General features: G+C 40.6%; 1 protein-coding gene and 2 long non-coding RNA genes across 3 annotated transcripts in view; all 3 read left to right on the top strand.

Moving 5' to 3' along the window:
• The first annotated feature begins 12,593 nt into the window (after positions 1–12,593).
• Positions 12,594–34,495, top strand: LOC116151914 (ice-structuring glycoprotein). The gene is made up of 14 exons (XM_064483622.1): positions 12,594–13,008; positions 13,076–13,210; positions 13,343–13,982; positions 15,477–15,562; positions 15,848–15,960; positions 16,066–16,144; positions 17,445–17,510; positions 18,312–18,375; positions 19,730–19,797; positions 21,760–21,960; positions 23,267–23,374; positions 25,233–25,347; positions 25,732–25,794; positions 28,017–34,495. Exons 1-4 carry the CDS (start codon positions 12,594–12,596, stop codon positions 15,544–15,546), a joined length of 1,260 nt encoding a protein of 419 aa, XP_064339692.1. The 3' UTR covers positions 15,547–15,562; positions 15,848–15,960; positions 16,066–16,144; positions 17,445–17,510; positions 18,312–18,375; positions 19,730–19,797; positions 21,760–21,960; positions 23,267–23,374; positions 25,233–25,347; positions 25,732–25,794; positions 28,017–34,495.
• A 4,143-nt stretch (positions 34,496–38,638) lies between these two features.
• On the top strand, positions 38,639–47,483 carry LOC135320499 (uncharacterized). The gene is made up of 3 exons (XR_010379664.1): positions 38,639–39,072; positions 46,488–46,640; positions 47,390–47,483. It is a non-coding gene; the product is annotated as an uncharacterized LOC135320499 (long non-coding RNA).
• Positions 47,484–70,341: 22,858 nt separating this feature from the next.
• LOC135320489 (uncharacterized) overlaps positions 70,342–72,089 on the top strand; it is a 5,103-nt gene continuing 3,355 nt past the window's right edge. The window contains exon 1 of the long non-coding RNA XR_010379638.1: positions 70,342–70,542. This is a non-coding gene — a long non-coding RNA (uncharacterized LOC135320489). The remainder of the gene's footprint in view (positions 70,543–72,089) is intronic.

Below are 72,089 nucleotides of genomic sequence, written 5' to 3'. Positions count from 1 at the left end.
TTATGAGGTAATTAGTTAAATTAAGTCATTAGGGTAGGACCCTAATCCCACAGGACTTCTGTCTTTATCAAAAGAGGAAAAGATACAGGTTCTCTCTCCATGTACATACAAAAAAGGGGACATATGAAGACACAGAGAGCAGATCATCATCTACAAGGCAGAAAGAGAGGTCTCCCAGAGACCAACCTGTTGGCAACTATATATCAGACTGCCAGCCTTCAGAATGGTATGGAAATAAGTGTGCCTGTTGTTTAATCCACCCAGTCTGTGGTATCTTGTTATAGCATCCTGAGCAGTCTCAACCTAAGCAATCAATTTCTATCACCCTTTCAGATTTCTGTGTAAATATCACCTTTTCCAAAGCCCTTTCTATCACATCCATTTTCATCAACACCACATTACTAGGCTTGCTGCATTTTTATATGTTCTAGCTAATACTGTTTTGGATTTCTGTCACCTGTGACTGATTTAGAAGCTTCTTCAGTTTAGAGACTGTTTCCCACCAATTAAACATCCTTAAGACTTATCACAGTGAGTGGTGAATGTTAGGCTACAAGAAATATTTGTTGAAGTGCATTTTTGGAGACATATCAGTACCTGGAACGCTAGCTATCATAAAGTTGTCAAACAATTGCACATGTTCAATTTAACTTGAATTGAAATTCTAAAGACCTTTTTTATGTGATAAAATCATGGGGTTCTTCCCTCCAGTGAAGTAAAATAGCTACCAATGAGACTATTAATTATATTATGCTATATCAACTCAATATACATTTAAGTGGCCTCTAAAAATAATGATTATGAACTCTGTGTAGCATTGTGGAAACATTATAATAAAATGTATGTGAATTGCATGTAACATAATAGAAACATTATAATAAAATGGAAAAGACAGGAGGTGAAATTGCTCATGAACTATGATTCCAAGTGTTAACAGATTGAAACATGAGAATATTTAGAGAATAATAGTTATTACATGGTGTCAATATGAATATTTTCTCCATTTTCCAAATTTCTGTGTTGTTTTCTATTTTCACCATTAAAATATTAAATTTACTTAAAAACGCAAGGAAACATGTGAGTAGCATAGTTAATACGTATTAGAAGAATATGTGTTAAAAAGGTGAAATAGCATGGCAGCTGGACTCGTGGGCATGGGCAAACTGGATGGGGTTAAATCTCATATTTAATGCTTACTAGCTTGATGATCTTGAAGAAGTGATTTGCATGCTCTGAGACTTCATCTCCTTGTCCTTTGAATGAGAAATGATATTAACATAATGCCCACCAAAGAACTAAGACTGCTGGAGTATCAGGAGTGCTCTTAAACCCCAGCTAATAATTTCCAATACAGTGTAAACTCTGTGAGGCTAGGGACCTGTGAATTCACTACTATAGATTAGTGCCTGGCATTTGGTAATTTTATAATACAACTTTACTTATAGGTAAATGAATAAAAGGGTGAATGTAATGAAGCTAATAGAAAAGACTTCATAGAAAGTCTAGGAATTTTGAAGAAAAGAAGAGCAGGACTTTATATACATATACGTGCATATCTATCTATAATTTCATTATATGCCTGATGTCTAAGCAGATAACTAAATAAACAAACACTTTTTACTTCCTGAAGAGAATTAATCCAATTTTCCTTTAAGTTGTTTCCTGAGTAAGATAGTTTTTTTCATAAACTGCTTTAACCCATAGCTTGTGATAATTTACTGTGTCTCTGTTCAGAATGATTTCTTGTGATAGGTTAACTCAGGTTCTAGTAGAATCAGCCATGGTAAATATGTAAAATAAAATTACTGTAAGAAAGATGAATAACATTGGTAAGATCATTTAATATTTTTGGAAGAGAAAAAAAGCAGAAACTGCCTAAAACTTAGAATGCCCCTAGGAACAAGCTGCATTCCCTGCTTTCAAAATCCTTCTTGCTACTTCTGCTCAGTGATGGCACTGAAATTCACTGATGCCTCTGCACACAGTTTTCTTTTTTCAACTTCAGGTCATATCACATTTACAGTTTACTGTCTTAAAAACACATCTGGAATGATCCCAGTGTATTGATTATCTCTCATATTTAAATTGAAAAATATAATGGACTTGGAAGGGAATAAACCAAGTGGTGGCCAGCTTTCTCTATCACTTTTTCTGTGTGTAGCACAGCAGATATATCTAAACATTTTCAGGATAAAAGGAGATTCAAGTGAGCCACTCAGTGATGTCATAATAAACTTCCTCCCCACGCACACATAGGAGTGTAACACTGACTTACATGTGTTCCAGGAGATAAACCACTCACCCATTCTTTAGGAAATAATTATGAATGGAGTAAGTCAAAGTGTGTCTCCCTGTCCCCTCTCCAGCCCTTATTAATATATTCATACATCTATTGATTCAAAAGGTTAGTCATTCAAATATATATACTATGTATTCATCACACATTTTCTCTATACTAAAGGGCTGTGGAATTTTTGCATTCCAAGAACTTACATTCTAACTGGGAGAGAGACACTGTAAATGAAAAAAAATAAGTAAAGTAATTTCAGAATGCAAAAAATAAAAATGTAAAGAAGAAATAAGGGGGCAGAGGTATAGAGTGAGGATGTTTTCATGGCTATTTTAGAGCTAGTGTTCTGAATGTCTTCTCTTAGGGAGTTACATTTCAAGCTGGGGTGTGACAAGTGGACACTCAGCCACAACAGGATATTGGGAGAAGAGAATGTCAGGCTTAATTTCCAAGGAGGATAGTGGCTTGAGTTTTCCAAAGAATTGAAGAAGAAAGGGAAGGTAGGAAGAGGGAGAGAGAGAGAGAAAGAGAGAAAAAGATGAGAAAATGTTAGTGGGATTGAAGAAAACCATGACAAGTTTTATGGGGTGGATGTGAAGGAATAATATGGGCTCAATTTGGCCATGAAAAAGTCTTAGGTATTCTTCTAATTTCAATTGATCTTCAGTGGAGCATTTTCTCTAAGGCAGTGATATTATCTATTAGATAATTTATTAAAAAATTTACACACACACACACACACACACACAGTAGTCCAACATCTTTTGTCTTATGAAAAAGTTGTCTAGACACAGAGATAGGACACCATGTACTGAAAGATGTCCAAAGGAATCAATGTGAGAACTGAATTGTGAAAGCTTTGAGTTCCAGTCCAGATGAACAAGAGGAAAAAAGCACTTTTTAAGTATTTAAGTATTGGTGAATCAACTTTACACTAACATTTTTTAAACCCTTGTTTTTGTCAAAAAACATAAATATCAGCAAGATGCAACTGAAATTTTTTGACATTCCTAAAATTTTAAACAGTCTAGACGTGTTTGCTTAAAGGTTGAGCAAAGGTTGAGAGGTTGACTTCTCAAGTATCTGCATATATTTTATTTACTACAAATATAAAAATTTCTTGTATAACAGAAACAGAATAGAAAGTGGTTCCTCAAAAATATGTTGGTGTATATTTGTAAAATATCTACCATTTATTGGACTATTACACTGTTCTGCACATATTTTAATTTTTCAAGAATTCAGATTTGAGGTGGAAGTTAGAGTTCAGTGGTAGAGTGCATGCCTAGCATGCACGAGGTCCTACGTTCAATCCCGGACCTCCATTATACAAACAAACAAACAGACCAAATTACCTTTGCCCCCACTCAAATCAAAAAAAGATTGTGTTAAAAAAAATTCAAAATTTACATTGACACTAACAGGGAACTATTATCATGTTCAATTTCCTGTTGAAGAAAATGAGTTTCAGGGAGGCTTCCCCAGCTCATTTCAGATGGCAAATGTCAGGGTAGGACTAGATCTGAGCTCAGGTCCACCGAATTATTCTGCTGTCCCACACAGTTTAAACCATGGCTTCTTTCAAAGCATGCTTGAGTATTCAGCAGTAAAATGTGGGTTTCTTTTACTGTGTGGCTTACTCTGAAAACAGTAAAAGCACATAAAATTATGAAAAAGAGGAAAGAAAACATATACATTGCTTTTTTGTAATTTTTTTAAACTACTCTATATCATTGTCCTCCTCATCCTCTTTTCTATTGTCCTTTCTTACTTAATGGCTTCAAACTTTCTTATGTCCCTTCTTCATGTCCTTTTTTGTACTGTGCTTTCTTTGTGGCATAAGCCTTTATTCTTAGATCTACAGTCTTATAGTACATTTGTGAATATATCTTATCTTTTTAAGAGAAAAATATGTAATATATATATGATCATAGAATAGCAAACTTTATAGGACTCCTAAATCTATAATTTTATACAAATATTTTTGTCATTTTTAAGCTTATAAGCAAAATCTCCACGTGAATAGTATGTTTGCAAATACACAGACACCAAATATAAAATGATATAATTTGGAATTTTTATATATTAAAAGCTATGGAAATAAGCCAGAAGGAAAGTGCTTATAATTGTTGTCATGGCAGAGAGAAAGTTATGTAGTTTACATAGCCTCAGAGCATCTGTTATCTGAATATGAACCAAAAACACTCTTTAAAAGATCCTGGGCACATTAATGGAATCATGATTTCCCCTAAAAGTAAATAAACCTATAGATTAATATTACAGGAAACTGTGTAAGAGGATATAGTAAAATATTTATTCAATGTTATTTAAAAAAATACTACTTCTGTTCTACCACGTGAGGACATCCAAGTATCAAGAATTTGAGTGGAAAGAACAAAGTAAGAAAAAGAAATAAGTAGAAAAAAGGCTTGCAGTCAATTTTCCTAGAAGCAGTACCTTTTTCCTGGGCTTGGCACTTTATAAAATACAATTGTCTATGCCTGCTCTTCAAATAGAATCATTTATAAACATTGTGCAAATCTATATTATAAATTTCATAGCTCCTGCCAAAATTAAGGATATTTTCTTACTGTGAAAAACACCTCATTTAATTGTTTTAACTGCAAAATTAATGAAATTCAGAACATCTAAGAAAAATTACAAAACAAATGACTAACATATTTTATAGCACCTCCTATTCAAGAGATGGAATCTGCATCTCAGTTCTGTGAATCTGGGCTTGTCTATGACTTGCTTTGACCCAGAGAACCTGACAGAAGTAATGGTTATCTTTTTAAGTTGTTAAGTTTCCAGGTGTTTCTTTCATTCAACACAAAATAACTGATACAACACTGACCAACAGGAATTGGACAAAATTATTTCAATAAATTTTCCCTGACAAATTAAATACCAAGTGATATCTAGATATTAAGTTCACTATTCATGCCCCCTGCCAGAATGTGGCTTTCTTCACCTGTCTAGAAATTCTAGAGACACTGAGCTGTGTTTGCTTCTTTCTTAGAAAGGATGGATGAGAGTGGACTAGCCTGCTTATTGGCCTTGTCCTCTGTCAGCCACATCTGAAGGTAGCTGCTCATCTAAAGGTGGGATTCTGCACTGTTCCTATTTATCATTTTCTCCAGAGCAGAAACTGTGGACCTATGGTTACATGTGATCACAGTCCATGGAAGGACACATCACCATGGTCTTTTAAATAGATATAAAATGTCAACAGCCCTGGCTTATTAACACATACATGTCCTTAATAAAGGCTTAGGTAAAGATTGATCTTTGAGCTTCAAAAATGAAACAAAGAGCTATTGGAGGTCATCAAAGAGAGGATGTGACTTCAGCTGACTCATGAGCTGGACCCACCAATCAGAGGCTCCTCAACCCCTCCCCTGCCCTTGCCATGTACCTTCTGACCACCTTTCCCACAGCTGGAGCTGTTTTCAAGGACACAGCCTTGAGAGAGCAATGTTTGATGCAGACCATCTGGAAAGTACATGTGACTGAATCCAGTAAAGGCCTCCAAATAAACTTTTAAGATTCTGGTGGGCAGGTTCAGAATTCTATTTGTCTCACAGCCACCCAAGACAAACCTCATATGTAATTTCCCATGCTTATTAAACCTGCCACATACCAGTCTGGAGTGGTTTGCCTCTTTCTTCAGTCACTCTTTGCACTCTATGTATGGGGTCTGTTTTTGAACCAACAAGAGCAGCTTCATTTCTCTAATGTGGCTATTGGCAGAAACCATAGATTGAATAAAGCACATCTGGTTACTACCTCCATCTACCTTAGAGGGTGGAGGAAGAGGATAAAGGATAAAGGGCTCCTGACTTGAGTCCATGATGTTTGTAGAGAGGAGATTGTTCACTGCTTGGTAGTGAGTTCTTGAGTGCAGTATCTCAGCTTTACTACTTCAGACAAAGGCAGTGATTTTCGTAGGGAATGGGTGACAGCTGCGGCACTGATTCCACCAGGTATCCAAGGAAGAGAGGCTGAAGGATTATGCTTTTTAGTGGCCAGGTGAGTTGCTCAGAGTTTTTTATGTATTTATTTATTTTTTTAAGCAGTAGGTCTCCACGTGGAGTAATTCTTCCCTGGGACATTTGGTAAGATCTGGAAAGATTTTTGATTGTCATTCTAGGAGTGCATTGCTATTGCAATCTTGTCTAAGATGCTGCTAAATGTCATAAAATGTACAAGTCAGCATCCCTCCTCACTCCCCCGACCACAGACACACACACAAGCACAATCCCGTCCAAAATGGCAATAATGCCAAAGTCCAGAAACCCTGGTCTAGAGGAGCCAGGCCTTCCTTCCCAGATCAGGAGCACACAGGTAGTTTTTGCTCTCAGTCTTTCAAATTGTGTAATTAAATCCCAATGACACTTCTGTAATTGAAACAGAATGGTTGTGCTTAAATTTAAACTACTCTATTATAACGAAATAATGTTATCCTATTTAAAATTTACAGGGAACAGATTTCAAATGATTTAGGGAAGAATCTGTTATTCAAAGGGAAACAATAGGCCCAGGTCCCCAGTGTGGGATTCCATGAAACAATTTACATAATACATTTACCATTTACTAAATGGTATTATTTATTATTATTATACAATTTTAGTTTTATAAAGAAGCTTTCATGTACCTTGTTATTAACAATAGCCCCAAATCACTGCTTAAAAAACTCATCTGTTACCGAAGTTGTAAATGAATCATTTCCTTGTGATGTCAGGGATCTTGGGGCCCATAAAAGGAATTTTTTTAGTGTCTATCAGAGTACACTACAAAACAGATATCATTAAGCATATGAAAAGCAATATAATGCCCTTGCTTTTTGAGAAGACTTAGAAGAAAACACTTTTTTAATGAGATCCTCACACTGAACATTATACAAAGAAATGTGCAGCTTAATTAGGATTAAATTTAAGCCTTGTTTAAGTTGTAATTTAAATTATGCTTTAATGTTAACTTTTTTAAAAATCTATTTATGTGTATTTCTCAAATTTATTTGGATGGATATTTAGTTATATCATATTTACTCCTCTCATTCTTTCTAAAATAGAATCTAAAATAGATTGAGGGTTGTTTATCATCTGAAAGTTAACACTCAAACTATAGATGATTTTTAGCTCCTTACGCCGTTCATTTTTCCCTCCATTGTGAACTGGCCAAATGCTGTAGTTATTTAGAAGTCTTTTCCATTGTCTCCTGGAGAGAGTGAAAAGAAACAGAAATGGGATAGGAGAAATTAGCCTAATGCATTGACTTTAGAAGAAATAAATGTGAAAGCTGTTATTGTACAGTTTTGCAGTTGGATAACTATTGTATAAAGTGACAGAAAACCAATTTTTATACAAGTTTTATACCATTAAATGTATACTTAATTTTTTTTGAAATTCTTGTTTTTCCCTTTGTTACTTACAGATCAAAATTTATAATGAGTGCTTTTTGTTATTTTTTCTTCTCCATGAAAGTCATTTTGATAATTAGTCAGTTTATTACTGTGTTCCTTGATTTTAAGTTATTTCTGCTTCTTCATTACCTTGATTGCATTATCTTATACAGTGACCCAAAAAACTGCTGTTACCCCTTTTATTTACTGATTGATAAGGCAGTGAATATAGTTAGTAGAAATTTTGTAAAAACTGAAGTGTGTCATGCATGTGGAAGAATTTAATTTTATTTTTCTTGAATCTATATCCTGACATTGATGTTGTCATTCAAAACTGCTTTAAGCATTGTTTCTAAATTCTTACATTTATTCAACAAATATTGAATACATATAACACATCAGAATGTCCTTAGACAAAGGGATATAATGATTAAAACAAAATATGCCTGCCTCCACGAAGCTTGCATTATAGCATCCTCTATCCTTCTGATTATGGTGTTTCTCTTGATTCTTTCTCAATCTATGCATTCATCTTTTTAACAAATATTTATGGTGTTCTTATGTGCTTGGCTTTGTTCTACATGTTTGGTACATAATGGTGAGATGATTACTATCTTCGTGGTTTTTAAATTAGAATGGGGAAATGAATATTATATAATAAAGGCAGACATGAATACAAAATAATGACATTTTAAGTACTAAGAAAGAGACAATTGCTTTGTAAGAAAACAATCTGGGTAGCAGATTCTTGTATAGAATATGCAGCCCAATATTGTCCTTAAAGAAGTAAATCAACCTGAGAGCTGAGTGAAGAGAAGGAAATAGCCATGCCCAAGAATTCAAATTCATGTTTTTCTGATAGAATATCATCACATTTAAGTACTGAGATGGGTAAAAGTCACAGTCTTCAGTACACCAGAGTCCAGTGCAACTGAAATTCAGTGAATAAAAGGAGAGAAAGATATTAGAAGATGCTGGGTGGTGGCCCTGATGCTGAAGATCAAGAAGGTGTTTTTTGGAAATATAATTATCAGGAATTGGTGATTTTTTGTATGTGAGGACTAAGGAATACAGAAGTATCAAGGATGGCCCCTAAAATCTGAGCTTAAGCAGCAAAATATGGGACATAGTTTATGGAAGGAGTGAGATGAGTTTGCAAAATGTGTTAGAGACACCCTTTCTGGCACTAAAGCAGAGATGTCAGGTGGAAAGCTGAGTATAGGTCAAACTTCAGAGGAGGTGATCAGATTGAAGTTAGAGGTATAATGAGAGATATCTTGGGCTGCAATTATAAGTCATAAAAACAGGTTCCCCAAAGAGTGTCTAGAGAAGATACTTCCAGTATAGTTTCAATAGTAAGGTTTGAGTAGAGGAATAAAATCTGGGAGCATGCACTAGGAAATGGAGATACAGAAATAATAGAACAAAGCTTTGACTTCTAGGGGATTAAGGTCAAGCTGAAGAGATATACAAGTTTCTGAATAGTTATATGATAAAGGTATGTACTAGCTACTAATGGAGCACAATGGAGGAAACATTTAATTCTACTGAGGGTAGTTCAGAGGAGTTACAGAAGGATAATATGGAGCAATTCTGAAAAATCTTCAAAATAAATAACAAGCTAATAGGACACAGGGAAGAACATTCTGAGCAAAGGATTTGAGATTAAAAAATTCAAAGCATTTGAACAATTGTAAATAGTTCAGCTTAATTACACGGTTATAGCTTGTTTCACAATTCAAGATTTAGGTTAACCTTCACTGATGTACCTTTCCACCTGCATTTTACATTCCTGTAGTAATTAACAAATCATATTGCTTTTGCCCTCTCATTGTCTGCATTAATATTTTCTCTCCTGGCTTGTCTTTAATCTGCACACTAAAAAGAGGAGCGTAATTCCTTTTTATAAGCAAATGCTCATGCAGTTCTATGCAAAGAGCAGATGGCCTACAAATGTATCATTTTCTAAACAACTGTATTCTTGTCCCTTTGTCCTTAGTGGAGATGGAGGTAAAACTTTTAATTAGTGTGAAAACCAAAATAACTGTATCCAAAATATTACAACATATCATTCTATCCTATCTGTGATGCCCTGATGTAAATAAAACAATTCAGTGATCTGAAATTAACCTGTAATTAAAGTGTTGAGAATCAATCAGTACAATTTAAGTTTCATTAAATTCAAACACACTCAAAATTGAATCAATTTATTAAGCTTACTTATTTCCCAGCCCCCAACAGACACAATAATACCAACATGTAACAAATTCACATATAGACAGCTTCACTATTCCACTTACAGAAGTGAGACTACAACTTCCCAACTAGAATAAGGTACACTCTAAATGCAAATTAAAAGCAAGACAAGACACTCTAAATTGGAGATCTGCTTGCTGTTGGTGAGAATGCCTTGAAGTATTGTTTTTGATCTATATGCAAAACTATAGGGACACACACTTGTCAAAAGAGAATACAAAGTTCAATCTAACTGATCCATATTGTGCAGATTTTCCCTTCATTCAGTGCAAATTTAAAATGTATAAATTATTTTGATCAGAATTCAGCAATAAAATCTTAACTCAAAAACAAAAACAACAGGAGTGTCTTGTTCACACAATGCCTGTGTGTCTTTGAAAAAAGAAAACTACCTGGAAGCAATCGTCTCTGTACCTCTCTGCCAATTTTGATTAACAGATTCCCTCTTCTTGACTTGGAGCAACTCTCTTAGAATCATAAATTGTGAAAATGAATTGCACATTAAAGGTTCTGGCTCCCGAGGACCTTGAGTTTTCCAAATTATGTTTTTCAAGACATTTAACTAAATGCAACTATTGTGTAAGGAGACGGTAGTTGTCAATATGAACACTTCAATAGAGTAGAAGTAGTCATGTTGAATTTTTTGCATTCAATTATTCATTCTATTTTATGTGATAACACATAATCTATGAATTATTTGTTAACTATCACAATTAAATTTGTCAGTTTTTTTTTTGGTAAAACCACTACCAAAAACAGCAATGACTAAACATGCTTTTATAAGGATCAATCAACCAATGCAGTTTAACACATGATCCATTAGAACCTCTCTTTTCAAAGCCTGGAGTTCTTTGACAGGTGGAAAAAATGTACATACTGTATACATTACAGAAGAGATCTTACAAAATTCTATCAATAAATATCCACAAAACTATTGCATGTCACTGCTAAAATTCAGTTTCACTATTCTGTTGAAAAAATTCCATTGGTTACATATCTCATTTAAGTGTTGGAAAGAATACTCCATGACTTCTAAGAAATGATGGACAATCTGAATTAAATAGCTAATTAACTTAAAATCAAAACTATAAGTTACATATTTGATAAAAGTAATCTATATGTGTGCTTATCACACTAATATAATGTAGAATAAGATGGCTATAATTGTGGAAGACTAGATCTACAGAGGTAGTAAAATGGTCCTGCTAGCTAGTAAATCTGATTATTAAAATCAGGAAGGAATAAGAAGAAAGTAGGGAAGAGAGGGAGAGAGGAAGATGAAAGGGAGTGAAAGAGAAAAAGGAGGGAAGGAAGGAAGGAAGGATTTGTAGTCAAACTGTTACATGTCAGGCCCTAAAATAAATTCTTTCCTTAATTCCATGAATTCACTTATTACACAATATTAACAAATTACTTAAAGAATGAATCAAAACCATATAAGATATTATTTCTCATGTAATGGAAAAAATAATACAATGAAGCAAATTAAATCTAATAGTGTTAAAATATTCAAAGCCTTTCTAATGATAAAAACTTTAAATATAAAGTATTCTACTTCAAAAATGCTTTCAGAGATGTTATCAATGGTGAGAGGATGTATATATCATATATAGTTTTCTGTTTATGAATTTGATTATATTATAGCAATGGAACAGTGTAATATTAAATTTAAAAAATGCATATCAATTGAAGATATAAATTAACCTCAAATTTGGGTAGTAAATAATTTTATATTTAGCTTTCCGTTTTCTTTATGTTTTTATATAATTTTAGGAAAATAATTATCATACATAAATGTACAGATCTGAGTCTTTATCTAATATGTCTCAATCTCAAGAGTTCTAAAACCCCTCAATTTCCTTCTTTCCTTTCTTCTTTTCTCCCTTCTTTCCTATTCCTTTATTGGTAATTTGGGGTATAAAAGTTAATTGTTGGCAATATTTTATCAGAACTTATAATGTGAATGAAGGATGAAAGATATATACATATATACACACACACATATAGTGATGATCCAACTTGGAATAAATATTTCCATATTTCTATGAAAAATTGTGAATGAATTTAACGATAGTATGTTATTCCTTAACATTTTTCATAATATACAGTATATGTACTTACAACTTTATACTGTGAACTTAATTGTTTAATATCTACCTTCATGCATGGAAGAGTTTTTAATGTTATTATAAAGCATACTTTAATAATGTGATAAAGGAGAATTACATGGTGTTAAGAAATTATGTTAATGTAATGGGCTTTATGAATTCACAAATTAGCTGAGCACTGAGAGTGATTGGAATTAGATAGGCAAATCTCTTGAGGGGAGTAGGGCATTGATGTGTAAAAGATTATTTCTGACAGTGAGAATAGCATGTGTATGGCCCTGTAGCATGAGGGAACATAGTAAGTACGAGGATTCTAAGAAGTATATCTATGGTAATGATCATGAAGGTGAACAAGGAGTGATTTGAGGCAACTAACAAGGGTAAGGCCAAATATATAACAGTCAGCATACTACAGCAGGCTGTCCGGCGAGCCGGCCCTCCGCCCGCGCCGCGGGGTGGGCAAGCGCCCCGCGGGGGTCTCGGGCTCCCAGCCCACTGCCCCGCCTCCCTGCCACCTGCTAGGCGTCGTCCGGGAATGCCCCTCACCGAGAGAGACCCTCAATCACAAGTCACCCCGCCCTCCCCACCCTCCTCGCCGTGCCACGCAACCCCGCCCCTGAACCGCCCTCCCGATCTCCGTGCAGTACCCCTCGCCCCTCGCCGGGAAGAACGCAGTGACTCCAGCAGCCCTGGCGGCTCTTTGGGCCGAAGGGGCGGGCGCGGGAGCCATTGGCGGAGGTCGCTGCCTCCGGCTGTCAATCCCGCGGCCCGGCCCCGCCCCACCGGCGGAGCGTGGCAGGACGCAGGGCCGCGGGGGCTGTCGGGACTGCTCCAAGATGGTCGCGCGCTTAGTGTCCGCACCTGCTGGCGGCCCCGAGCCTCGTTCACTGCCACCGCTGCCGACCAGAGCCGCCGGTCGGCCCGGCGACTCCGGGGGCTGACCCCGCAGGGCGGGAGGCCGCCATAGCGACCCTGGAAAAGCTGGCGAAGGCCTTCGAGTCCCTCAAGTCCTTCCAGCGGCCGCCACCGCCGCCGCCGCTGCCTCAGCCGGCACCGCAGCCGCCGCCGCCTCAGCCCTCTCAGTCGGCACGGCCGCCGCCGCCGCCTCAGCCCCTTCAGCCGGTACCGCCGCCGCCTCAGCCGTCTCAGCCGGTACCGCCGCCGCCGCAGCCCCCTCAGCCGGCACGGCCGCCGCCGCCGCCTCAGCCCCTTCAGCTGGTACCGCCGCCGCCTCAGCCCCCTCAGCCGGCACCGCGGCCTCAACCGCCACCGCCGCCCGCCCAGCCCCCTCAGCCGGCACCGCAGCCGCCGCCGCCTCAGCCCTCTCAGTCGGCACGGCCGCCGCCGCCGCCTCAGCCCCTTCAGCCGGTACCGCCGCCGCCTCAGCCGTCTCAGCCGGTACCGCCGCCTCAGCCGGTACCGCAGCCGCCGCAGCCCCCTCAGCCGGCACGGCCGCCGCCGCCGCCTCAGCCCCTTCAGCCGGTACCGCCGCCGCCGCCGCCTCAGCCGGTACCGCCGCAGCCTCAGCCGTCTCAGCCGCCGCCTCAGCCCTCTCAGCCGGTACCGCCGCAGCCTCAGCCCTCTCAGCCGGTACCGCCGCCGCCTCAGCCCCCTCAGCCGGCACCGCGGCCTCAACCGCCACCGCCGCCCGCCCAGCCCCCTCAGCCGGCACGGCCGCCGCCGCCGCCTCAGCCCCTTCAGCCGGTACCGCCGCCGCCGCCGCCTCAGCCGGTACCGCCGCAGCCTCAGCCGTCTCAGCCGCCGCCTCAGCCCTCTCAGCCGGTACCGCCGCAGCCTCAGCCCTCTCAGCCGGTACCGCCGCCGCCTCAGCCCCCTCAGCCGGTACCGCCGCCTCAGCCGGCACCGCAGCCTCAACCGCCACCGCCGCCTGCCCAGCCGTGGGTCAGGAGCCGCTGCACAGACGGTGAGTCCCTGCTGGCCCCTCCCCAGCCCTGCGCGGGTCTCCGTCCCTCCCTTGGCCTCCCCTGAAGGCCCCTGAAGGCCCCGAGGTGGTCCGGGCCCAAGGCCTCTGCTTTCCCAGCTGCGAAACTCGGGAAGGAACGGGGCTGTGTTGTGATCCGAGGCCGCGCGTCCCGTTCGGCTTCTTCTGGGCCACTCCCACCCCTCTCCTCCTCCGGGCCAGGTGTAACATTTTGTCTTCCCTTTTCAACTGACGGTTTAAAACAGTGTTTCAGATAACTGTCAAAACACTATGCATGCAAAACCCTAGGTTAACTTAAGGGAAGGAGTAGGAGAGAAGGGGGAAAGGAGCGAAGTTCACCGGTCACTTCTGTGGGGGTGGGTTAGATGGGCACAGTGGTGAACGCTTAACTGCTACATGGCCCCCTGCACTTACCATCATAGTCGTTACTGTTACTAACCCCGGACAGCACTGGTGATAAGGAGGCATGACCACGGAACAGGTGCTCATTGAGCTTAATTTTACACAAACTAAGATTTCCAAGGAATCAAGACAGGCAGTAAACACCAGCTGCAGAGGACAGCTTGTGCAGGGTTGGGAAACAGCATGGCATGATCAGAACTTTAGTTTGACTGGCTTGAAATGTAGAGGGAAAGGGAAACTTCACACTGATGAATCAGAGAGGAGATAGCTGTTTTTATTAAACTAAAATGGTTAAGTGAGCCTTGTTGGTTAATGATTTGCCTTAGCAATGTGAATTTGGATTCTGCAAGTATTTTATAAGTTCTGTAAGAAGCTTGTTTTAAAATTTCAGAACTCTTAACGTATTAGAAGTTCAGTTTTATTTTATAAGAATTTTTTTTAAAAAGTCTTTATTTAACTCAACTAGAATGGAGTTCCTTTAACATAGGAGACTTTATTATCTCATGTATTAATACCTGCTAGAGGTACACAATGACAAATGTGATTTATAAACAGACACATACAGACACAAGGAAAACAGAGCATGTAGCTTCAGTAACAGTTTAAGAGAAAAGTCAGAAACAGAAATTTTTCCTGGTCAAAATATCAAAAAAAGCACCTGGGGCTTATATCCCTTAATTGATTTGAGCTCTAAATGGACAAATACACATTTAAAAAAAAAAAATGCTAAGAACAAGATTCTTTTTCACGTTGAATAATAATTTTGAAGTTTAAATAAATACCAACAATAGAGCTATGAGGGAGGAAAAATATAAAATACTGATTTTTTTTTTTTAATCTCACCGTAAGGTGCATTCTTAAATACATAGGAGAGAACTGTCATGATTTGCGCTACTCGCTTGCAAATAGTTCAACAGTATTAACAATGATTGAATTTAGATGGTGGGCATATGGGAATTTATCATCCTATTAAACAGTTTTCTGTACTTCTGAGACTTAGAATAAAACATTGGAAGGAACCTGTTAGACATAATGCTCTATGTGAAGTAATTTGTTCCCTTTGTGAAATTCTAGGAAGGTTAAAATGCATGTTCATAACATCAAGAAAATCACAAGCATTTACGATGTAATCAGAACTACCTGAGGATCTGTGAAACTTGGTGAGTTGGTGGATTTTTTAAAATGTCTTAAAACATTTTGTTTTTACAAAGATTACAGGAGTAAGAGAAGATAAATTTTAATCAACTCTTAATATTTTTTTTCCTGGTTGATGTGATATAATTAAATGTGGGGAAAAAAGGTAAACTCTAAAAGGAGACACTACCTTGATGGTTTTCTATGGAGGAAACTCAAGCAGGAGGAAGTTTAATTTAAAAACATGAATTACTGCTCTTTATAATACATTCTAAGTTGTCATTCTTTTGAATGCCTTCCTTTCCAAACAGGTGTGTTATTCTGGGAGATCATCAGGACTTCTGGGTATTTGGAGGTACTGACCTAACCAGTGGAACTGCTGATTTATAAGTTGTCCAGAATTTTGGAAAACTGATTAGTAGAGGTAAATAATGTTTCCTTGGCAAGTGATGACAGAAAGTGACTTGAGTGAATTTTCCTTTGTTTTTAGGCAGATGTACCTAACCATGTATGTTAACAATGATTACAGGCTGGAGACCGAGAACTACCATTTTTGCCAGCTGGGATGCAGAAAAGTTTGGACTTCTGGGTTCCACAAATGGGCTGAGGTAACTAAGACAGAAAACGTATCTTCTTGGTCAACATGTATCTCAGGGTAATCACAGATGTGTTCCATTACCTGATATTGTTTTAATTTGGATAAATACTCAAGAAAATTTAAGAAATAGAGTTTGCTTTTGCTTTTACATCAGTTTGGTAAAACAGAACAACCTCTTAATTACTAAGTACAAACCAAGTTTTTCATTATTTTTAAAATATTTTAGTTTCTATTTGTATTTGTTTTGTGATAAGTAAGTAAAATCTGTAAGCTCAGAAAATAGTCAAACCTAGGAAGCTGCTTCTGACAAGTGAATTAGCTTATTGAAAATCTGATATAGATCCTTGGCATTAATTTTCAAGTTTTTACAGTTTCCTTGGATTTCTTCTATCTAGGAAAACAACATGCTCTTTTAAGATAACTATACTCTGATTATAGTCTCTCCTTTATGGATTCCGTACTAAATTGGAACCATAGGTATATTTTACCATTTACAAAAGTGCCTGATTGGGAAGTATAATACAATGATTTTGTAAATTGAATTACTCTAAAATTTCAAGGATTTATTTTTAATTCAATTATGATTAATTTTCATTTGTCACTGGCTCTTAATGCTTTATTTTAAAGTGTCTTTCATAGGCCCCCTTCTTTCATCTTCTTCCCTTAGGCTCTCTGTCCAGTAACTCTAAGTTCTTACATGTTCATGGTAGGCTTGTGTGTTTTTTTTAAAGGCAGGTGCACCAAAAAGCACTTTCCTGTGACTATCCTCTGTTTTGTTCATCATTTATGAGTCCAAATTTTATAGAATTTATTTGAAGAATGTCATATCTTTCTTATCATTGTATCTGGTTTTTAAAATGCTTTCCTTCTGACTCATTTCTGCATACTTTAAAATAATAATATGAATCAAATAAGTATGGGAATAAAATCACAGTTACTTGTATCACATTTGATTCCATGTATATTGCAAAGTCTTATTATTATGTTGGTGTTATGAACATGCATTTCATAATACACTTATTTACATGAATCAGATCTTATTCATTAAGGTCACTTACTTTTAGAAATATGTAATTTCTTGTGAATACATGTATATAGAAATACATGTGTCTTTCTATAATTTAAGCAGCTTAGAATACAAATAAAATAAATCCAAGATACAAGATAATATGCCTTACATTAATTTAAATTCATGTGAGTTAAAAGACAATTTGAATATTGTTTCCCATTTTCTACTAGCTTCTTGATCATATTCAGCAGCACATTTACCTTTACATATATTTAAGGAATCTTTTTTATTTCTACTGTAGCTCTGTCATAATGGAAACTCTGCAGCAGAATCAGCTGTCATCTATCCCATGTGGCCAAGTGCAGAGGTGAGAATTCTCATTTGTGGGATGACCACTCACAGCTTTAAATGTTTTTACTGTAACTGCTCTTATAAGGTAGCAAGCTAGAGAGAGAGAGAGAAACAGAGAGAAGAAAAGAGTTCTCTCTGCATATTCCCATGTGTGTGATGGCATTAGTCTTCTTCTGCTGTATTTTTCTAGAATGTGTGTGCGTGTGTGCATGTATGTGTGAGAGAGAAATGTCTTGTCTTTGTCCTAATAGCCACTCTTCTCTCCCTCTAGTTTTTTCTCTATCCTCCCCTCCTTTCTTTTTCTTTTTCATCAATATCTTCTCTTTCAAAAAATTCTTGATAAATCAAGTTTCCAACTTCCTCACTTTTAATATGGTAAAGTTACTTGGATCTCCAACGTCAAGGGATCTCATACTTTAATGTCTGTAAGGATTGCCAGGGACACCTTTTAAAAGTACAGATTTCCAGGCCTTACTTTGAGCAGTTCTCTTCCAGCAGATCCAGGGTGAGGCTGAGCATCTCTGAGCCTTCCCCCTTCATATTATGGTGCAGGGGATCAGGGGCAGTTTTCCTCTGGGTCTCCGTGTTGTTGCTATGAAAAGTGGCTACAGCATCACTAATATTTTTCTTTCTTGTTTTAATTGCATTAATATTATCAAGCAGTTAATAGCATTTTCTTAAAATTATGGTCAAAGGCATAGGCATTTGATTTATAATGGTATCTTCAAACCACTCTTTTACTGAATTAATTTGTTTTGCTTGTATTTCCACAATTGTAAATGCCGTGAGTTAAGTGACTGCTTTGCTTCAACTACAGGAGAATGTGAAAACACTCCAGGAGAGAGAGGTTGCATATATCAATGCAGACTCATACACAGAAGGTAAATTTTATTTCAGATTTTCATTAAATAGTATACCAGTATTTAAGTCTGTCAACTCCAACTCATAAACTAGGATTATCCTCTTTCTATGAGATGCCTCAATAATACCTCCATTTCTCCATTTTACCAGAGAGAACATTATTATGATTCAAATGAATCAATACGATTCATAACTAAGCTATTGATCCTAATTTCTTTAGTATATTTACCATTGGCCTATCTTGGATTACTACTTAAAACTTTAGTACTTTTGACATTCTTCCTGTGGAGCTATTTTTAAAAGTTGGGCTAAAGTATTTCATACAGAAATAGTTCCTGTATGTATTGGAACAACTCTGAAATAAGCACCCACTACAGACTTCCTTTTGACCCTGACATGTGGCATGTGCATCTGTAGGCTTTCATCGTGTTATGGTCATTTCTAGGTAAGTGTCACAGGACACATGTTAGTTACTGACACGCTCTAGTCTAACGTCTTGATATTGAATTGAATGAATGAATAAAAACGTGAACATTATGGCCTTACCACTTCCTTTGCCAAAGACCCCTAGGTACTGCTGCCATAATGAGCAATGGCCCTTACTGTTACTGCAGGAGCTGCGGCCTTAGCAGCAGAGTCTGCCTCTGCAGTCTCCTATCCTGAGTGTGTGCTGCAGCCTCTCTGGCTCCTGAAGAGTTATTTCCACCTTGTGTTTTAGTTTTAGCCAGACTGTCTGTCTGTCTGTTTATCTACCTACCTATCTATCTATTCTAAAATTTTATTTATTTGTTTTTACTGAAGTACATTTGATTTGTAATATTAGTTTCAGGTGTACAGCGAAGTTACACAGTTATATACATATACATATACATATACATATACATATACATATACATATACATATACATTGTTTTTAGATTCTTTTCCATTATAGGTTATTATAAGATACTGAATATAATTCTCTGTGCTATACAGTAGGTCCTTGTTGTTTATCTGTTTCATATATAATAGTGTATATCTGTTAGTCCTGAACTCCTAACATCTCTCTTCCCTTCCCCCTTTCCCCTTGGGTAACCATAGTTTCTTTTCTATGTCGTGAATGTATTTCTGGTTTGTAAATAAGTTCATTTGTATCATTTTTTTGTTTGTTTACATTCCACATATAAGTGATATAATTTGATATTTGTCTTTCTCTGTCTGACACATTTCACTGAATATGATAATCTGTAGGGTCCACCCTATTTTTAATTCTCCAGGAATGATGCCTTCAATTTGAAATCTGTTACATCTTGTTTATAATTAGAAAATAAAGTTAGAATTAAATACAGGTTTGAAGTCCATTTGGAGGTATTAAAATACTCTCTTATTTTGCAGGCAATTATACTCTCAGAGTTGACTGTACACCCCTTCTTTTCCAGTTGGTATATAAACTGACAAAAGAGGTATGTAAGTAGATCTGTCATAATGTTTTTTGATGAGTGGATAAATCAATAACTTTTGTTTTCTAAATTACTAATATTTAAACTGGTGACAGACATAGCTGATTTGTATAAATAACAAATCAGAATGAGCTTTAATACACTACTTATGTGACATAACTATGAGAACAGTAGTGCTAGTCTCTGTTCTAATAATAGTTCCTAATAATTGTATACATTTGTTAAAATGTGCAGGGTCTGTTGTTTCATGGGGCAGAGTCTCTTTGATATAACAGAAAGAATACTGAGCTGGGATGGGGAAGCCTTGGCTGTGAAGAGTGCCTTGGCTATTCATTCATTCATTCATTCATTCATTCAGCAAGTATTTATTGTGTGGTTACTATGTATCAGGTCCTATGAAATGAATTCTAGCAGCTACAGTGATAAAAGCACAAGGTTTCTGAATCCAAATACTTTATAATCTAGAGAGGCCACAGACCTGTAAATGAGGACTCATACTTCACTTGAATATTGGATACTATATACAGTGGAGGACAGTTGTGGAAGAGAGAAGTTAAAACCCTGGGGTAGCTGGTGAGGTTGGAAAGCACTAGAAGGTGTTCACAGAAGGATTAGTGGTTAGGCTGTAAAATGGAAGGATGTCAAAGTGGGGAGAAGGTTTCTCCTCAGAGGACACAGGACCTAATAAAGACATGGATGTGTGAAAGAACATTTCCCAACCTCTGGGTAATGCAATATAACCTAAATGTAAGGTGTTGGTGAAAAAGCTGGCAAGAAATGGGGCCTGACACATAGGCCTAAGTGTTCATAAATCTGGTGATGGAGAAATTAAAGAATCTTTAACAAGGTTGTATATTATCATTTTTATTCATTAGAAAAATTACTCTGTATCAGTGCATTGAATAGATTAAGCTGTAGTAAGTCTAAAAGCAAAATGGAAATAATTCCACATAATTATTTAGCACACAGGAATTTATAAATACTAGTTATTGATGTAAAAAGTACTCTGAAAATGCTAATGCACTCTGAATCTCTAAAAATTATGTGATCTACTCATTGAGTATATGTGTGCTTCATTTAAATAACCCCCATTATAGAATTTAACTGTAAAAATATTTCTTTCAAGTAGGTATCACTTAGATGACAGTGGGAAGTAGATGTCACATCTCTGTGGTCCTGTTTCCCAATCGCCCTTCATCTTGCCCTGTCCTTTTCACTGTTAGTGTCTTTAACATCTCATCCTCCCAAGTGAGCATCCTCCCATGCCCATCACAACTCCCACCATACTGGGAAGCTTAGGTCCTTGATCCTTTTATTGAAATGTCCCATAAAAACATCTTATCTAAAAGCACGCTGTAAAGACAGCCCTTGTTGTGGAATCCTTCTCAGGAGATACATTTACACTCTGTCCTACAGAGGAGGCTCCTGCCTTTATAGGAGGGGTAGTAAGAATTTTAGGGCCAAGAAGGAGAAGCTTAGGTCTATCCCCTTTGTACATTTATTTAATAAGTATTAAAAGTGTAAATGGTTACCATAGTGACAGGATAACTCAAACATAGATTCTGCTATTAGTGTGTTACCTGTGTAGCCAGGAGAGACTATGATCAGGAATTTTCAAATCCAAGATAGAGATTAAAATCACCAAAATGAATACAGATAAAAGTGTGGGAAGCAAAAAATAAATATCTTAGTTTATTATTTTACATGTTGGAATTAAACAGCCTGCTTAATGGGAAATTGCAAGATTTTTTCCCATTTTAAAGCCTCTTTTATGTTAATTTGAATTTAATTTTCATGCCACTTTATATACAATATATTTGTCTTTCAGAGTTTTTGTTTTAGGTAGTTTTTTAACAGTTTAACTGGAAAATTAAAATGTATCTTTAGAAGTTACATTATCAGGATGAACTAATTAATTGTCCAGAAGAGAAGAGTGAGATTTTATAATCTTGTTTGATTTGTTAGTGGAAGAATCAGACATCATTCATCTGGAGAAATGCTATTGGTTGCTGAGGGCTCAATCCTGAACTGGATACTTGATTTAGAGACATTTGGCCCATTGGCTTCACCACCAATTTGTCCATCTCTGAGTGAAGGTGGGAATCCTATTTTCTACAAATGTTCTTTGCTAAACACGTGAGCCTTGTTCCACCTTTGGAGCCTTGTGTAAGTTGGTTTACCTTTCTGCACCTGAATATTCTCATATATAAAATTGGTTTGACCAAGACAATCATTATGAAACTGTGCTCCAGTGCGGTGCCTCAGCATCTGGTGCAGGGTCAGGGTGGTGGACACTGAATAGGCAAAGCTCTAGCTTCCACACATGACCCCACCTCTTCCTCAGCTGAGTAATGTCTATTGTATTTCTTTTATATAGAAGAGGGTTCCACTGCTGTATCCTTCCCCCACCCTTAAAAAATTAAGAAACCACTGGACTAGACCATTTCTAAGGTCCCCACTTAGCTCTAAACTTTTCACTACTATATATATATACTATATATATATATATATATAGTATATATATATATTAAATGAGGTTTACAAGGAGTAGTTGTGGCTGATAATCACAAAAACTGTATTTGAAATCTGAAAGCTTGGGTTCTGCTTCTGATTCAGACCTTTTTAAAAAAAATTTCTTACTTTTAGCAAGTCATTTAACTACTTCTTAGCTTCAATTTTCTGCTCTTTGAGGGCACAGAATTAGATTCTTGAAATAGTCTGTATTCTTCAGGTTTCTAGTGTGTTTTAGAAATATTTGTTAGGGGAGCTAGAACAGACAGGGCTTCCACTTCAGCAGTGCAGTTATGTTTTTACCTTTTTAGAATTAGAGATTGAGAAATCATTTCATTTGAAAACAAAATGATTCCATTTATTTTTTATGAAAAGTTTAAAATCCACAGGATTAGATTATAAATTGCCCTTTATTTCTGAAATTTAATATATTTATGTATACAGATTAAGTGGTACAATGAAGACTGCAGTACAGAATTTCTTTCTTTTATAATATAGTGTGTTAGTTTTCTTTGCTTCATGAAGGAGCTGTATGAAGCTTGTTAATAACAACACAGTATATCTTTGATAGAGTTCAACTTTTCTTCTTCTTTTTTCCTTTTTCTTCTTAGTCTTTCCAAATTAGGATAATTGTGGTCTCTGACTTTTTTCCAGTTACATTTTTAAAATATACTTTTATGTTTTACATTCTACAATCACTTTAGACTTTTGGAATTAATATAAGATAGAGACAGGTAGGCAGACCAAACCAAACACTAAATGATAGTATTTTCTTCTAGGAAGTTAAATTTTGGTTATAATTATGCCAGGGGGGAAAAAAAAAACTTCCTAAGACAGTGGAAACTACTGATAACTTTTAAAAACTAAGTCAGTTTATGCGAGTCATGCCTCCTTTCATAAGCATGTCATTATTAACAGGAAGTTTGTTGGCTGTGATTTATTCTGTGTTCCTATTTTACAGGTTTATTTAACGCTTTTGGTGAAAATCATGACAGCCACATAGATTTTAAGGAGATATCCTGTGGGTTATCAGCTTGTTGCAGAGGACCTCTGGCTGAAAGACAGAAATGTAAGTGTGTTAAACATCACAAAATTTGGAAGCTATACAGAGAAAAAAATTAGCATCCATTCATGTAAAAAATCATCTGATTAAAGCTTGAATTTTCATCCCTTTGGCAAATAGCAATCTCTTGCTGAGGTTTTACTGAGGTCAGTGTAAAGGTTCAGTCATCTGTTCTTTTTTACTGTGGAGTAATTTAAGATCTTTGTTATTAATAATGGTTGATTTTCCAGATGAATGTACAATTCATGATAAATGAACTACATCATTCATGATGTGTTTGAAAATGTTAAGCATATAGAAAATATTTTCTGGTAGTCTATATAGAAAATTTGTCTTGCTTAACTTGAATTCCAACTTATTTTCTAGCACTGTGTATATTGATATTTTATTAGCAAAATTAAATTTATGATAAAACAATTTTATTAAATACTAAGTTTATCTTTTAAACCTAGCTAAAATATTATAGCATAATTTATAAGCATATTACATTAATAAATCTTAAACATATTTGTTTAGGAAAATGCAGCAGTTTACATTTAATTGGAACCTAATTCTTATATATTCACTAGGGTCATTATCTCTGCATCTTTGTAAAATACAGCTTCACAAATACTGCATATTTTGGGTATGATACTTAATAGTTCAATATTCTTTAGTAATGTTGTACTGTGATGCACTCAGTTAATTTAATAGCATAATTGTTACACGGGTGTGTGAAGTAGATAATTATTTAATCTTAAAACTTTAGATTTCTTTTATCTTCCCTGATAGTATACCATTACTCTAACCTGGCTTTGTGATAGATTATTTGTTCACATTAAAGTTCTGGTATTAAAGAGGCTGAAGTTTTTTTTTCTCAATTGAGGTTAATTATTGTCTTAAATTTTTTTTAATTTATTTTTTGCCAGTGGACTAGTGGAAGTTAACCAACTAGACTAACTAGCAATTTTGCTGATATTGATGTTAATTAGCAAAGTGCTGATATTTCGGATTTTTAGCTTGTTGTATATAAACTTCATTGAAGATTTGAAATTGTTCTTAGGCAAAAATATTGGGTGCACATTAATTACATTGGAGAGGCAAAATCTTTATACAGTCATCTCTCATTATCTGCTGAGGATTGGTTCTGAGACCCCCTCAGATACCAAATCCATGGATGCTTAAGTCCTTATGTAAAATGGCATAGTATTTGTATATAACCTATGAACATCATCCTGTATACTTTAAATCATCTCTAGGTTACTTGTAATACCTAATATAATGTAATTATTTGTAAATACAATGTAAATGATATGTAAATAGTTGTCAGTGTATAGCAAATTCAAGTTTTGCTTTTGAGAACTTTCTGGGAAAATTTATATATATATATTTATATAATTTCTGACCTATTGTTTATACCTGTGAATGCAGAACCAATGGATACAGGGGGCTTACTGTACCAGCTTTTTGTTGATTCTTAATGTAAATGGAATATTTTCAGCATTGTAAGAATCAACTCTGAAGTGATCAGTTTTAAATATTAGAAATTAATTTAAAAGCTTGAATTACCTTCTCAAAATCTGTGAGATATTGTATAGTAACTTGGCCCTTCTTTTTCAGTTTGCAAGAAATTTAACTTTAGATTTAGGTGAAGGATAGAGTTCTCTAAGCTGGCTAATGATATAAGGAGAGAGACTTGTGAAGTGTACAGGAATTCCTACAAGTTCAAAGGACTTTAAGGACACAGTGTCCTCCAAATAAGAACTTAATCCAGAATGTAGTTGTTTGAGGAACTAAGTAATTTTACTAGGGCAGCTTGTAATAAAATGTATTATACTTCAGAATATGAAAGTAATTTCCCTCCATAAGAGTTTCTTTTGTTTAGTTTGATTCAAGGTATTTGATGTTGACGGTGATGGAGTTCTTTCTAGGGTTGAACTGAGAGACACGTGGTTGCACATTTAGAGGTCTGGAAGGACAACTGCACCGATGATATCCTGGTAAAGTCTGATTGCATACATCTTCTTGCATGTAAACTTCCAACAGGAACATAGAGTGAAGAATTTTTTAAAAGAGGTTGAGAAAAAGATTTCTTACTACTTCTAGGTTCTATATTATGCTACTCAAAATATTCATAGCAAAAGATGCAAAATTGGGAAGAGAATTTGCCTTAGAAAATTTAATAAACTGAATGTATTATGTAAAAAAAAATGAAACCACTGGAAAATTGTCATAAATTTTTAAGGTAAACAAGCAATCTATTTCTGTAATTAAAAAAAAAAAAAAAAAAACCTTGACCGAAAATACTTTATACTTCAGCTACTGGCTAATAAAAATGATACCTTCTCCTTCCTAACTACTGATTTGGGTTTCTGGTTTTAAAGGAATTACACGTGGATGTATCCAACATTGTAGAAGACACATAGAATGCGCATGATACCACAAAGGTGAGTCTAGCAGAGACTAATTTATTCTTTTCTAAAAATACATTATATTCTGAATTGCTATACATACCTTACGTATACATACTTGAATCTCTTCTACATCATCCCTGCTAAATGCTTATTTGGACCTGTCATTACAATACCTCCAAGTTGTCCCTAAGGAAAGCCCATTCCACCTTTAAACAACTCCATTAAGTGTTATTTACATAAAAACATTATATTTTATAAGCTAGGCATTTTATAAAAATTAAGTAGAGACAGCCCTTGCCATCTGTAGTTTATAATCTTTACTTCTCCCATTTTAATACATTATGGTAAGACAAAACTTATATTGAGCAAAAGAAGCCACAGAATAAAAGAACACATTGTACAATTCAATTTATATGAAGTTCTAGAACAGAGACAGAACTAATGTTAATAAGTGTTACAATAGTGATTTTGGAGATGGGTGATTTAACTGGGAAGGACCATAGGATATCTGGGATGATGGAAATTATTTTTTATCTCAATCTGGGTGGTGTATATTGTTTAAAAAAAATTTTTTTTAATAATATTGGTGAGGGTCTGTCCTAAGTTCTTTAATAGCAGCCAGAATAATTGTATAATAGCAGAAACGAGCATGTACTTTACAAAGAATAAAGCCTTGAATTTTCTTAGTTTCACAACATTTATTAAAGATATTATAATAGGTTTGCCTTAATGTCTATGTATCCCTGTGAAACTGAAGATAATCCATATATGTGAGACACATATGAGTTAATTTGACCCTTTCTATTCAAATGTTGACATGTACCAAGTAGCAGATGGTAGGATGTAGACCATAGTGGTCTTATACAGGCTTAGAAAAATAAGTAACATTTTTTTTTAATCACAAATCCAGAAGAAATCATCATAGTCTTATTAACTGACACTCAATAGAAATAAATAATAGAAATGAATTTTTCAGGGCTTGATCTTTGTTTGGCAATTCAGATAACCATCTTCATTTACTTTTCTGCCCAAAACTAAGGTAGCCATTTCTATTTGGTATATATGAAAACAGAAACATAGGAAAGTTTCTTTTAGGAAATACCTTATGTAGAGATAACAATTTCCATTGCCTTTTTTCTGGGTGTTTGATAAGTATGGAGGTTATCATTGCTGTCTATTTTTGTGTAAGACCGAGTTTCTTCTTATGACTGTACTTTTGAACATTAAAAAAAAAGATCATTTAGCTGCTCCATCTCCGTGTAAACATAATAATGAAATGGTAAAAATTTAGAATAGAATTTGGACCTTTCAACCAAACCTATTACCCATATTCACTGGTGACTAGACTGTGACAATATTACCCATTATTTTGTACCATTACATTGGTATTAATATACTTTAATGGAAGTTGCATCATGAAAGCCAATAAGTACCATCACAGTGCTTTAAAATCTTTTCTTATAATAAATGGTATTATATATTGAATGAATACATGAATATCATTAATAATAATATTAAGTATCATTAAATAATAAATCATTAAATAATAAAAATATAATTAAGTAATAAAAGCTAAGAACATTATTATTCATCTAGGATTGTTAAGGTGATTGTTCAAAACATGAAGTAAGAGGCATTTGGTTATATTTTTGCCTCCCAAGAAATATTTTCTACTGTATATAAATGTAATTTTTGGTACACTTTCACACCAAAAAAAAAAAAAAAAACTGCTTTACTCAACTTGTGAAAGTAATGTTAAATTTTATTTTGAGGAAATGTTAATATAGATATTTATTATATATATTTAGTTCTTTTAAATCTCTTAAGAAGTCTAATAATGCCAGATGTTTTAAAGAAGATCTTAGAAAATTGTTAGGGTCAAAGGGCATAATCCAGAGAGTTTGGAAAAATGCTTTCAAAGTTAGTAAATAATCCTTTTTCTCTACCCAGAACCTTTTCTGGGTTCTGTTAGTAAACTTCACCTTGAACCAGAAGATACTGTGAGTTATTTCCCAGGTATTACTGGAAGAAGATTTTTGGTGATAAATTGCCCACGTTATGACTCACTACTTCAGAGTTTGGTTACTTTTGAACTTATTTTTGCTGGCCTACTTTTAGATGAACACATAGCATCTACATTAAATCATTAGTTTTCTTTCAGGCAAATGACCATTGCAAGTTTAATAAAACATTTTATTCAAATAATATAAGAAAATGAAGATTTAAGATGTTCTTAAATATTGTTTCTCTTTCAGAATGGCCATCTTAACTCTAGAAGAATATCAGATCTGGAGTGTGAAAAATGTTTTTGCCAATGAGTTTTTGAATCTACTTTTCCAGGTATGTTTAAGGTAAATGACAGAGACCGAGGGCAGTGGTACCAGTAGTTCTACATCTTTTCCATTATGTAGTAGTTAGACAACTAGACTACAAACCATATATTGTCAAAAGAACTGCATTAACCTGTACACCACCTGCAGATGGTAAGTTAGAGCGTGAGTGCTTCTCAGAGTCACAATGTGAATGATAGGAAAGTAGAGTATAGCTGATAATGTTTATCTTAATAACTCATGATAGAGCAGATTGTAGACACATAGAAAAGAATTTAAAATGTAAAAGCCATTATAATTTGCTATTTTTCTTTACTTTTTTTTTTTTTTTTAAGACCCTTCCTAACAAGTAAGGCAGTGTGGACAGAGACATAGATCATAAGTTGGCAGCTGTAAATTTTTCACAAAGTATACAATCTTTCCAGTTAGGAGGTTATTTTAGATGCAAAGCTGTTTCTTAATTTTCTTTTTATTCCTTTCTTTCTTTTTGTTTTTTTTTAATTTAATTCTTTAGAAGGCCCAAAAAAGATTGAAGGAGAAAGGAGGAAAGAAAAGCTGTCAGGGGTGAACATGAAATCATAAAACTTGCCAGATTTTAACTATTTTCCCATTTAAAGTAGTTCTCTTTGCTCCAATTTAAAGAAACAACTTATAGTTTCCCATTTTTCATAGTTCTTCATAAATATATGTTGATTTAATAGTATTTTACAGGGTGTGAGTAGGGACAGACTGGAAGCTCAAGATTTGTAAATACTGACAGTATATATAGAATAGATAAACAAGTTTATACTGTATAGCACAGGGAAATATATTCAAGATTTTGTAGTAGCTCATGGTGAAAAAATATGAAAACAAATATACGTATATTCATAAAGGACTGAAAAATTGTGCTGTACACCAGAAATTGACACAACATTGTAAACGGACTATAACTCAGTAAAAAAATATGAATAAAGATAAAACTGTTAGAACACTATAAAAAAAGTAGTATTTTAGATTTTTCTTATTTTATTCTCCTTTTCTTATAAAAGCACCTCTATGAAGATCAATAAGACTTGATATCTTTATATCTATCATGATTCTCCATTGTAAATACAGAGTAACCTGCCTGTGACACAGCTATGTTAGAATAAATGAAAATTGAACTCTTCCTGACAGCTAATAACTAATGTATATTTAAAGCATATGAAATCTGATAAGCCTATGATACCCATTTAAATCAATCAGTTGCTCTACTGTCAGTTATCAGCCAGGATCTAAGTTGATGTCTTTATAAAACATAAATACATATAAAAATAATATAAACCTACTGTAAACAGAAATGACTTGCTTAGTAATATGAAAATGGTGCAGCTATTTTAATCTCATTTAAAATGATGTCCTCAATTACTTTAAGTTATCATTAATTATATAAACATTTTGACCACTTAAGTTTGTGTCTGAGTCATCTTGCAGCTCTTACATAGCAAAGCATTTTGAACTTTTATATTGCCTTTCCTATTTTCTCATGCTTATCAGGGACTTGCATAGGCACTATTTTTTCTATGACTCTATAGACAGATGTATGCCTGAGATTTTCTTATGTGTCTCAGTGTCTCTAGCATTATATTACTGACAGATTTTTTGTTGGTTATCAATCTAATTTTTTTCTTGGTATATATAGTCCTTTCAAATATATGTATATATATATGTAGTCAGTTTACACTGTTGTGTCAATTTCTGGTGTACAGCACAATGCTTCACTCATACATGAACATACATATATTCATTTTCATACTCTTTTTCACCATAAGTTACTACAAAACAATATTGGATATAGTTCCCTGTGCTATACAGTATGAACTTGTTTATAAATTGGGAGTTTGATTTGCAGGTACTAAATATTAACATTATATTTTATGATGCTCACTTTATCCCATATTCAGATATGCTTTTAAAACTTTATGTTCACTTAACATATAAGTAAGCAGACTTACTCTAAATTGTTTTATTTTCTGTCTGTTTCTAAAATAGAATTAGCTAGTAAATTCAGTGATAAAAGCTTGAATTATACTTTTATTTTATTTGCCAAGATCCCACTCCTGGCTGACCATTTTGGGTATTTAAGTATAAAGTAAGTAAATGTCAGTAGAATTAGGAAACCATTCCTGTGGTAATATTATTTTCAGTCCTTTCAAATAAACTCAGTGCCCAATATTTTGCAGAGGAAGCATTCTAAACATGATCAGGGTCTTCTATCTTGTACGTTAGTCAGAAAGTGTCAAATGTTAAACAGTTTGATAAACAGAATAGTGCACCACACTGACCCCTACCTATATCCATGCTCTAATCCTGAAATCTGTGAATATGTTATTTTACATGGCAAAGGGGATTTTGCAGATGTATCAGGTTAAGGACTCTGAGACAGGGAGATTAGCCTGGATTATCTACATGGGCCTAGTCTAACAACAGGAGTCCTTAAAAATTGAAAATCTTTCCCAGCTGTGGTCAGAAAGATATGACTTTGGAAGAGGGATTAGAAAGCTGTAAAGCTGTTAGCTTTGAAGATAGAGGAAGGGCCATGGGTAAAGAAGTGTGGGTGAACTCTAGAAGCTGAAAAAGACAAGGAAATACATTCTTCCTTTGACCTACAGGAGGGCATAGTGCTGCTGACATCTTGATTTTTAGCCAAGTGATACCTGTTCCTGACGACCTACAGAACCATAAAACAATAAGTTTGTGTTGCTTTAAGCTGCAAAATTTGTGATAACTTGTTACAGCAGTGATAAAAATAAGTATAGGGGAGATAATCCAAATTTATGGATTGGAGGGCTCAACATTTTAAAGATGTCAGTTCCCCTTCAACTGATTCAAAGATTTATATGTGCACATCAAAATCCCCAACAGTTAATTGTTGTTACTGTTTTTTTGTAGAACTTGACAAGCTGATTCTAAATACATAGAGAAGCGTGAAGGGCCAATAGCCAAGATGATATTAAAGAACAATATTAAAGGACTTATTATAAAACAATATTAAGTCTATGTGATAACTACCTAAAGTTAGACATATAGACCAATGGAACAGTATTGAATTAAACCCTGTACCATACATGAACAGTAATTTTAGATAGATTATAAATCTAATAAATTTGAAACATAAAGCAAAGCATCTGGGGGAGGGTAAAGCTCCGGTGGAATGTGTGCTTAGCATGCATAAGGTCTTGGGTTCAACTCCCAGTACCTCCATTAAAATAAATAACCTAATCCCCCACCAAAATAAAGCATCTAGAAAATAGTGTAGGAGATATTTTAATGACTTTGAAGTGGCAAAGAGTTCTTAAACAGGACACAGCACTAAACATAAAAGAAGAGTTTTAAGTTGGACTTCAGTAAAATTAAGAATTATTTTTATCAAGAGATACCATTAAGAAAGTGAAAAGCTAAGCCACACGGTGGGAAAATATATTTGCTATACCTATATCCAAAAAAAGACTTGTATCTAGGGCATATAAAGAACAAAAACCAGTGGAGAAAAAGGCAACCTTAATATTAAAATGTGCAAAAAAATTGAACAGGTGCTTCTCACACACACAAAAAAATCCACATAAGCTATGAAAAGGGGCTGACCTCTTTAGTAATAATGGAAATACGTACTAAACCACACTTGGAACGCCATTAGACATCCACTAGAATAGTTAGTTGTTAAGTGATACGAAGCATTGGTGAGGGCAACAAGCAATGGGGACTCTTACACATGGCCAGGGGGAATATAAATTCTTACAAATACTTTGGAAATAGGCTTTTTGAATGAAAGTTATATATGTATATGTGTGTGTGTATATGTGTACACACACACACACACACACACCCTATTACCAAGGGTAACCCATGTGTGTACCCTTCAGAAACTTCTACATCTGAGCACCAAAGGACGTCCAGAAAATTCTCATAATCACTATTTGTTATACCCCCAAATAGAAAATGACCCAAACACTTTTCAACAATACATGACCATAAGTGGTGGCACATGCATACAAGTTGTATACTTTAAAGCAATAAAAATAAATATACTAGTTTACAGAAAACACTAGTGGATGAATCTTATATAATTTTGAGTGGAAAGTATGGGACCAAAAATTTCAAAAGCAAAAAAGCCAATCCATGGTGGCTGAATTTAGGATGGTGAGTCCATCAAAGGGGTGCCGTAGTATCTGGGAAGAAACCCAAAGTGGAACAGCAATGTTCTGTTTCTTGACTGGATGAAGGTTACATAGATGTGTTTACTTTGTGAAAAATCACTGAGCTGCATACTTAAGATGTGTTCACATTTAAGCATGTATATTATATTTGCATTTTTTTAAAAAATGTTTGCTTGCAAAAAAAGATATCCAAAGCCTAAGTATTTATTAGTAGGAGGATGGATAAAACAAATGATAGTATATTCAAATAATGGAATACTATTCAACAATAAAAAAGAATGAACTACTGATACAAGGATGAACCTCAAAAGCCTAATTTATACATCTCATTGTCAGGTAAATTTTAACTCAGAAGGTAAACAAAACTGTAAACAGGCATGTGCCCTGGGGGGAGGGGTGCTTTAGCCTTTGTCTCCTCAGACCTGTGCCATTACTGGCACATCCCGCAAGAAGAGAGGCAGGGCTCAGCCACAGCTACCATCTCCTCCTGTGCATAGTGCCCGGGCGGGGGCGTGGCTGAGTCCTGAATCTGCACGTGGGGGCTCCACAACCTCCTAGGCAGGACTGAGACTTGTTTATAGCCTGAGGCAGGGAGGATCTTTCTACCCTGACACCTCAGAGAACTTGTGCTGCCAAGAGAAACAAGGAGCTCAGATTTGGCACAGAGCGTAGGCGGGGCTGTTCCTCGGTCTTCCCCGAGCCCACCTACAGACCGCCTACCCGAGGCAGAGCAGGCAGCTGCACAGAGCAGCGGAGTGACCAGCACCAGGAGAGGGCACAGCACCTGACCACGGTGCTGGGATGGGGTGTGATCTGCCCACCTGCCTCCCCCTGAGCACAGCATCTTACTGTGGCATCAGGAGGGGGAGTGACCTGCCGGCCCACTGGGTAAGAGCTCAGCTCCTGACCTAGTGTTAGGAGGGGGCACAATCTGCTAGCCAACAGCCACTGAGAGCAGCACAGATGAGGGCGCCAACAGAAGGGCTATGAAACAGCAAGCTGAGTTCGCGAAGCAGGGCGAAGACACAAAGACCTCTAGATCAAATCATTAAGGGCACACCATCTCCAGGTTAAGTAGGTAACTGATACTCCTTAAGCCACGGTGCCAGAGAGATATGAGCAATGTGAAGAATCAGAGAAACCACTCCCAATTAAAAGATCAAGAGAAATCCCCTGAAAGCATGATCAAGGAAATAGACATTGATGGCCTACTAGATCAAGATTTCAAGAAAAGAGTGATCAAAGTACTGAAGGAACTAAAAGAAATAGGGTTTAGGGATATAAAATATGTCAAAAATGAAATAGAAACTATAGAAAAGAACCAAGTAGAATTAGTAAACTCATTGGCTGAGATGAGAGCTGACCTAAAGGCTGTGCAAAGCAGACTAGAAAATACAGAAGAACAAATATGTGATCTAGAAGACAGGACAACAGGAAGCACCCAATCAGAACAGCTGAGAGAAAAACAAATAAAAAACAGTGAAAACAATATATGGGACCTATGGGGTAATATAAAGTGTGCCAATCTATGCATAATAGGAGTTCCAGAAGGGGGAAAAGAACAAAGGGGATTGAAAAGGTATGGGAAGGACTCATGACTGAAAACTTCCCAAACCTAAAGAAGGAATCATATCCAAGCACAGGAGGCTCAGAGGGTCCCAAACAGGAAGAACCCAAACAGACCCACACCAAGGCACATCCTAATCAAGATAGCCAGAGTCAAGGATAAAGAAATGATCCTAAAGGAAGCAAGAGAAAAACAGAGTGAGTTACAAGGGAACCCCCATAAGGTTTTCAGCTGATTTCTCTACACTGTTTACAACAGCTAAGACATGGAAACAGCCTAAAATGTCCATCAACAGATGACTGGATAAAGATGTTGGATATTTATATGATGGGATACTATTCAGCCACAAAAACTGACAACATAACGCCATTTGCAGAGACATGGATGCTCCTGGAGAATGTTATTCTAGGTGGAGCAGAACAGAAAGAGAAAGAGGAATACCATATGAGATCACTCATGTGTGGAATCTTAAATATATGCAAGATCTTGTGGTAACTCACAGCAAAAAAAAAGTGACAATGAATATATGTACGTTCATGTATAACTGAAAAATTGTGCTCTACACTGTAATTTGTCATAACATTGTAAAATGACTATTACTCAATAAAGAATGTTTAAAAATAAGTAAAATAAAATGTAACCTTTAAAATACTGTATAATGAGAGGTGTGATGTTCTAGTATCTGTTCTAAGAAGTACGTTAGACACACATAAGAATAGCCAATGGTCAGAAAGATCACATGTTATCAGCTACCACCCCATGCAAATTAATGGCATTTAGTAGATATTCATATATGTGTGTACATATATAAAATGTGTATTAGTATATATGTAAATCAAATAAAATAATTATATTATAATCTAATGTAAAATCATATCAGCAAGCACACTGTGCTTAAATAAGTGTCTTGGTGTAAACAGATTACAATTTTTCATTGAGTTGTCATAATGGGATAATATTGTGAACCAAGTGGAAATTGTAAAAAAATGTTATCCAAAAAAAAAAAAAAAAATCCTGACTACATGAAAAGATGCACAGTTACTATAAGGGCTCTCCCCTTATTTACTATCAGTGTCAGAAAGTCTCTTGGAATAAGTTAGCAGAATTAAAAACTCTAAAAAGACACAAGAATGCACTCTCTGTTAAAGAAACCAAAAGAAAAAACAAATGAATGGACAATTAAGATCCTACAGATAAAAATACCAATTATTATGGGAAATAGCCTTAATATAAAAAATAAGGAGATTATATTCTAATTTCACTTTTTGAATAAAGATATACAAAATTTAGCTGAATACTTTCGTATTTTGCACTTATGAAGAAAAAATGTATTTGCAATGAAAAAGCAGCCATTATCCTGCCTTTTGAGTATTCTAAAGTTTTAGGTTTGAATATATTTCATCTTAAATGGTCTTAAGCACTATGCACTGGTTGGTGTTTTAAAAATACCACTGTGTGTGGAACTTCTAAAAGTGATTCAAAAAAATTTATATTTTTGTAATAATTTAGTAATGGCCCGGATATTATTTTTAACAAGACTACTCACCATGGAATGCTGCAAGATTTTTTCAATGAGTTTATATTCACACATGTTGAAGATTGTCACTATATTATGAGAAAATGTCAACCATGGCAGTATTTTGACTTGAAAACGACATAAGATGAGAAGCATATTTTAAGTATAAAATAAATGATTGCATGCCTTTAAAGACAAGAAAGTAAAAGCATGATAAACTCTGACTTTGACACACTTAAAATATAAAAATTAACATAATGTGATTTTACACACTTCTCTTTAACTCTTTCAGTACTTTCTCAGCCCCTTTCCCATTACACCTGCGTCCCCGCTCCTGACCCGCGCGGTGTACACACCTCCAATCACACGGGGGAAGGGAGACCCGGGCGGTGAGGACCAGGGGCGCGGACACTCACCCGCTCCCGGCGGGCGAGGAGAATAGTCGAAGCGGGCCCGCCAGCGCACCCGTCCCCTCCTGCCCAGCCGGCCGGGGCCCCAGCTCGGTCAGGTCCACACACACCCCGGCAGGAAGCGGGCTCAGGCCGTGGGAAACCGGCGTAACTTCAGACAGCGGGTGGGGAGCGTCCTCCTCCCGCGGACACGCAGGCAGCGCTGTCCCGGAGCTTCCATGGCAACGCCCGCTCAGTCCTGAGGAAAACAAGCTCCGCCCCCAGGGAAGACGCTGGCTGCTTACGCGAACTGCGCATGCGCACCGCCACCTAAGACACGCTGGCTTCGCGCGCCACCTGCAGGTCCTCGAGGGCAGTGCAGTATACTCAGAACTCACTGTAGAACACATGACCCCTCCCAGCCAGGATGCTAAATCACTGGAAATCTCAGTGCCCTGGCCTCTTTGTTGATGGCACTGGCGATGCGCTCATCCAGCCATGCCTGCTCTCTTGCCTGGCACATGCCTCAGTCCTTGGAATCCCGCCTGAATCAGATTCTGTTCTGGAGGAAGGACAGGTGCAGAAGAATCTCAAAATTCCAAACTTAGAAGATGATCAGGAACCCAAACTCAACTCTGTCAACTCCCTGGGGTCCCCTGAGGAGTGTGGTTTTCTCAGACCATCTGCCCTGTGTCAGGAGCAGACCAAGCCTCAGGTAGCTTAGAGAGACTATCATGCAGCACATGCTTTGGACGGTTCTCAGTTCTGACCTGCATGATCTTGAGACCCTTTTGTAACTCCTAACACTGTTTTCTCATACCTATAGTGATGGTTATTGATGACTGAGTTAATCCTCTTACAATGCTGAGGTGCTGTTGTTCCTTGGATAACCGAATATTTTGAAGGGATCAACTGTTTATCACTTCCCCCTAATTAAGTATGTTTTTAAAACTAGAAATGTTTCAGGGGGCACTCAGGTCCTCCTCTTGCACCAGTTCCTGGTGTTGGCAGTTTCTGCTCTGAGCTCCAGATCCTGATCCTGCCGGTGGTCTATGGTGATGCCAGTGTGTGCATGCTCTTCCTTGTGCACCGGTGTGGAAAGGAGGCAGCCCTTCCCCTACATGAGGCTGCAACATGCTGACAGTCAAAGCAGGCACAATGAAGAATCAGCTAGAGCCCCGGGTACCAGCTGTCCCAGGTAGAATCATCACCTTCACCACAGTGTTCCTGTGCTCCTATCAGGCCTTCACTACTCCCAGCAGGCCATGCATGAGCAGTGTGACAGGTGACTGCCTGTCCCAGCACAGCATGGTGGTGATGATCCCACCTTATCTGTTTGTCTTTGGAGTGTCCCTACACCTCTCTGAGCTTCACTTTGCTCTTCTCACAGGCAGGCTTGTACAGGCATGAACCTCACAGGATTATGGTAGGTAGTCATGGTAGCTGCTCACCCAGTGGCAGGCTCTGCCGAGAGGGCTGCTGGGAGTGCTGTGTGTCTTCACACTTGTCCTTCACTCTCCCCAATGAAAACACTCTTGGCCTTATCCTTCCCTGGCCTGTGGCCTTTCTGTGTTTGCAAAAGAACATGGAAACAATCTGCAAAGAAGTTTTGAGGTTCTGTCCATCTGGTCCAGGAAATGCTGACTCTGCTAGATGTGCTGTTGGGTGGGCTCTCATGGGAGAGGCTTGGGCAGGACTTCCCTTGGCAATAAGCTGCCCCACCCAGGCCTTTCCATGATCCAGACTCCTGGGACAAGGGTGCAAATCCTCAGCTCCCCACTTGTCAACAATGTGACCTGGGCAACTTTCTCAAACCCAAGCTTTGTCCACCCAAGGTCAGCAGAGATGGGGGATGACAGGATGTCCTGCACAGAGTGTCTGTGCAGATTAAGTGAGGTAGAACAGACAGAAGTGGTGGGGCCTGGCCCATTGGTTGGCAGAAGGGAGCTCACCATGTGCAGCTATTTCCGCGGGTCACCCAGCAATCTGCCCAGAGGCTTAGCCACTCCATCACTATCATGTATCTGAAGTCCACTTAACCACATGGGAGAGAAACAAACACATATTCTGAGTGTAGCTGCCACAGGAAAAAGTGCATCTGAGCGGGGAGTAATACCAGAGGGTGATCAGGATGGTGGAAGATGCCCCCTTGGGTTGAGCAGAGTGGAGCTGCCCTCTGGAGCCTGGGGTTAGTGAGGATGGGCTTGTAGAAATGCCCCTCTCCTTTACCCATCAATGCTGGGTCCTGCGGGTACTGAGTCCCACAATCGGTGTGCTGCTAGTGCCCTCAGCACAGAGAAAAACCCAGGGGTTCCCACAAGGCTTCGGCCACGTCCTCTGCTTCCTGAACTCCCATTCTGGTGACCCCACCTGTGATGCAGAGATGAGGTGAGGCAGGGGCTTGTGCTGTCAACACCACTGCTCTACCCTGGGAATCTGACACACAGTAGGTGCTCGGTAAGTCATTGTTGAATGAACAGCAATACTGGGTCAACTTTCTGTGGGTGTCTGTGCCCCCAGATCAGGGACCCCTCAGGGCCCACCTCACAAGTGACATGAAAATAATAATGCCACCAGGAGCAATAACAGTTCCTCAGAATAAGTGAGCTTTTCCAAGCACTCTCCACCTTTTGCAAAGGCCTCCCAGCAGGGAAGTGGGCTGTCAGGGGCAACACTGCACTCTCCACTGTAACAAGGAGAAAGCCAAGGGCCACAGAGAGGAGTGCCTTTCCAGTGTCACTGCTCACTTTCCCACCTTTTGGGAGACTGGGAGGCTTTTCTAATACATTCTGGCTCTGAAGCCCCAGTATTGTTTGGACATGCCTCCCTCCCTGGAGCAGGGAACCACTAAGTGACCTGTCACTTGTCACCAAGCAGACAGTCTCATTTCAGCTCATTGTGCCACCTGCAGTTTGTGCTAGTAGCAGGATCCTCTGGGAGACATCACACTCTCCCAACCTGAAAACAGGTGAACAGCTCACAGGTTTCCTGGAGAGGATGGTCACATGGCCTTGATCTGGCCAATCAGCATTTTCCATCCTCCCTGGCCACTGTGATTGGCTCAGGGCTGGGCACCAGCCCAATCAGGCTCCACGGAGGTCAGACCTAGTTGCTGGAATCGTGGGAGCAGAGAAGTTCTATTTCAGTTGGGAGTTGAGGGGTGGTGATGTCAGCCTGTGGCAGTTGGTGACTATCTTGCTCTCATAAAGGCAGAGCCATGTGAAGATGACACCAGTGGCAGAGCCCAGAGGTGGGGAAGGATGACTTCTGCTGATGTCACTGAGCACCAGGTACAGCCCTGCCTGAAGCTATCTCCCTGTGGATGTCTCAGGTAAGTCATTCTCTCCTGCCCTGTTTGCTTCTTTAAGCCACTTTGGTTTTCTGTCACTGGTTTTAAGAAAAAGTTTGACTATTCCTTCAAGCTGGCTAAATGGAGACCCTGGAACTGCAACAGTGTGGTGACAGGCAACAATGTGGCTAATAGACTCCAGAGGCCTCTGTTCAAACAGGGGATTGTAAATGACAAGGGAGAGTACACATGGCCTCAGTGAACAGATTTGCTAGTGGTAGCTCGCAGTTCCTGGATATTAGAGTGCATGCACTCAGCCAAGTCTCAGCCCTGCTCTCACACCTGCTAACTCATACATCTCCTCTCCCACCTGCCCGGCCTAGGGGGGCTGGACACCCCCGGGCACCTGAAACAGCCCAGGGCTTTGTGTTGTAATTTACACAGGCTGCCCCCACTTCTGAGGGTGAGGGTGACTGTGTTCCAGTTTACAGAGAAAACAGACTAGACGATCTCACTGGTGAGCTGTGGGGGTGGGACCCCAATCTACCATCTGACCTATGACTTCAGAGTGGACAGCCTCCCCACCCTCAGCCAGGATGCTTGCTAAGCCTAGGGGCTCAGGAGTCCTGCTCCCTCCAGCACCCCTCCTGGAGGTGAGAGTGGGGGGGCTCTGCCCTATACAAAATTCATCCCAGCAGGGGCACACGTGTGACCTCACAGTCTGTCATCCCTTCCTTATGACCTGGACCTCCTTGGCAGGGCATGAGAGGTGCCTTGATGTGTGAGAACTGCAGTTCATGGGTGCACATGTGGGCAGGTGCACCATGACTGAGAGGACAGCACCCCAATTTAAGCCCCCTCCATGCTCAGATGATTACATCCTGGAATTGAGGGGTTCCCAGGGGTCAGGTGGCTAATTCTGGCCTTAGGGGCAAATTCTTATCACCCAGGAGGCTAATTTTTAAATTAAATTACACATTTACAATTCAATAGTCAAGCCCCTTTCTCAGCAGCTTTGTAGCCTCTCAGCTTTTACCACTCGTTGTGACCATGTTCTTAGCTTCAAATTGAGTGCCATTATGGACATGAACATGTCCCTGTCATGTGTCAACTTCAGAGTAAGGGGCCACCCAAAACTCCCCTCCCTTCCCCTTGTCGATACCTCCACACAGGGAGTAGGGCCCTTTCGATGCAGTTGTGCAAATGTGTGAGCTAAGGGTTTAGAATGACCAGGCTAGGAGGGGTCTGCCCCACATGGCAGGGCAGGTGGGCTGGCAGGGGGTGATGGTTCACTTGTAAAACTCAGCTGGTGTCAGGCAGCGACAACAGACTGGCAGCCAAGGGCTCAGCTGGTGCAGAGTAAGCGGATTAAATGTGTTCACCCAGACGCCTCGGGGATGGCAGCCCTGGAGTAAGACTACAAGTGAGGAAGGTGGAGGGTCCCCAGTGCCTGGACCTCCACCTTGTAAAAATCAGGACTGAGATGTGGCTTTGAAATCAGAACACTGGAGTTCAAAGCTTCCCCCACCACTTGGTCAATAATTCAAAGCAAATGAGCCTCAGTTTTCTCATGTGTAAAATCGGAACATTGAAGCCTCTCCCTCTGAGGGTGTGGAGGGAAGTAAATGCGGTGACAGCAGAGCACAGGAGATGTCTGGGCTGAGCCTGCTCACAGGCAGGCCGTTGTTGCTGCCATGACCACCGTCTTCCAGGGCAGGGTCTGCACACTCTCCCTGTGAAGGTCCAGACAGTAAACATTCTAGGCTTTGAGGGACCTACAGTCCCTGTCACAACTACCACCCTCTGCTGTTGGAGGGCAAAGGCAGCTCCTGCAGTAGGTAGTCCAGGCTCGCACCCCCGCTTCCTGGGATAAGTATTCCTGAGATACAATTTTCACATAACTTTGTTGGCTTTAGGTGTGCAGCATAATGGCTTGTTACATGTGCATATTGTGAAATGATCACTGCATTAAGTTTACTTGACGTCTGTCATCACCCATAGTCACACACTATTTTCCTTGTGATCAGAAATTTTAAGAGGTACTCTCTTAACAACTATCAAATGCACAGTGCAGTGTTGTTAACTACAGTCACCTTGCAGTACATTATGTCCCCAGGACTTGTTTATCTTCTAACTGGAAGTTTGTACATTTTGATTATCTTCCCGAATTTCAATCACCCCCTGACTCACCTCTGGCAACCACCAACCTGATCTCTGTTTCTATGGGTTTCGGTTTATTTTATAGATTCCACATATAAATGAGATCATAAGTATTTGTCTTTCTCTGTCTTATTTATTTCACTTAGCATAATACCCTGAAGGTCCATCCAAGTTGTCACAAATGGCAGGATTTCATTTTTTTAATGTCTGAATAAGATTCCATTATATATACATATATATGCGTCACGTTTTCTGTATCCATTCATCTGTTGATGGACACTTAGGTTGTTTACATATCTTGGTTATTGTAAATAATAATACAGTGAACGTGAGGGTGCAGTTGTCTCATTGACATAGTGATTTCATTTCCTTTGGATATATTCCCAGCAGTGGACTTGCTGGATCATATGGAAGTTCTAATTTTAAATTTTGGGGGAGTCTTCTTACTCTTTTTCAGAGTGATGGCACCAATTTACATTCCCACCAACATTGCAGAAGTTTCCCTTTTCTTCACACCACCACCATCACTTGTTATCTCTTGTATTTTGATGACACCCACCCTGACAGGTGTGAGGGGATATCTCATTGTGGTTTTGATTTGCATTTCCCTGATGGTGAGTGATGTTGAGCACCTTTTCATGTACCTGTTAGACATCTGTGTGCCTTCTTTGGAAAAATGTCTATTCAGTTCCTCTGCCCACTTTTTAAATCAGATTGCTTGTTTTTTTGCTGTTGAATTGTAAGAGTTATTTATGTTTTGGGTGTTAACCCCTTATCAGATACATAGTATGAAAGTACTTTCTCCCCTTCTGTCTGTTACCCTAACCTCTGCTTTCTGGATGACAGGGGTCCAGGCACTTGGGAATCTCTGCTTCTCACATGTTTCCAATGGTGGGTGGGTGAGGGCTGTGTTGTGATAAAACTGTGCACAACCGTGGGTCACTACCCCTTCTTTTAGAAGGTGGGCTCTGAAGAGTGCAGTGTGGGCAGGGATGTTTCCCTGAAGTCATCATTTGGATGGTCATGTGCCCTGGAACTCACATCTTCTAGCCCGGATGTGATGGGGGAATTTGCAAAGGGAGGACATTGCAGCTAAGAGACTGACCAGGTGTTCTTGTGTCTTGTTGGAAGCACCTGGAAAAAGAGTTGTGTGGAACAGGGACTCCTCCAGGTCACAAGGCTCAGTTCAGGCTTCTGGGATGCAGAGACCTGCTCTGAGCCACTCACTGACGAGGGAAGGGCCTCAGGCAGGAGGGAGGGGTTGCTGGATTTCACTTGCCCTGTTTGTCAAGTATCAGCTCTGGTGATGTGTGGCACATGGGCTTAGCTTTGGGCATGTAAGAGGAGAGGTTCCTCGGGAAGGGCTGGCTTTTTCCTCTGATTGAAGTCCTACTGTGTGCCAAGCACAGCAGTCCTCTGAGTCAGAGCTGGAAAGCCAGGCACAGAGAGGTCAGGGAGTTTCCAGGTCACACAACATTAGGGGCATCATTAGGGTCTGATGCAGACCTGACGCCCAGCCTACATTCTCTCTCCTTTCACAGGACCATCATGATCCCACATGTCAGCATCACCCAGAGAGGCCCAGGTATGGGCACTGGGACCTTTCCTGCCTAACATGCCAGGAGCCTTAAGAGGGAGGACAAGACACTTCCTGAGTCCATGATGCCCAGAGGCTGCTCTCAGTGAGAGGCCCAGCACACACTCTTGGATGAATCCTAGCTCTGTCCTGAGTCACTCTGTCCTCCCTGCCTCAGTTCTTCTTCCCACATGGGGCTGGAAACAGCAGCCACTTCACAAGGGTCTAAGGAACCTCCAGGATCCTGGAAGCAGCACCCTCACACAGGGAGCATGGTGGGGTCAGCCTCCATTGTCTCCTTAACTTTTCCTCAACTCTTTGCTGGATGAGGAGCCCTAGTGGGGCCCTGGCTTGTCCCAATTCTCACCCCAGATCAGGGTCCAGCAGGGGGTGGTGTACAGGCTGGACTCTGTCCTCTGCCCCTTCTGGGCACCCTCATTCCCCACACCTTGGCTGCCTGGATACTGTCTTCCAGGGGCCACTCTGTGCCTCCCACACCTACCTAGCATCCACCCACCCTGGGTTACTCCATCACCCTCTGGCCCTTGGACACACACCTCCGTGTTGAGTGGAAATGAGGTGAGGGACATGCTGGGCCTCCTGGACAGTCTGGGGGAGCCCGATATCCCCATCCTGCCCACCGCCCCAAGAGCCCAAGTTGGGGAGAGGGTGTGCCTCCATTCATACTCTGATTTGCTCAGATTCTCAGCACCTACTTTGCTGGGTGGATATGGGGGCAGAGGGATGATGTAAAAGCAGGAGACCTGGACAGCAGAGCATGAGAAGGGGGCTAGCCCAGGCTGGTCTCATAACCCCCTTAGCCTTGCCTTTCTCATCTTTAAAGTGGGACAGACTATTGTGAGGTGAGCAGGATCCTGACCCATAGCCAGGCACTGTCCTACACGCATAAGAGATCAACGACTCCTCATGAAAATCTGTGGGGCAGGGACAGGCGTTATCACCCATTTCTGCAGAAGTAACTGAGGCACAGAGAGAACAGGGGAGGTGACCACCACAGATTACAGAGCCCAGGCCATCTGGTTCCAGTGTCCAGGCTCATGGTCAGTGCCCACTCTGGGTTTCCTTCCTCCCTTCACCCTCCACTGGGACCCATGGCTGCAGCCTCATCTCAGTGTGATTGTTCATGGGGAGCAGGATGGGGGCTCTGAGGGCCCGTTTCTCCAAGCACTGCTTTCCCAGAAGGCTCAAGGGGTTGATTGTATTCACTACTGGACACCCAGGCCTGGGCCCAGGCCAGCCACACTGCAAGGCCTGAATCAATGATTGTTGAGTGAATATCTGAACCTCTGCATCTACCTGCATATTGCTCCCATTTCCTCATCTCCACAGCTGGCTACCCGACCAACACCTCGTGTCATCAGGCCTCTGCCAGGGACAGTCAAGGGGACCAGAGCTGCTCATCTGGGGACAGGGAGCCTCAGGGGCCCTGTGTCTGTCCCAAGCATCTCCTGGGGCAATTCACAGGGAAGCCCAGCCAGCTTCCAGGAACAGCAATCAGGTCCCAATCCCAGGGGTGTAGAGTAGGTCTTGAGGGGTGTTTCCTGAGACTGACTTTGTGTATGAAGGGGTTCTGGGGGTCAGGCTGCTTTCAACCTCCATTACAGGCCCACACCCCTGCTGGCAGCATTGAGCTAGTAATAAAGGACACAGGCCGTGGGGCCAAGGCTATAGCAGGGCTCTGCTCCCTCTCTGTGGCTCAGTGTCCTCATCTGTAACAGAGAACTAGTAACAGGGCCAAGGGAGGGCTCACTGAGACCCTCCTCTGTAGCTTTGGTTGGACACTGCCCTCTCTCTGCTCAGTGCCCTTCTCTGTAATAGAGAACTAGTAACATTTTTCTTAGCCCCTTTTGGCCCCATTTTTCTGAGTCTCTTTCCACATTGGGCCCAGGGCTTTCACAGAGATCACAGACTTGGGAGGTAATCAGAGTGTGGTCTCAGCCCTAGTGGTCCCAACTGAGGCCAGAGGAACTTCAGGAGGGGTGGGAATCCAGAAGTGCTTCATGGAGGAGGTGAGATCTGAGCTGTGTCCCCAAGGATGAGCTGTCATCCAGCTGAGGCCTGGCACTGATCAGGACCCATGTACATGGTGAATGAGGGTGTGAATGAATGAATGGGCACCCCTCTAACAGAGAGTGAATGGGGAAGTCCCCCAGACCAAAGCAGGAAACACAGGGCACCCTGGGGGAGCAGAGGGCGGGGCTGCAGTGTGATGCCTGCCTCACCCTTTATGGGTGTCTTGCCCCCACTTTAGCCTGTGTTCTGTTGGATTGGGAGCCCTTGCCTCTCCTCTGCTACAGTATCCTGCTCTTCATTCCCAGCAACACCCGCCTGTGTCACCTCAGTGTCCCCAAGTGGACCTGGACCTGTCTTGTGGGAGATTGTGAAGAGGGATTTGGTGTGCAGCCCAAGACTGAAGTGTGAGGGAGAGGATAATAGGGACCTCCAGAGGGGATCATGGGCTGGGGGAAATCGGAGGGGTGGGGAAGGTAGAGACTCAGGGCTGAAGGATCCTGCTAGTGGTGGCTCCTTCATAAGGGGCTTCACAGTGAGGAAGCATTCATGGGGTAAAGGCAGAGCTCAGTTTGGGGCTCGCTGACATGGAACAGCTCATCACAGAGACGTCCAGAGGAGCTGGATATAGGGAACAAAGGTGCCACTGATATCAGGGTCAGAGCCTGAGACCCAGATGAGGTGGGGTGGTGGTGCAGGGGAAGGGGCTTGAGGATGTCAAGATGTTCATTCATTGGGGTCCTCAGGGTGGGGACCTTCATGTTCATTTCACAGCCACCTGGTGCCTGACAGAGCTAGGCTTAGGGAGGTCACTGAGTAGACACGTGCTGACAACGTAGATTCTCCTGTTTTCACATAAAGTCCCTGGTGTGAAGCCAGGTGACACTCTTTAGAGTCATACACCCTCACCCCTGGGCTCTCTGTTGCCTAGAGCCCAGTGGCACTTTACCTCCCACTCCCCACTGCAGGACCCTTTGCACACCTGCATTTCCACAATCTATAAAACATCTTCTCTTGCTGTGTGTTTACCCTATGAAAACTCATTGCCCCAGGAAGAGAGGCCTCACATCCTGCCCTTATTAAAGTGGTAAAGCCTGTTGTTCAGAGAAGCCCCTGACAGATCTCACAACCAACCAGGTACCTGTGCATGAATTGATCATGCAGCCCCCTCCTCCTTGTGTGAACAGCACCCCCCCAATAACAGACCCCACACACTCAACCTTGGCGCTCGTGTAGGCACCTCTTGCCTGTGTGGCCTGATGTTGCCTATAGCAGTGTCCCTACTAAATTTTCCTAGACCCTTCTCAGACGCTGGTAATTCTTTACCAACCCAAGTAACTAGCCCGCCATTGTGCCCACAACACCTGAAACAGAATTGGCTAAATTATGCAGATGATGCAGTTTAATTTGCTTTAAAGGTGAAATCAAGGTTTACAAATAAAAGCAACATACGTACTCAAGGCAGGACTAAGAACTCACAACGATAACTAAGACCCTACACGCGCATCCCACTGTGGCCTCAGGGCCTTTGCGCTGGCTGCTCTTCCAGCCAGGATCTCTCTCCTCCTGCTTCTTGAACACCTCCAGGAATCTGCTCAAATGTCCTCCCTGACCTTATTTTTCTCCATGGAACATATCACCTCCGGACATTGTGTATATTTTACTTAATTTTCTCTGTGTCCCCCACCAGGCTGTCTGCTGCATGAGAATGGAGACCTGCCTGCTTCACTCCCTGCTGTGCCCGGTATAAGGAACCCGCCCAACACACAGTAGGACCTCAGCGAATGTGTGACGGATGTGTGATCACTGTAGGCCACGGACAAAGGTCTTCCCAGCAGTGATGGTAAGAGTCATTCATTCTCTACTTACTGAGCCCTACTGTGCACTGGATACTGACCTGGGTGGGAGGCATGCAGTGGATAAGACACAGTGAGCATACACAGCATGTTAGGAGGGACACGTGCTCTGGAGAGCACACAGGGCTGGGGGAGTGCAGGAGTGGAGGAGAAGAGGGCCAGGGGGAGACAGTGGTGGCAGAAGAGACAGAGAGGTGGGGCCCAGGTCGTGCAGGGCTTGATGGCTCCTGTGAGGGCTTTTCCTCAGGGCAGCGGAGCCATGGCTGGGCGTGGAGCAGGGGCCCTGTTCCTGAATGCTATGCAGGAGATGGAGCAGGTGTCTGCTTTGGAGATGTGCGTGGAGGAGGCTGTCCCTGTAGACTGTGCAGGCAAGGAAGGCTCCTCTGAGGGGGTGACATCTGAGCTGAGCCCTTGTATGGACCATGTTTCCACCTTCTGTAGACTGGATGCTTTCGTCTGCCCTGCAGGCCTATGCAGGACACACCCTGTTCTCAGTCACCTGGGCTTGGCCTCCTGCCTCCATTATGGGCCTTCCCACACCAGAAGGAGTCCTTCTAGATCTAACGCACTACCCCCTCCACTGGACTTGGACTCACACTGAGCCACTGTCCACCTGCCCAACTCACCCAGAGTCAAGTCCAGACACTTGGGGGAGCCCCTCCACCCCAGAGCCCATGAACTTACTCAAATGGCCAGTCCTCAGCCTGCTCACATGCCTCACCCTCCCCTCCTGCAGAAACCCTGTGACAGATCCTGTCCACAGCACCCTGCTCCTCCGATCCTGACCCCAGGCTTTCCCATGGTGTGTGACCCCTCATGGGGTGCAGTCCCCTCCTCCAGTCTGGTGAGTAGAAACTACCTTTTCTTTTTTCTTTTGTTAATATATTTATTTTTTAATTTTTATTTTATTGAGTTATAGTCAGTTTGCATTGTTGTGTCAATTTCCAGCATAGAGCATAATTTTGTAAATTGTGTTTACTCTTTCAAGAAACCATCTCTTGGCTTGATTTTTTCAAATGTTTCTAATATCTCTATTTTATTTATTTCCTCCCTGATCTTTATTATTTCCTTCCTTCTGCTTACTTTTGTTATTTTTTGCTCTTCTTTTTCTAATTCTTTTAGGTGGTAAGTTTGATTGTTTATTGCAGTTTTTCCTCTTTTTTGAGGTAGACCTGATTCTCTCGCTATAAACTTCCCTCCAAGCACTGCCTTTTCTGGATCCCATAGGTTCTGTGTGGTTGTGTTTTCATCATCATTTGTCTCACTGTGTTTTTTTATTTCTTCTTTGATTTCATCATCCACCCATTTTTTTTTAAAGTAGTATGTTTTTTAATCTCCATGCTGTCATTTATTTCTCCTTTATTTTTCTGTAGTTAATTTCTAGTTTTATGGTATTGTGTTCAGAAAAAGTTGCTTCAAATATTTTCTATCTTCTTCAAATTGTTAATGCTTCTTTTGTGCCAAAGTATATGATCTATCCTAGAAAATGTGGTACGTGCGCTTGGGAAGAATGTATATTCTATTTTAGGGAAATATAATGTTCTGAAAATAATAACCAAGACAAATTGTTCTATTTTATCATTTAATTTCTATGTTGTCTTATTAATTTTATGTATGGAAGATCTGTCCAGTGACGTTAATGGATAGTTAAAGTCTTCTACCATGACTGTATTCTGATCAAATTTTCCCTTTTTATCTGTTATGTATTTAGGTGCTCCTATGTTGGGTTCATATATGTTAATGAGTGTAATATCTTCATCTATGACTCCTTTAATCATTATAAAATGTCCTTCTTAATCTTTCTTTATAATCTTTGTTTTAAAGTCTATTTTATTTGAAATCACTGTTGATATTCCTGCTTTCTTGTCATTTCCATTTTTGTGGAATATCTTTTTCAATCCTCTCACTTTCAATCTATGTGTGTCCTTCTCCCTAACGTGGGTCTCTTGTATACAGTGTATTGTAGATACTTGCTTTATTATCCACTCTGCACTCTACATCCTTTGATTAAAGCATTTAGTCCATTGACATTTATAATAATTATTGATAGATATGTGTTTATTATATTTTGAACTTTGTTTTGCATTTGATTTTGTATTTCCTCTTTGTTCCTTTCATTTTCTTTTTGTGGTTTGATAATTTTCCTTTTTATTATCTTGGTGTCTTCTTAGTTTTGTGACTCTATTGTAACTTTTTGGCTTGTGGTTACCCTACTTTGTACATATATTAACCCATTACTATATCTGTTTGTTTTAAACAGATAGTAATATAAGCTCAAACTCATCCTACCAAGAACAAAAGAGAGAGAGAGAGAGAGAGAGAGAAACCTGTATATTTTCTTGTTCGCCTCCCCCACCCTTAATGATTTAGATGTCCTCTTTTATGATTTCATGTTTATTCTGTTGTAATTCATTGTAGCAATCACCTTTCCAATCATGGTTTTCTCCTTTTTGTAGCATCCTGCTTCTTTTCTGTTTAGAGTAGGTCTTTCAATATTTCCTTTAGCATAGGTTTAGTGTTGCTAAATTCTTTTAGTTTTTGCTTGTCTGTGAAGTTCTTTATCTCTCCTTCTATTCTAAAGGATAGCCTTGCTGGATAAAGTATCGTAGGCTGCATCATTTTTTCATTCAGGACTTTGAATATTCCTTGCCCCTCCATTCTGGCCTGTACTGTTTGTGTAGAGAAATCAGCTGAAAATCTTATGGGGGTTCCCTTGTATCTCATTCTTTGTTTTTCTCTTGCTGCCTTTAGAATCATTTCCTATTCTCAACCCTGGTCATCCTAATTGTAATATGTCTTGGTGTGGGTCTGTTTGGGACCTCCTTGTTTGGGACGCTCTGTGCTTCCTGTACTTGGATATCTGATTCCTTCTTTAGGTTTGGGAAGTTTTCAGTCATGATTTCTTCAAATACCTTTTCAATCCCCTTTGTTCTTTCTTCTCCTTCTGGGACCCCCATTATGAGTAGGTTGGCATGCTTTATGTTATTCCATAGGTCCCTTATATTGCTTTCATTGGTTTTTATTTGTTTTCTCTCAGCTGTTCTGTTGTCCTGTCTTCTAAGTCACATATTCATTCCTCTCAATTATCTAGCCTACATTTTACAGCCTTTAGCTCAACTCTCATCTCAGCAAATGAGTTTTCCAATTTTCACTGGTTCCTCTTTAGAGTTTCAATTTCGTTTTTTGACATATTCTCTGTCTCTATATACAATCTCTTTTAGTTTCTTCAGTACTTTGATCACTCCTTTCTTGAAATCATCTAGTAGACTATCAATGTCTATATCATTGATTGTTCTTTCAGGGGATTTATCTTGTTCTTTTAATTGAGAGAGGTGGCTCTGCTTCTTCATCTTGCTTATATCTCTCTGGCACTATGGCTTATGGAGTATCAGTTATCTACTGTCGTCCTTTAGGAGTTTATTTATTTATATAAAGTGGATGCAGAAATAAAACTAAGCACAAAGAAATTAGTTTTAAAAGCAGTATAATCAATAACAGAAGAACATATTGAAACAAGATAACAATTGAGTTGGGATGAATTTTTAAAACATTAAAGGAAGAAAAATATTTGAGAACAGAGTATCATCATAACAGAAGAACAAAACAAAGATAAAAATGAAATTGGACAAATTGAAAGATAATAATATTAGTATTTTAAAAGAAAATTTTAAAAGGGATTAAAAATAGAAATATAAAAATTATTTAAGAAGTAACATTTAAAAAGTAAAAGAAAATGGAACAGAAAAAGAAGAGAGGATGTTCCCGTGGAGATTGTGTGCCCTTAATAATTTTATCAAGAGGTCTTTCTTAAATAAGTGTGGTTGCCAAGTCTTACTTCTGTGCCTTTTGTCTGTTATCCCTTTGGTTACGTATGTGGCCATTAACCTGTTAACCAGAGCCTACCCTGGCTATTGAATGGGGACTCCTATTTGTTTTGTGGTTGTCACAGCTCCTGCCCCTGCCTTGATTCATGAACTCAGCTTATTGGTTCCAGAGACCCTCTGGTCACACCCTTGGTCTGTGCTGCTCCCAGTGCCTGTAGGTAGACATGTCACATCTCCTCCCAATGCTGCATCTTGGTGCTGCTCTCCTGCATGGTAGGTGGGTAGGGTGTGCCCCTTCCCAATGCCGTATCCAGGTGCAGCAGTCCTGCACAGTAGTTGGGTTGATTGCTCCCCTATTCAGTGCTACTCCCCACTCCACATCTGTTCCACACTCTGTAGGTGGGCTTGAGGCAAATGGCCACACCAGCCCTAGTCCCTGCTCTTTGCCAGAACTCTGCTCCTTGTTCATTTGTCTTAGAGGTGCGAGTTCATAGACGCACCAGGACAGAACCTTCCTATATGTCTGGGGATGTAAACAAGTCTCAGTCCCACCTATGAGGCTGCAGAACTGCCAGGTACATATTCAGGTTTCAACCCTGCCTCTGCCTGGGTGGGTATGATGGCTGTGGCTGAGCCTCATCTCTCTTCCTCTGAGAAATCAACAGTTATGTTGCTGTGGGTCAGCAGAGACAAAGGACAAAACTCCCCTTCCCTCAGGCAAGCCAGCAATGTTGCTTTGCTTTATTTTTTTTTCTTATTTTATGGGGGGCCCAGGCTGTTCTGATCTGTATACAATCCAAGCAGTTGTCCACAGCACACTGTAGTACCCCAGGGTTACCTCTGTACAGTCAACCAGAGTCTGCCTGGATCCAGCAGCCTGTCCCTTCCCATCCCTGATTCACTTCTAGGTTTGGGGGTTGTTGACACACTTTGTGCCCATATAACTTAATTCTGTCAGTCAAGGGCGGTTCTGTACACATCTGAGCCTCAGAGGTTCCCTGTCCATCCTGCTGACCTCTCCATTGGAAAGGGGGAGACCCAGTCAACCAGCACTATCCCTCCTTTGCTGCTCCCTCTTCAAAGGACCAACCCCAAGCCATTTTGCATTTTCTTCCTTCTTTTTTCCATTTCTCCTACCAGATTGGTGGCACATTTTGTCTTTTGAAGATGGCAATGTTTTATCAAAGTTCAGCAGATGTTCTGAGTGGATCGGTGTGTCTGTGAATGTCAGTCTTGGTGTATTTATTGGAGAGGATAAGATACAAGTATCCTTCTGCTCCACTATCTTGGCCTTTCTCCAAGAATATGCACTCTTAATAATTTTGTCATAAGGTTGTTTTTAATTATGGGTGGTTGCCAAGTCTTCCTTCCATGCCTTTTGCCTGTTATCCCCTTTGTTGGTGGTGTGGCTGGTGTTCTGGTGGCCTGAGTCTGCCCTGGCTATTGAGCAGGAGCTCCTTTTTTTCCTGTGGTTGTCACACTCCTGCCCATATCCTGCTGTGAAAACTCCACTTGCTGGTTCCAGAGGCCCTCCAGTCGTGCTCCTGGTCTGTGTCCCAGCATCAGTTTGTGGGTGGTCTGCACCCCCACCAGATGCCTGGTCCCAGCACCACACTTGTGCAAGGTAGTTGGCAGGTAGCTCCCCTGCCGCATTAGGTCCATGCTTCATAGGTGGACTCAGAGAAAACAGCTGCACTAGCCGTCACCCCTGCTCTGTTCCAGAACACTGCTTCTTGTCCATTTGTCTTAGAAAAGCCAATTCAGAGAGGCATCGGTGTGTAATGGTCCCCTCTGCTTGGGACTGTAAACAAATCTCAGTCCCACCTATGAGGTTGTGGAGCCCCTAGGTAGGGATTCGGCTTTTGACCCCTCCTTCACCTGGGAACGATGAACCAGAAAATATGGTGGCTATGGCTGAGCCTTGACTCTCTTCTCCCAAGAAGTCTCCAATAATGGCACTGTGGGTCTGTGGACACAAAGGCTACGGATCCCATTCCCCCCAGGGCACACCAGCAGTGTTGCTTTGCATTTTTTTTTTTTTGGATTTTATGGGGGACCCAGGCTGTTCTAATCTGTATACTCTCCCAGCCATGGCACACAGAACATTGCAGTCCCCCAAGGTTTCCTCTGTACAGTCAGCCCGAATCCTCTGCTCGACTCAGACAGCCTGTCCCATCCCACCTCTGCTGGTTCACGTCTAGGTCTGGGGATCATTGGGACTCTTTGTGCCCAATTAACTTAGTTCTGTCAGTCAAAGGCTATTCTGTACAGATCAGAGCCGCAGATGTTCCCTCTCCATCTTGCTGAACTCGCCATTGGAGTTGGGTAGACCCAGTGTATTAATGCTATTACTCCTTTGCAGCTCCCTCCTCATTGGAATGGTCCTGAACTATTTGCCTTTTTCTTCTTTTCTCCTACCAGATTTGTGGAAAATTTTATCTTTTGAAGAAGGCAATATTCTGTCAAAGTTCAGGAGGTGTTCTGGGTGGTGGGTGTGTCTGTGGATGTCACTCTTGGTGAATTTGTGGGAGAGGGTGAGCTCTGAGCATCTTTTTTACTCCACCATCTTTCCTCCTCCTTCACTTTTTCTTTTGATTGGAACACTTAGTCCATTGACATTTATAGTAGTTATTTTATAGATGTGGTTTTATTGCCATTTTGAAATTTGTTTTCCAGTTGATTTGGTATTTCTTATTTGTTTCTTTCTTTTAATTTTTTTTTTCATTTTTGTCATATGATAAATTTCTTTTCTATAAGCTTGGTTTCATTTTGGGTTTTATGACTCTTTATATACTTCTGATTTGTGGTTATCTTGTCTTTCAAGTATGGTAACCCCTTACTTCATCTGTTTGGTTTTAGTTGATAGTCATGTAGGCTCAAGTGCATCCTAAAAAGAAAGAAGACAAAAAGAAAGAAGAAAAAAAAAAGAAAGGGAACAAAATCTATATTCTCTTGCTCTCCTCTTTCACCTTTTATGATTTTGCTATTCTCTCTTTCTTTCTTGCTTTCTTTATTGACTTACTGACTTATTTATATCTTCATGTTTTCCCTTGCAATTCACTGTATTTATTGCATTTCCAATTATGGTTTCCTAATTTCTATAGCTTCCTGTTTATGTTTTATTTAGATTAGAACTTTCAATTTTTTTTTAGCATAGATTTAGTACTGCTGAATTCTTTTAGTTTTGCTTGTCTGTGAAATTCTTTCTCTCTCTTTCTGTTCTAAAGGAGAGTCTTTCTAGATAGAATATCCTAGTTTGCAGCCTTTTCTCATTCAGGACTTTGAATATATCTTGCCACTCCCTTCTGGCCAGAAGTTTTTATGTAGAGAAATCTGCTGAATGCTTATGGGGCTCCCTTGTAACTAACATTTTGTTTTTCTCTCACTGCCTTTAGAATATTTTCTTTATCTTTAACATTAACCATTTTAATTATAATATGTCTTGGTGTAGGTCTGTTTGGTTTCTTCTTGTTTGGGACCCTCTGTGCCTCCTGTACTTGGAGAATTCTTTCCTTCTTAAGGTTTGGAAAGTTTTCAGTCATGATTTCTTTAACTATCTTTTCAATCCCCTTTTCTCTTTCTTCTCCTTCTGGGACCCACTATTATGCATAGGCTGGCGCACTTTATATTATCTTGCTTTAATTGGTTTTTATTGGCTTTTATGTCTGCTGTATTGGGTTATTTCTTTTATCTTGTCTCCTAAGTCATTTATTCATTCCTCTGCATTATCTAGTCTGTTTTTGATTGCCTGTAGTTGAATTTTCTATTTTTAACTAGCTCTTCTTTATAGTTTAAATTTTCTTTTCAAGGTTTTCTGTCTCTATTGATAGTCTCTTTTAGTTCTTTCAGTGTGTTGATCATTCCCTTTTTGAAGTCTAGTAGACTATCAGTCTATTTTACTGTTTGTGCTTTCAGGGGATTTCTCTTGTTCTTTTAATTGAAAGTGGTTCCTCAGCTTCTTTATTTACTTATATTTCTCTGGCTCTATGTATTTCTTCTAGACCCTTTTCTGAGCTGTGGTGTGTAGTAGGCAGTGTGGGAGCACTTCAGTTGTAAAGAAAAATAGGCAGGAGATTTCCACTGGGGAGTTCCCTCTGTGGTGTTGTCTGTCACTTGTTATGCAGACTTACAAAGTACTATTTGTTGATGTTGGCTTTATCCCTGCTTTAGCTATGGGAATGTCAGCCACCTACTCTGGTGCCCCTCAGGTTCTGAGTCCCAGGAAACATCAGTGCAGATCCAGCAGTGTCAGTCCCTTGGACCTGCCTTAGCAAGTGTGTAGTCACACACATGAATTTGTGGTCCACTACAGGTTCAGCTCAAACCCCAATCCCGCATCCACATATGGAACCATACACCACCCTGTTGTAAATACCCTCACTGGCCACCCTTCTTGAGTCAGAACTCCACTCACTGCCTGTAAGTCCCAGAGGTGTGGATCCACAAAGTGACCAGAGAGAGCAAATCCACCCTCTCTGCCTGGGGCTGTAAACAAATCTCAGTCCCGCCTGTGAAGTTGCAATGGCACAGGATATGGATTCAACATTCAGGTCTGCCTTTGTGCAGCAGTGTTGGCTATGACCAAGCCCCATTTCTCTTCTCGTGAGAACACACCAACAATGGAGCCAAGTGGAGAAAGTGACTTTGGCACAGCCATGCATCATTCCTCCCCCATTATACCAACATTGGTGTTTTTTATGAGAGTTTCAGTCTGTTCTGTTCCACACACACACACACACACACACAGCCAGAGCTCACACTGCCCTCTAGTTTCCTGATGCTGCCTCTCTGCAGTGTGACCCAGCCCTCTGCCTGGGCTCTTCACTGACTCCAGTAGCCAGTCCTGGCTCATCCCTGCTATTTCATGTCTAGGGCTGGTCATCACAGGGACCCTCTGTGTCAGTACTCCCCAGTTCTGCCTGCCATGCAGTTGCCACTGTCTCCTCCAAACCTTGGAAGCTCTGCTTCTTTCCTAGCTGATCTCCCAGCTAGAGAGGTTGTGTCCCAGTGTGAGGGTGCCTTTCTTCCTATGCTACTTTTTCCCTGCAGGATCAGTCCTGCACTGAATTTGTCTTTTTTCTTTTTATTCCTTACCATATTTTGTGAGAATCTTCCTGTATTTCAAAATGAGAGACACTGTGCCAGAGTTCAGGAGGTTTCTGTGCAATTCAATGTTTTTGTAGATGTAATTCTTTGTGTATTTGTGGGAGAGGTCAAGCTGTGAGTCTCTCTACTCTGTCACTTTGGCTCCTTCAAATTTTAAAATATGGCTAGGTCTTTCTTAATTACTCTCAACAAGCTGTTGTAGTTTCCAGCATACATGTTTTGTAATTTTTCCTTGCCTCTATTGGATGCTGATTCAGAACATACACAACCTTCTAGAGAAACCTGTCCCACTCTGCCATTTGCTGCCAACTAGTTGGCCTGTGTCTGAGTCACCAAAAGTTTTTGTTCTTTATCTGATTCTTAATTCTTTAGAATTTATCATTTTACTCTCATAAATGCTGATTGTACTTGTAACAAATACTTTAAAATAAAAATAATAAACTTTATGCTGTGGATTCAATATGAATGAATCTCAAGTAACATATGCTTTAAATACCTTAGAATTAGTAAAGCAATATAGATACATTATGAACACTTGAAATGTTGCCTAAAGGAAAAGTGCAGAGATTTGCAAATCCCACCCCCAGAAGTGACCGTCATGAATGGCTTGGTGAACATCTCTCAGTCTCTATCTCTCTTATTCTCTCTGCCTCTGTTCTCACACACCACAAGATTCATTTACATCTATGATGATTTGACACATATGTGGTCATAGATGGCATCTGGGATGTAGATGATGGATTAACAAGCATCCAAACTGAGGGCTTCCTTGACATCAGGTAAAGACCTAGCAGTCATTTTTCCAGCTGCACTACAATCATTCCTCCATGTGAACCAGAACTGATGAATCCCACCCCCTCTCCATGAACATTAGTGTTGCTTCCAATCTCCTACTAGTTAAACCAGAATTGATGAATCCCACCCCCTCTCCATGAACATTAGTGTTGCTTCCAATCTCCTACTAGTTAAACCAGATAAACTGTGATGAACATCCTTGAAAAGACATCTTTGAAAATTGTGCAAGAATTTTAGTAAGATCAAAACTAAGCATCAGCACTACTCGGAAAGTGGTGAACTTGTGGAACTGTAATTCATCCTGCATACTGTTCTCCCAGAGAGGAGTGTCTGCTCACTCTTCCCTCCAGGGGATCTACTGTGGCCTCTGCCTCCTCATGTTGTCACTAGAGCTGGTTGTCACCAGGCTAAATTCCTGCCAGTGTGATGGTGACCAATGCTGTCTCCAAAGTGTGTACATCTGTGTGCATCCTCACTTGAGAGGTCAAGCACCTCTAATATACACTGGCCACCTGCATTTCCTCTTGTTGGAATTGCATGTGTTTGTTCTGTTTCTGTTTAGAACACAGTGTTTCAAGAAGTTTTTGGACCACAGGGATGTGAAATCTTTCTCTGACTTTAGGTTATGAAAAATGATTTTTCCAGGTTGTGGTTTGACTTTCATGGCTTTTGAATATTATTATTTTTTATTTTGTAGGTTATGTTTTGCCACAGGAAGAGCTAAGCATCTCCCTTCTGGCTCTGGTTTCACACATAGAATAGCAGTGCCTATCTCGAGATTATGCACATAGTTACTAAAAATTTTCATTTTGTACATCTCATGTTTAATCCACCTGGGTTTCCCTTTCAAATAACCAAAATGCTACTTCAAGTAAAAAAAAAATAAACACCAGTCCCTTGTTAAAATATGAGAGCAGACACAAACAGCCACCTTTTGTATGATTTCATTGATAGGGAACATCCAGGGTAGGGAAAGACACACAGAGAGAAAGAGGATTAGGGCTTGTCAGGGGCTAGGGGAGGGAGAAAAGAGAATGTGTGCTTTGGATACAGGGTTTTATTATAAGGAAAGAAACAGTCTGAAACTAGACAGTGATGATTGTTACACAGCATTGTGAATGCACTTAATACTCCTGAATTGCACAATTTAAAATGGAAAAACATCTAAATTTTATTATTGTAAACATAAAACATAAAAATAGATGATACTCTAAATGACATGAAAGAAAACAAGGAAATTACAGAAAAAAACAAACAAAAATGATTCCAGGAGAAGGGAAGTAAAGTTCGGGTCTGGGAGTGGGTTGATTCTGAGAATTAGATGACAGTGTTGGTGTTTGCAGAGGCATCTCAGCCCATAGGGGTGGTGATGCCTGAATTGGCTCTGGGTCTCATAGAAGTGTGTGTGTAGGTGCAGGAGGAGCTACAAGATCAGGCTCAGGGTCTCCCTGCAGGACTGGTAATGTAACCTGGCTCTAGGTCTCCTGTAGGGCTAGTCTTACAGTCTCCCTGCAGAGCTGGTGGGATGTGACACGGTTCTGTGGTTTTTGCAGGTGCAGGTTCGGGTTCCCCTGCAGGGTTGGTAGAATAGGACCCAGTCCTGTGTCTCCTGCACGATCCAGCTCAGGATCTCATGCAAGACCAGGCTCAGGGTCTCCTTGTAAGACTTGTGGAATGAGACCCCATCCTTTTTCTCCTGCAGCAGCAGATTCATGATGTACCTGCAAGGTTTTGCAATTTCACCCTGCTCTGTATCACCTGCAGGAGCAGGCTCAGACTGTCCCTGCTGGGTTGTTGGAATATGACCCATCTCTGATTCTCTTGCAGAAGCAGGCTCAGGGTCCCTCTACAGGGCTAGTCAATTTTGTTCCAGTCCTAGGTCCCTTGCAGGTTCAGGATTGGGGTCTTCTTTCAGGGCTGGTGAAATGTGACTCAGCTGTTGGTCTCCTGCAGAAACAGGCAGAGTTTCTCCCTGCAAGCCTTGTGGAATGAGACCCAGTGCTGGGTCTCCTACAGGAGCATGCTCGGGGTCTCTAGGCAGGGCTAGTGGAATTGGACCTGGCTAATGGTCTCCCTGCAGTGCTGTTGGAATTGGTCCAATTCTTGGGTGTCTTGAAGGTGCAGGCTCTAAGTCTCCCTGCATTGCTGGTGAAATGTGAGCCAGTTGTGGTTCTCCTGAAGGAACAGTCTCAGGGTTTCCCTGCAGGGCTTGTGGATGGGACATAGTCCTGGGTCTCCTGGAGGAGCAGGCTCTGGGTCATTCTAGAGCTGTTGCAATATGACCAATCTCAGGTTCTCCTGTAGGAGTAGGCTCGGGGCCTTCCTGCAGGGCTAGTGGAATTGGACACGGCTCATGGTCTCCGTGCAGTGCCATTGGAATTTGTCCAAATCTTGGATCTTTTGAAGGTGTAGGTTCTAAATTTCCCTGCATTGCTCATGGAATGTGACCTGGCTCTGGTTCTTCTGCAGGAGCAGGCTGATAAATTACCTGTAGGGCTGGTGGAATGTGACATGGCTCTTAGTCTCCTGCCAGAGCTGATTCAGGGTCTTTCCACAGGGCTGGTAGAATTGGTCCCAGCCCTGGGTCTCCTGCATGTGAAGGCTCAGGTATCCCTGCAGGGCTTGTGGAATGTGACTGGGTTTCTGTTTCCTGCAGGGGCAGGTTCAGATTCTCCTTGCAGTGTTGCTGGAATGGCACATGGCTCTGAGTTTCCTGTAACAGCAGTCTTATGTTCTTCCTACAGGGCTAGTGGAATATGACTCAGACCTTGGTCACTTGCAGGAGCAGGCTAGTTTTCTCCCTGCTGGGATGGTGGAATCAGACCCTGTCCTGGGTCTTCTGCAGAAGCAGGCTCCAGGTCTTCCTGCAGGGCTGTTGGAACATGACCCCATTACTGGTTCTGCTTCAGGAGTAGGCACAGGGTCTCCTTGCAAGGATAGTGTAATTGGACCCAGCTCAGGGGTCACTACATGGCTGATGGAATGTGACCTGGCTCTGTGGTTCCTGCAAGTGTAGGTTCTGTGTCTCCCTTCAGGGTTGGTTTAATGGGACCCATTCCTTGGTCTCCTGTAGAAGTAGGCTCAGAGTCTCCCTGCAGGGCTGGTGGAATGGGACCCATCTCTGTGTCACCTGCCAGAACAGATTTGGACACTACCTTCAGGCTGGAGGAATTGGGCCTGTTCTTGCATTTCCTGCAGGAACAGGCCTTGGGTCTTCCTGGAAGAATACTGTAATATGACCCATCTCTGGTTCTCTTGCAGGAGAGGCTCATGGTCTCCCTAGAAGGTTAGCAGAATTTGTCCCATTCCTTGGTCCAAGGCTCAGGGTATCCCTGCAAGGTTGGTAGAATGGGACCTAGTCCTGTGTCTCCTGCAGCAGCAGGTTCTGTTCTCTTTGCAGGGCTGGTGGAATGTGACTCCACTCTGTAGTATTTTTTGCAGATGCAGGCTTAGGGACCCCACCAGAACTGATGGCTCTTAGTCTCCTATGGGAGCAGGTGAGGGATTCCCTGCAGAGCTGGTGGAATTCGTCCCAGTCCTCGGTCTCTTGCAATTGCAGACACAGTGTCTCCCTGCAGGGTTTGTGGAATATGACTTGGCTGTGGGTATCCTGCAGGAGCAAGCTCAGTGTTTCCGTGCAGGGTTGGTGGAATGAGATCTAGTTCTGGCTCTCCTACAAGAGGAAGCTGGGATTCTCCCTGGAAAGGCTGATGGAATTGGACTGGGATGTCTGTCTCCTGCAGGAGCAAGCCTAGGGATTACCTGCAGAGCTGGTAGAATGTCACACAACTCTTGTTCTTCTGCAGGAGCTGGCTCATGTTCTCTGTGAAGGGCTTGGTCTCCCCCAGGAGCAGGTTTGTAGTCTCACTACAGGGCTGGTGTTATGTGACCCACTCTTTTCTGCAGATGCAGTCTCAGTGTTTGACTGCAGGTTTGGTGGAATGGGACGAAGTCCTGAGTTTCCTGGAATAGCAGGCTTACAGTCTCCCTTCTGGGATATTGGAATGTGACCCAGTCATGTGTTTCCTGCTGAAGTGGCCTCAGGATATCCCTGCAGGGCTGTTGGAATTGTACCTCGCTCTGTATCACCTGCAGGATCAGGCTTGTGGGTCACCCAGCAAGGCTAGTGGAATTGGACCCACTTCAAGGTCTTAGTGCAGGGTTGATGGAATGGGACCCAGTCCTGGGTCTCCTGCAGGAATTGGCTCAGAGTCTCCCTGCAGGACTGGTGAAATTGGACCCATTCCTGAGTCTCCTGCAGGAGGAGGCCCTGCATCTTCCTGGAGGGATGGTGGAATATGACAAAGATCTGGTTCTCCTGCAGGAATAGGCTCAAGGTCTCCCTACAAGGCTAGTGGAATTGGACACATTCCTGGATCCATTGCAAGTGAAGGCTTGGGGTTCTTCCTACACAGCTGGTGGAATGTGATTTGGCTCTGAGTCTCCTGCAGAAGTAGGCTCAGGGCCTCCTTGAAAGATTGGTGAAATGAGACACAGTGCTGTGTCTCCTGCAGTAGCAGGCTCAGGTTCTCCCTACAGTGTTGGTAAAATTGGACCTGGCTCCAATTCAACTGCAGTAGCAGACTGAAGGTATACCTGCATGGCTGGTTTAGTGTGAAGGAACAGCAAGTCTTAATACATTGGCCCACTCCTGGTAAAAGTATAAACAGGGCTTGGTGCATGGTCTCTTGTATTGTCTGAAAAAGCCCCTTGGGATGTGTTGATTGTGATGACCTCTTCCAAGAACTTGAACACTTTTAGAATCTCTGCCAACTCATCTTGTTTAGACTGAAGGAATCTGCCTTTCATCAGTTCTTGGAATAGAGATCAACACAAAATGAAAGAGGGAAGAAAAAATTACCAATCTATCTATTAAGAAATCAGCTGAAGACATTAGAAAGTTCTCTTGCAATGCACTTGTTTCTATTTTGGTGCATTTAGAATCATTTCTTTATTATCAACTTTGGCCATTTAAATTAGAATATATATTGTTGTAGGCCTACTGGGGTTCATTATGCTTGGACCCTCTGTGCTTCCTGTGTTGAGATAGCTGGTTCTATCTTTGGTTTAAGAAAATTTCAGTCTGATTTTTTCAAATATCTTTTCAAACCATTTGTCTTTCTTCTTTTCCATGTGGGATCCCTATGAGTCATAGACTGGTATGTTTTCTCTTATCCCAGGTTTCAGTTGCATTGCTTGCATTGGTTTTCACTTGCTTTTCTATGTCGTGTTCTGACTGAGTGATTGCGGTTATCCTGCTTTCGAAGTCACTTATTTGTTCCTCTGCATTTTCTAGTCCGATTTGGACTGTCTTTAGCTTAGCTATTCTCACCATTGAGTTTTCTGATTCTATTTGGCTCATCTAAAGTGTTTCTCTTTCCATTTATACTAGCCTGCATTTGTACTCATAGACTCAAGATTTCCTTCAGTGTTTTTATGTCCTCCCTTTTCAAGTCATGTTCTAGTAAATTTTGGTGGTCTAATACATTGGATGTTCTTTCAGGAGACTCCTGTCTTTTGAAAATTTGGAATGGTTCTTTTAATTTTATTATATCTCTCTACCGCTATGGGTTAAGGATTATCAGTTATCTATTATAGACTTGAACAGCTTTTGTAAGTGAAATCATTTCTGTGCACATTTAGTATTAATGCTGTGAGGATTGTTTTTGGTATGTAATGATGCCATGCATTCCTTCTGTGTCTGTTGCCTGTTATATCTATGATTGCTAGTGTGGTTTTTGTTGTGGTGAATACAACCTATTCTAGTAAAGTTAGCAGAGTGTCATTTTGGTTAAATGCTTATCATAACTCTGACAGTGTTGGGACTAGTAATTTTTGCTGGAATACAGGCTTCCAAATGGTTTCTGGGCTGCCGGCTGGATATGTGGATAGGGAATGGTTCCAATACACTCTCATGAAAGTGCATTCATCCTTACTATTGCCACGGAAAAGTCAAAATTTTATAATGGGTTCCCTCAGGTTCTCTGCAAACAAAAACAAAAGTGGAAACAAATCTAATGATGTCACACATTAGAACCTGTTGAAGCGTGCAGTGCCACAGTTGGGTCCTTAGTGTAGTACTGGGTCAGCACCACAACTATTGTTGCATTAGCATGTGGTAGTCAAGTCTGATGGAAAGGCTTCAAATTCACATATTGTTCAGCAGATCTCTGCTCCAAGAACTCTTGCAATAAGGCATTGGAACTCAAAGGCAAGCATGGGGCATTTCAAAAACCTCTGCTTTGGACAATAAGAAATTTCAATCCTGCCTATGATAGTTGCAGATCCTTGGGCTATAGAATCTGATTTCAACAATAAATTGCCCTGGATTCTAGAAACTAGATGAAGATGGCTCTGAATGAGACCCATTTCTCCTTTATGGAGAAAATGAGCAATTATACCGTGGATGTGGAAAGACTGTGACTAAGGCCCTGGGTTACTAAGCTAATCCACAACACATATGCCAGCAGATTTAATATTAAGAGAGGACTCAGGCAGATCTGTTCTCTAGATAGTACCAACCACAGCCCAAAACAATCTCCAAACCCCTGGGAATAAATTTGTGACATCAGCCACAGCCCTAACACACAGATTCCACAGGCACTCCTAGCTCAAAATTAACAGGTGGAGTATTGGTCTGGGAATGAATTGCAGAGAAATTTTGTGATTATTGCTTTCAGATATGTCAACCAAACGTCCACTATGCACTCTTTTAACCCTCAGCACATTTTCTTCCATCTCAAATGACCTGTCCACTTTAGAGTGTGCATTCCAGTAAAACACAGTTTCCCCTTTACTGCTCCATCACCAAAGGTCAGGTCCTGCACTGATTTCCATTCTCTAATTTGCCTTCTACTCTTTCCAGGTTATGTGAGAATTCTTTGTGACTTTTGAAGTAAGATATGTTTGGGCATTATTCAGCAGGGTTCCTGAGCCAAGGGCTGGGAGAGTGTATGTTTATCTTGCTGTATACATGGGAGAGAGTGAGCAAAGTTTGCACTGGTACTCTGCCAGTTTGGCATGGATAAATTAACACAATTTAGTCATAACTCACAGACACTTGATTCTTGTTTAGCTATTTTTCTGTATATCAATTGTGGGAGGATGTGTCCGAAAACTCCAGGTCTGACAATGTGTTCATACCTCATTGCAGACTTTCAAATAATAAACAGAATTAAATTACATACATGGGAATTGTATCAAGATAAATACAGTTTTAGAAACATACTATATCTAACTATAAGACAGAGTTGCCAAATTTAGGTACCAGCTTGAAATATCCAAATAAGAAAAATGCACAGAAAATATAAATTAGCAGCCAAAAGTCATGAAGGAGGCAGGTCAACAGTTTTCTCTTGGTGCCTCCAGCACTAACAGAAACAATGAAATAATTCTTAGAACCATTAACAACCACAACCCTAGGTTTCCATTGTGCATGTGGTGCCCTTTCCTAATAATGACACATACTGTTCAATGTTGGCGATTCAAGGGGAAAAATTATTATTTAGGAAACCACAAAGAAACCCAAACAATGTATTTTTACATAGGCTTGGTTTCAATAGCACTTAGAGATATTATAGATATGAGAACACTGCCGCAGCTTTGCTAGGCTATTGAGAATCATGTGCTCGTCTATCAAAGATGAGAATGTTTAATCGACTAATTATGTTGAGAAAAGCAATTTAACCCAAAAAAATACAGCAATCACATTATATCCTGCTCCTGGGACTTGACAAAAGGGAAAAGACGGTCCACAAAAGAAGTGTCACTACATATCTATCCCAACAATTACACTTCATTTCAATAACTGAATTATAATAGTTACAAATACTGTTTTGAAAAAATGAGGATAAATAAATATCCAAATTCAGGAAAAAAATTCACTCACTTACAAAACTCCCTTCACACCAAAGTAGACATAAGCCCAGCATTTCTTGAATCTAGGGGAAGATCATCATATCAAGGTGTGAGCGAAGAATTCAATACCAATCTATTTTAGTCGAGAGTAGTTGACAATGGAGGAGTTCACTGTTGTGCACAGAATGTGAAGGAGGAGGAACTCTGATACAAGGAGGGGCTTGCTCAGCTCCTACTGGCTTCATTGCAACTCAAGTGCTGATTCTTTGAAATGGATACATGAGGGGAGGGGAGGGAAGAGCAAGTGCTTGGTACCAAGGGCCAACCCTGGGAAAAGGCTTACCTGTGCTTCGTGCTTGGTCGTCTGAGTGTTTTATAAATGCCCCTTGGGACGTGTGGATTCTCACGACCTCTTCAAAGAACATGAGCACTTTTATCATCTCTGCCATCTCTTCTCTTTTAGACGTCAGTAATCTTGGACCCGTTCTTGGAGCAGAGAATTGAGTACCTTCCTAAAGTGCACGTTGACACTCCATATGTTTCTGCCAGTATCAGCGAGGTTCAATATGTCTCATGAATGTCTTTTAAGCCTGGTATTCTCAACAGAAGTCTCCATGCCAGTATTCTCCATTGTAGCAGAACAACTCTCATCAATGTGTTCGCATCTCACCTCAAATCGTGCAGCCAGCTTTTCTGCCAGCTTCCTTCATGTCTCCTATAAAGTCAAATTCTAAAGGACAGGGCAAGTCTGAAAGTACCTCGGAGCCTCACCTGTAAGCTGATGACAGGAAGATCTTCCACTATCTGCCCTTTCAGATTCTGGAAACTGACCCGTGAACTCAGGCCATTGCACAGCACGAGTATCTCGAACTTACACAGATTCCAGAAAAAGAGACTTAAGCCAAGCTCCATAGAGGGCGGTACCGCCTCCATGACACTGATCCACCCACAGAATTCTGCCCAGTTACCTTGGATCCACCAGCAACAACAATCCTGGTGGAACATATCCAAGATTCCACCTGGAATCCAACCGGTAACTGCCATCCCCAATGGTTGCTGCATCTTGTCAGTGTTGGGGGAGGGGCTGCATCAGACTAGAGGTTCCAAAGGTAAATGTGATTCTCTCCATTAGCGTCCCATGATCAGTTTTTTCTTCCCTCTATCCTTTTGTACAGATCTGTATACACAGTACAAACGGAGGGAATTCTGTCCATGTTAAGTTTATGGTTTCACACGTCTTTAAACTTTCTAACAGTTAACATTACACAAAGACCCACTATAAGAATCTTTTGTTTGTGTAATATCCATTCACCCACAATGCATATCCGTCTTTTGCATTTCTGCTGAAATACACACTCTCTCAGAACATGGATCCGTTTGTTTCATGGGGGCTGAAATTCCTAGAAGTGAAACCAATCCCAATGTGCACTTTCCTGTCTGTCTCTTTTGCTCTTAGTACAGTTTTGCAGAGCTACTTGTCTTTGTTATAGGTGTATGCCATTTATTCTCTACGTAGGGTTGAATATGCCATTCATTGATCCTGTTGGAAGACTTGTAATCCTATATCACGGACTATGACTCCATCTTATTCAAAATCGGCATTTGGGTTAGGTCACGATATACTCTTTTGAATCAATATTTATGAATATTAATGCACACGTCTGTGTTCTGAATACATGTGTGTTGATTACATGCAAGCCTCGATACTGGGTCAATGCAGGCTGAATGATCCTTGACATCACTTTGAGTAATTTATTTTGAATTATCATGTTTCCTTTGGATAGATGTCAGCCAACCGTACACTTTTTGTGTTTATTTGTTTGATTGTTTCTTTGCTTGTTGTTTGTTTTGCAAACACATTACGCCATGAATATCTCCGTTTGCTTCAGAGAGTTATGTAAGCTGATTTACTTAGTATAGTGCTGAAAATCACCTATGATTTCCTGCTCCCCACTTCCATCTTCAGGATTTTGATTTCCTCATTGCCTTCTTGTTTATTCTTTGCAACTCATTGCTCTTCTTGCATTTCCAGTAATGGTTTTCTTATTTACATTTCTACTTGCTACTTTTCGATTCAGGGTGGAATTCTCAATCTTCCTTTAAGGATAAGTTCCTAACTGCTGAATTCTTCTAAGTTTTGCTGGTCTGTGAAATTATCTAGCTCTGCCTTTAATAGGAATGGCAGTCTTGTAGCATAGGCTACCATAGATTGCAGCTTTTTCTTATTCAGGATTTGGTCTATGTCCTGTCACTCCTTCTATCCTGCAATATTCCTCTCGAAATATAAGCTGAAACCCCTCTGGAGGTAGTGTTGTGACTAAGTTGTTTTCCTCTACATGCATTTAAAATCACTCGGTTGATCATGAACTTTGTTGATTTGAATAATACTGCTGAATGTAGGTGTATTGGGTTTCCAAATCCATTGGTATGTGTACTTTCTGATTTCGTATACCTCATTCTTTCTTGTCTTTCAGCAAGTTACAGTCTGATTTTTCTACAAATATCTTTTCAGACTTTTTTTGTTAATCTTGCTTTTCCATCTGGGACTCTTACGAATCTTACTCTTTCATGCTTTGTCTTACCCCAGGCTTCAACAGCAATGTTTGCATTGGGTTGCACTTCTTTTTCTATGTCTTCTTCTGATCGAGGGATTTCTGTTCCCCTGTCTTCACAGTCTTTCACGAGTCCGTCTGCATTATCAAGTCTGCTTTGGACTGACTTTAGCACTGATATTATCTCATCCTTGAGTTTTCTGATATTATTTGGCTCGTTTGTAGAGTTTCTCTTCCCCATTCCTGGATAACTGCCTTTTGTGATTCTGAGACACTGTTGTACTTCATATTTTCCTCACCTCCGTTTTCAATACATGCTCTGGTAGGGTTTTGCAGTCTAGATGTTTGAAAGCTTATTTTTTGGGCCTTCAAACTCTTTGGAACTGAAAATGGTACTTCCTGTTTCTTTTACTATACTTCTTTATCTCTACTGGTCAAGTAATATCAGATATCTAATATAGATTTATAGGGGTTTGTTAAGTGAAAATTTTAGACCATTGGGTGTACAAAGTTCCATGATATTTCTGTGAGGACAATTTTCCCTAGGCATTGATGCCATGTCCTTTTCCTGTGTGTGTTTCCTGGTATATCTCTAATTGATGGTGTTGCCTTTGTTGTGATGAGCACACCATATTTTTTCAATTAGTAAAACTTCGTTTTATTGCACTTACCTCACAATTCTGAAAGTGCAGAGTACACTTCCTGTTCTGGAAATGAAGCTTAAAGGTTTTCAGCTCGGCATTCTGCTGTATGTCATATTGGAGTCTTTCCAAAACAGCAAACTGAGAGTGCGCTTGTGCTTTCTATTGCCATGGGAATGTCCCAATTTTACCAGTTCTTCCCAGAGCTCCTCTGTCTACAGAAACACCAGAGGAAACATATGTATGGATGTCATACATCAGGGCCTGCTGGAATGATCCCGCAGAACGATCTTTGTGTCCTCTGTGCAGTACCATGTCAGTGCCATCCAAAATGTAGCATCTGCATTTGGGAGATAATGCTGAAGGAAATGCTTCAACTTCTCACATTGTGAACTTTGACCACTCTTCCTTGATCCCTCATGCTTGGGTCATGGGTGCACGAATGCAACCACAGAGCTGTACCGAATTCTCTTCCTCAAACCAATCCGTAATCCCTGTCCAGGTTATGACAGTAGCAGATCCTAAAGCTTTTAATACTGATTTCAAACACAAGGGCCACTGAATCCCTCAGACCAGATGCACGACATCTCTGATTGAGCCCCGCACGTGCTCTATTGGCAAAATGCCAAATTGATCCTGGGCCTGCAAGATGCAGTGGATGTGGCCATGGCACATATCGAAAAACTCAACCTCACACGCCAATGTGGTTGCTTTCTTAATGGGGTAACAGGTCAGTTTGCTCTCTTGATAGAACCCACCACAACCCACAATGCACTCCAGATCCCTGAGACTCAGCGTGTGCCATTATCTGTAGGTCTATACCTCATTTTCCGCTGCCTCTGCTGGCTCAAATTTAGCAGATCGGATCTTTGTCTCAGAATAAATTGTGGGGATATTTTGTGCTGATTTCTATGAGTTATGTCAGCCAAGCATCTGCTGTGCACTCTTCTAACACTCAGCGCATTACCTACAATCCCATGTGTGCTGTCCACTTGAGAGTGTGTGTCCAAGTAAAACAGAGTTTCACTTTTGCTGCTCCATCAGCAGAGGTCAGATCCTGCACAGATTTCCATTCTCTAATTTGCCTTCTCCTGCTTCCAGGTTTTCTGAGGCCTCATCCTGTCTTTGGAAGTAACAGACCACACTTCGGAAAGTGTAATGTGCCAAGGGCTGGGTGAGTGGATGTTTACATTGCTGTGTACATGGGTGGGAGTGAGCGCAGGTTGCACTGGTTCTCTACCAACTGGGCATCGATAAATCAACACTTTACAAATATAATTCACAGAATTATGATGTTTGTTTAGCTCTGTTTAATATGCAGCCATGGTGGGAGGGTTTGTCCGTAGCCTCCAATTTTCACATTGTGTTGATAACTCAGTTGCAGTTTTTAAGAAGGTTAATAGAATTGATTTACATGTTTTGGGATTTATAAGAAAATGAAGGTAGATTTTGAAACATACTAAATCCACCTAGATACCAGACCTGTCAATTTTGTAACATTATGTCAACTATAAGAAAAATATAGACAGTTATAAAGTAAAATTGCTGTCCAATATGTTGAAGGGGATATGTCAACTCTTTACTGTTGAAGCCTCCAACACCAACCGGAACCATGAAGTACCTATTGGAACCAAGAAATAACCGAGAACCTGGATTTCCCTTGTGCATGTGGTTCCCTTTACTCACAATGATACATACTGGCCAATGTTGGCATTTCAAGGGGTAACATTGCTCTTTAGGAAAACACAAGAAAAACCAAACAAAATTATACATTTAGGCTTGATTCCAAAGCACCTAGATGCATTTTAGCTATGAGAACCCTGCTGCAGCTATGCTAGGCAATTGAGAACCAGGTGTTCTTCTATCATTGATGACAATGCTTAATCATCCGATCATAATGGGTAAATCTATTTCACACAACCAAGTGTGCACCCCCATGATATCGTGCACCCGGGGCTTGTCTGAAGGGAAAGACGCCCCACATATCCTGTGTCTTTAATGTCTTTCACGACTTTTACAGTTCAGTTCACTATCTGACATAATATTTGACTATACTGTCTTGAAATACTGAGGCCTAATACATATTCAAGTTCAGTCAAAGATTCCCCTCACCTACCACACTCCCTTCACCCCAAAAAGACTTAACCACAGCATTTGCTGAATCTACAGGAAGGTCATCATTTCTTTGTGTGAGCTGAGTATTAAATTCCTATCGATTTTAGTCAAGAGTATTTGACCTTTAAGGAATTCACCATTCTTCACAGAGTGTGAAGTTGGAGGAACTCTGATTCTAGGAGGGGCTTGCTCTTCTCCTACTGGCTTCATTGCAGCTCAGGATCTGATTCTTTAAAATGGATGACTGAGTGGAGGGGTGGGAAGTGCAAGTGCCTGATAGCTATGCCCAAACCTGGGAAAAGGCTTACCTGGGCTTGGTGCATTTTGGTCTGAATGGTTAGTAAATGCCCCTTGGGACCTGTGGATTCTCATGACCACTTCCAAGAACATGAGTGTTTTTATCATCTTCGCCATCTCTTCTCTTATAGACGTCAGGAATCTTGGACCCGTTCTTGGAGCAGGGAATTGAGTAACTTTCTCAAGTGCACGTTGACACTCCGTATATTTCTACCAGTATCACCGAGGTTCAGTAGGTCTCATGAAAGAATTTCGAGCCTGGAATTCTCTAGAGAAGCCTCCATGCCGGTATTCTCCATTGTAGCAGAACAACTCTCATCAATATGTTCGCATCTCAGCTCAATCCGTCCACCCAGCTTTTCTGCCAGGTTCTCTTCGTGTCTCCCATAAAGTCGACTTCAACAGGACTGGGAAAGTCTGAAAGTACCTCGGAGCCTCACCAGTAAGCTGATGACAGGCAGATCTTCCACTGTCTGCCCTTTCAGATTCTGGAAACTGACCCGTGAACTCAGGTCTTTGGGCAGCAGCAGTAACTCGAAGTTGCACAGCTTCCCGAGCAAAAGACCAAAGCCAAGCTCCACAGAGGGTGGCAGACCCTCCATCACACTGATCCACCCACAGAATTCTGCCCAGTTACCGTTGATCCACCAGCCACAACAAGCCTCGCGGTACACAGCAACATTACATCTGGAATTCCATCCGGTAACTGCCATCCCCAAAGGTTGTTGCATAATTTCAGTGTTGGGGGAGGGGCTGCATTAGACTAGAGGTTCCGAAGGGAAATGTGATTCAATCCACTAGCGTTCCATCGTCCTTTTTTCTTCCCGCTTTCCTTTGGTCCAGATCTGTTAACGCAGTATAAACCGAGGGAAGTGTGTCCATTTTTAATTTACAGTTTCACACGTCTTGAAACTTTCTAACAGTTCACAGTACACGGAGTCCCACTAAAGTCATGTTTGTGTAATATCCATTCACCCAGAATACATATACATCTGTTGCTTTCTGCTGAAACATCCACACTCTCAGATCATGGATCCATTTGTTTCATTTTGGGCTGAAATTCCTCGAAGTGAAACCAATCCCAATGTGCCCTTTCAAGTCTGTCTCTTTTGCTCTTAGTACAGCTTGGCAGAGCTACTTTTCTTTGCTATAGGCTTATGCCGTTTCCTCTCTACGTAGGGTAGAATATGACATTCGTTCATCCTGTTGGAAGACTTGAAAGTCTATATCACTTTCTATGACACAATCATATTCAAAACCGTCATTTGGTTTGGGTCACGATATGCACTTATGAATCAATATTTATGAATATGAATGCAAGCATTCATATTCTGAATACAAGTGTGTTGAGTACATGCTAGCCGCCATACTGGGTCAATGCATGCTGAATGATCCTTGACATCACTTTTAGTATTTTGTATCAAATAATCATGGTTCTTTGGTATATGTCAGCCAACTGTAACCTTTTGGTGTTTGTTTGTTTGATTGTTTGTTTTGCAAACACATTAGGCCATGCATCTCTCCTTTTGCTTCAGACAGACATTCATATAAGCTGATTCACTTAAGATAGCGCTTAAAATCACCTATGATTACCAGCTACCCTCTCCCATCTTTAGGATTTTGATGTCCTCCTTGCCTTCTTCTTGTTTCTTCTTTGCAACTCATGCTCTTCTTGCATTTCCAATAGTGGTTTTCTTATTTCCATTTCATCTTGCTACTTTTCTATTCAGGGAATGATACTCAACTTGTGTTTTAGGATCAGTTTCAAACTGCTGAATTCTTTTAAGATTTGCTGGTCAGTGAAATTCCCTAGCTCTGCCGTTCTTAGAAATGGCGGTCATTTGGCATTGGCTACCCTAGATTGCAGCTTTTTCTCATTGAGGATATAGCCTATGTCCTGGCACTCCTCCCTGTCCTGCAAAATTTCTGCCGAGATATGAGCTGAAACCCCACTGGAGGTTCTATTGTGACTAAGTTGCTTTCCTCGAGGTTCATTTTAGTTCACTGGGATGATCATGAAATTTGTTTATTTGAATTCTACAGCTGCTTGTTTGTGTATTGGGATTTCATCTCCTTTGGACACTGTGTACTTCCTGAATTTGTATAGATGATCCTTTCTTGGCTTTCAGCAAGATTCATTGTGATTTTTCTACAAACACCTTTTCAGAATTTTTTATTTTATCTCTTGCTTTTCCATTTGGGTCTCTTATGAATCCTATTCTTTCATGCTTTGTCTTACACCAGGATTC

The sequence above is a fragment of the Camelus dromedarius genome, unplaced genomic scaffold (genome assembly GCF_036321535.1).
Source record: "Camelus dromedarius isolate mCamDro1 unplaced genomic scaffold, mCamDro1.pat HAP1_SCAFFOLD_117, whole genome shotgun sequence".
Classification (NCBI taxonomy): domain Eukaryota; kingdom Metazoa; phylum Chordata; class Mammalia; order Artiodactyla; family Camelidae; genus Camelus; species Camelus dromedarius.
This window is presented reverse-complemented; position numbering and strand designations above follow the sequence as displayed.

What these genes read in the sequence shown, in the direction of transcription:
- LOC116151914 (XM_064483622.1), top strand. Translation starts at nt 12,594, where the DNA reads ATGCCCCTCACCGAGAGAGACCCTCAATCACAAGTCACCCCGCCCTCC. An exon ending in CCGGGGGCTGACCCCGCAGG is followed by an intron (nt 13,009 to 13,075) that starts GCGGGAGGCCGC and finishes AAGTCCTTCCAG; the next exon opens with CGGCCGCCACCGCCGCCGCC. An exon ending in CAGGAGCCGCTGCACAGACG is followed by an intron (nt 13,983 to 15,476) that starts GTGAGTCCCTGC and finishes GTGAAATTCTAG; the next exon opens with GAAGGTTAAAATGCATGTTC.